This window comes from Malania oleifera, chromosome 1 (assembly GCF_029873635.1).
Source record: "Malania oleifera isolate guangnan ecotype guangnan chromosome 1, ASM2987363v1, whole genome shotgun sequence".
In the NCBI taxonomy this organism is placed as follows: domain Eukaryota; kingdom Viridiplantae; phylum Streptophyta; class Magnoliopsida; order Santalales; family Ximeniaceae; genus Malania; species Malania oleifera.
This window is the reverse complement of record NC_080417.1, coordinates 73,278,833-73,350,921: the sequence shown is the minus strand read 5'-3', so window position 1 is coordinate 73,350,921 and position 72,089 is coordinate 73,278,833. Positions and strand designations below refer to the sequence as shown.

General features: G+C 35.7%; 1 protein-coding gene across 1 annotated transcript; it reads right to left on the bottom strand.

Annotated features, from left to right (window-relative positions):
* Window positions 1-21,304: 21,304 nt before the first annotated feature.
* Window positions 21,305-66,550, bottom strand: LOC131166250 (DNA ligase 6). Its single transcript, XM_058124612.1, has 19 exons — window positions 64,155-66,550; window positions 63,927-64,044; window positions 63,716-63,797; window positions 56,821-56,923; window positions 56,616-56,712; window positions 53,407-53,509; window positions 53,022-53,150; window positions 52,712-52,759; window positions 50,691-50,788; window positions 50,514-50,579; window positions 48,674-48,830; window positions 48,414-48,521; window positions 29,671-29,720; window positions 23,786-23,820; window positions 23,585-23,646; window positions 23,346-23,507; window positions 23,159-23,247; window positions 22,264-22,363; window positions 21,305-21,794 (listed from the first exon to the last, which is right to left on the bottom strand). The coding sequence occupies exons 1-19, from the start codon at window positions 65,938-65,940 to the stop codon at window positions 21,486-21,488; spliced, it is 3,702 nt and encodes a 1,233-aa protein (XP_057980595.1). The 5' UTR covers window positions 65,941-66,550; the 3' UTR covers window positions 21,305-21,485.
* Window positions 66,551-72,089: the final 5,539 nt, after the last annotated feature.

The window sequence follows — 72,089 nt, the reverse complement described above, 5'->3', positions numbered from 1 at the left end:
AAAAAGGGAGAGAATGTTAGCCTTAGCGGTTACACCATCATTGTTTAAGGTGTTTTGATGATATTAACCAATATGTTGTTCCTAGTGTTTTCCTATCTTTGCATATCATGTTTACTGTAGGTACTCATACATCAATTATTGGATCGAAGGTAAAGATCAGACCGAGTAAATGTTAAGAAGGAAAGATCAAATTGACACGTACTCAGAATGACCCAAGCACAACCAAAGGAAGCTTAATTGTATAATTATTTGTAATAAGGGTTGTGTGAGGTAGTATGTTTTGTAACTCTTGTGAGTGTATTTCTTGCATGATTTTTGAACAAGAGTTGAGCAAAAAACAAGCATACTAGGACACATTAGTTTATAGGATTGCACTAAAGACATAAACACAAACTCACCTTTCATGACTTTCTAAGTCAAAATAAGAGTTTGTTAAATGAATCCTAAAACTCAAATATGTTTTCAAAGGGACAAGTTTTTAACATCTTAGTTTTAAGAACATTTTTATACTTAGTCCCGATTGTGTTAAAACAAGTTTAATGTCCTAAAGGTTCAAAGAAAGTCAAGTATATTTACAAGACGACATACTAAGCATATAAGATATCAAAATGGGTTTTCAAACGTGTTTTATTAATTAAAATATCTTATATTCAAAAGGAAACTCATTTGATCAAGTTTTAATCTTCATTAGATTTAATATATTTCATATACTTTTGTTCAATAATGTTTTGAGTCATTAAAACACTTTTTGACAAGGAAAAACAAAGTAATCGTCACTGTCGTAGTGCAGTCTTGAGTCTTGAACATTTTACGGTATTTTGGGCATAACTTTTTCTAAAAAAGTCCAAATGAGACGATCTTGGTGTCCCTGGAAATCTAAGACAAAATTCCACAACTTTCATTTTGGCGACTTTTTCTGATTCAGGGACCTCGTCGACGAAATTCAAATTTCGTCGACGAATTCAACAGGCAGAAGCGCTCCAACGGCCGAAAAACGGCTAGTTTGCCAAATAAAATATTTTTTCTTCCCCCCAACGGCTAGTTAACGGCTCCTAATGTTCTTGAACTATAAATACAAGCTATTAGACTTGTATTAACATGGTTTTGAAGGTCTTTAATCATTGTTAGTAAAAAACATCATTTTATACAAAACCTAACACATTGTATATTAGTTCTTCATTACATGTGCTCATTCTTTCTTGCTCACTTATTGTGTTTGATTAAATTCATAAGAAAATAGTGTGAGGTTTGAGTTGTGAATCATATTTTCTCATTGTAAGGAGCATTCTTTGTAATCTTCCATCTTTTTGTGAAAGGTTCTTTGTAAACCAAGTTGTAAGGTTCTTTGAAAACCAAATCGGTAAAGGCTCTTTGTGAGCGGTAGGGATTTTTTCCCAAGTTTGTAAGGCTTGCTCCACTGTGAAAGGAGCAATTATAGTGGATTGTGGAATCCTTGGCTTGGTGCTAAGGCGTGGATGTAGGCTTGGTGCCGAACTACGTAAAAATACCAGTGTTATTCTTTCTCTCCCTTACACTCTTTATTTTATATCTTGTGCATGATTTATATTTATATTGCAATATAATTTCTTGTATCTTTCCAAGAGTTTTTATTTTGTAGAAAAATATGTATTCCTCGAAAAGAGTCTATTCACCCCTCCTTTAGACTATATACTCCTGGGCTGGGACTTCCAACAAGTGGTATCAGAGCAAGGAGCTTGTATTTTCGGAGTAAAATCTTGAGCGTGAAAGATCAAATGGAGTATTCGGTGAGCACCTCTTCATATGGACGATCCATTTATCAACCACCGATGTTCAATGGATCAAACTACCATGCGTGGAAAAATCAAATGTCTGTGTTCATTCAAGGATACGACTTGGATTTGTGGGAGATCATCTCCAAAGAAGACTTCTTAATCATAAACAAAAAAGAGGATATTCCAAAGACTTTATTGGAACAATCACCAAGCGAGAAAAGGTTAGTTGAGCTAAATTTTAAAGTAAAGCATATTATTCTTTGTGGTTTAAATGATGATGTACATAGTCTTATTTGTGAATGTCAAACCGCAAAAGAAATGTGGGATGTACTTGAAAACATCTATGGAAATACATCACAAAATGAACAATCAAAAATATGCATGCTAGTTAGAGAATATGAAATATTTAAATTAAATGATGGTGAAGAAATTTCTTCCATGCTCACTCGGTTCACACACCTCATAAACAACTTGAAAGCATTTGGTAGAATTTATTCATTAGAAGATTATATTCAAAAAATTCTCCAATCTTTACCTAAGTCATCTATGACCATTGAAGAAGTAAGAAATCTAGAAAAACCTAAAATAGAAAATCGCTTTGTCTTAGAATCATCTTGTACTAATCAACAAGAAATAATTGAAGATAATGATATTGCATTCTTCATAAGAGAAGTTAAGAAACTTTTAAGTAAAAGAATGCAACAAAGAGAAAAAGAAGAGTCATGCATTGAATGTTGCGATTGTACTAACTCTAGGCATGACATGATAAATTGCCCCCCAAATCAAAATGAAGAAAATTTTCTAAATGAGGATCACAATGCCATAAATGGTGCTATTTGGGATCAAATTGATGGATTAGCCACTGATGATGAAAATGAGAAAGAAGCGCATTCTTACTTCATGGCTAACGAATAAGAAGATGAAGTAAGTTCGGATGAGAAAAATTATGCACCTTTATATGATGAAATTGTGAATAGTTGTGTTAAATTGTTTGATGATTTACTTTTAGTAAAAAGGAAGAATAAAAATGTTGAGAAAGAGCTTGCTTTGTCAAAACAAATAGAATTTTCTCTAAAAGAAGAAAATGAATCCCTTAAAAGGAAAAATGAAGAGTTGTTTTAAATTCTCAAAAAGAGCATGAAACTTTGAAAGAAAAGATTGAAAATTTGGAAGGAAAATTGTCAAAACCCAAAGACAAGGATCCTTGTCTTTGTTCTATCTTGAAAGAAGAAAATTACTCTTTAAAAAGGGGAAATGAGGAGCTTTTGGAAAAAGCTCAAAAAGACCATGAAATTCTTCAAAGGGAAGTAGGAATTTTGAAAAATAAAATTGAAAATATTTTGAAAGAAAATACTCTCTTGAAAAAAAAAGTTGAAAATCATGGTAAAATCATAAGAGGAAAAGAAAACATAAATAAATCTTTGGAAGTTAAGAAAAATAATGTTTCTAAAAAGAATTCAAAATCCTCTTATAAATCACAAGGTTATGCCTCAACAAGCAAAAGTAATGCAAATAAGTCAAGACCCTCAGATGAAAACAAGATTTGTCTATATTGTGAAAGAAATGGTCACGTTAGATATTTTTGCCCATTTAGAGGAGTTAGAGGTAAAGAAAGAAAAATGGAATGGGTTGTGAAGAAAAATCCATTGGGACCTAAGGAGGAATGGGTACCAAAAGGAGACACATGAGCTCTTTGAATTGTTTCCTTAGGACCTAAGATTAGGAATTAGGTTTAGGTAGATTTAAACAACACCTAGGTAAAAGTATTTAATGAGCGAAAAATCCCAAATTTTGAATTGTTTAAATTACTTTGTTGGCAACTTTTGAAAAAACATGCCAATATTAATGAGTTCAAATTATAAAACCAATGTGATGCTTTAATTGTATATGTCATTTCAATTGGTTCCCTTTTGAAAATGTTGGCTATTATTTATGGGATAAATAGCATATGCTCCAAGTTTATTAAATGGAAATACCTTGTTTTTCTCATATTAGTTTTTAAGGTTTTGAATTTAAATTCAAAGACATGCTATGATAGGTAAATCCATCTCTTATGGTAAAGAGATGTATTTCTTAGTCACATAATTTGTTTTGATGATATCTGCTCTTGTTTGAATACATAGTAGAATATCTAAACATAGCATTCATGAATTGACTTTTAGTAAAAATAATCATAACAACAAGTGGTATTCAAATGAAGTACTAACATGTAATATCTTTATAACAAATGTTTTGAATACCTTCCCTTTAATAGCAATTTAGGAGAACATGTCTCCTAGAGCATTATTAAGTTAAGTCTAGTATACCCCTAATGCTCTTTGCCAAGTAGTAAGGACATACAAGCTATGCTTAAAGTACAAGTCATCTTGGACTTAGGACTATTTACCTCTACTTGGGATAAAGTAGCATGCACACCCTCACAATCTCTATAGTTAGGCTTGTCCTATAGGATTCGTAAGGAATGCAACAATATTTGCTATTGTGAAATATTTGACATCATTCCTCCAAAATGCAAGGCAAAGGGACTGAAAAGGCCTATTTTTGGGAAAAGGTAGAACCTTTAATTTCTGATATGAAAAACTTAGGTGTTGAATAAAGATTCAGGAGCATGCTATAGTAGGTAGATCCATCTCTTATGGACAAGAGATATTGCTTAGTTACATAATCTATTTTTTAATGATATATGATTAAAATTTAGAAACATAGTAAGTACATCTAGACTATAAGCATATTTTATCCCTCCATAAGAAGTTGATTGTTAGGAAAATTAATCATAACAACATGGACACTACAGACCATCCAATCCTAAATTCATCTTTGAATATGAGTCATCGCTGAGAAATCAAACTAGTAAAAAGTTTCTAAAAACAATCTCCAATGCTTACCAAAAGAGATCCCATCATGATCATTTAGAAATATCTACCTAGGGATTCTTAGTTATATTGACTCGAAGATAGAGTATTCCCTCTATGGTTGATTTAAAGGAAACTTCTTAACCTTTGTTAATGCAAAAGCATTCCCTTCCCCGGCAAAATGCTGCCATAGAAAAAAAAATACTCCAAGACCAAATGACACACTTACCATGCGTAAAATCACAAGCATGAATTTTTCATAGGAAAAATGTCAATTTTGATTGCTTTGGAACAATTTACTGCATTGGCAAAATAGCTCTCGAGTTATACTCAAATATGATAAGCATCCCCTACCAAGGGATGTATGACTCATTATTTGGATGCAAATAAAACCAAAGTAATTCAAGAAGAGGTTTTCTCGACATTGGAATTATCTACCTCTTATCTTAGATTTACTTTGTTGAGATATTTTCTCAACAAAAGTTTCAAGTGCTCAACAAAATTCTAAGGAAAATTCAATATCATATATTAGAGCTGCTAAACTGCCACATAATTCAATGTCCCTTACCTTTAAGAGGAAAATTTGTCCTCTACAGTGGCAATAATGGAAGCTTCTGATTGACAAGTGATGAACTGACTAGATTTTATCCTTAACTCACTTGAATTAGGTCAAGCATCGCTTTGAGAATCAAAACTACATATATATCCAAGTCAATAGGATGAAAAGAAATTTTTTGAATAAACTAGGAATTCATCTTATCATTACCTCAAAGAAATAATGTAGTGACCCAAAAAATAATAGTATTTTTTTATAATAAGAGAGAGAGAGAGAGAGAGAGAGAGAGAGAGAGAGAGAGAGAGAGAGAGAGAATAGATACAGAAACAGAAGGAGGCTGTAAACTTCGTCGACGAATGCAGAGCGTTCTTCGATGACATTGCATTTTGGAGATAATATTAAATAATCAAAAATACAGGAAATTGCCAAGCTTCGTCGACGAACACAGGGTTTCGTCAACGAAGGCCTTAAGAATTTCTTCGACGAACATAGGGCTTCGTCGACGAGAAAGTACCGAGAGGGATTTTGGGATAGCTTGAATTTTGTCGACGAACACAGGGCTTCATTGACGAATTTAATGAAGAACTCGACAAGGAGGTGACGTGTCTCGTCTACCAGTTGGGCTGTATAAATAGTGGAAAGATGGGATTTTTATTCATTCTTTCGCCGCTCTCTCTCTCTCCTCTCTCTCTTTCCTACGACTCTCTCTCCATTCTCTCTTCATTTTCGGCCCCACCAGTCACCGGATCGACGATCCGAAGCTACCACAACGCTCCTGGAGGAGTTCTCTACGCATCTATCGGAGTGGATCGTCGGGAAATCAGAGTTGGAAATCATCCCAAATTTAGGATAAGGCCTTTTGGTCTCCTTTTGACCTTGTGGTAGTTATAGGAAATGATACAGGCCGAAAAATACTGATGTTTAGTTCTGAAAAATATTGGTTTCAGGGTGTTTTGTAAGAGGCCCTGCGGGTATCAGGCTAGAGTACAGTAGGGGCTTTTCAGAGATAAGGTAAGGGAAATATGCTATGCTAGGAAAGTTCTGAATATTATGCAGTTTATTTATTTATGAAAATTATGTATTTTAGTATGGTGTGGCTTATGATTATGTACATGGTACGGGGATATGTTTATGAATTTAGTTTCATGATTTTATGAATCTCATTATTATGATTATACGCATTTCAATACCATGATTATACGAATTTTAATACCATGATTTTACGATATTTCAATACCATGATCTTATGAATTTCAGTACCATGATAACACGAATTCCAGTATTATAAATATGCAGTTCCATGTTATGATTATTCAGATTTTAGTACATTATGTAGTATCATGGTTATTTCAGTACTTCATAATCATGGTAAATCAGATAGACATGTATATAGAAAATATATTATACGATATCAGACCTTATTGGACTTGCAACTACAAAGCACGGTACCGTTGCCACAGATACTATGTTACTTTATGAGTGCAACCACCTATTCAGATATACGTGGTACGGTCGACCACCTAGGCCCTAGAAAAGGTTAGGCTCCCCATCCAGATATGGGTTGAGGTGGGCTGGTCGACTGACGGAGTTCAGTGATTTATTCCTGGTTGGCCAACCAGGGTAAATCCAGCCTACGGGCCGCACAACCTCGTCATGAGGGGCATGTCATGACACAGATAACCACAGAGAACAGTTTCAGTTACTATTACTTACGTATTGATTTACAGAAACAGGGATCCTACTATATACACTAGAAGTATTTTGAATTATAATCATAATACTAATATGTTAAGCAATAGGGAAAAGGGGTGGTGTGCTTTATTATTTGTACTATACTTTTGTACTCAGTTATTCATGTTTATATGAAACAGATTTCATGATATATAGTAGCTCATTTGTCACACACTAGTAATAGCATATTTTCTCTTACTGAGCGTTGGCTCATCCCATTGTTGATATATTTTTCAGGTAATCCAGGTAGGCGGGCAGATCAGGCTCGCAAATAGAAGGGCTTCAATAGTGCCTTGACAGAGAGTGAGTATCATTTTTTGGGAGCATTTTTGCATTACCCTAGCTAGTTGAGGGCAATTTTTGGGGATACAGTTATGTTGTATATTTTGCAAAACATTTCAGAACTCTGGTATTGTATGTAATGGTTTAGGTTTTATTTATATGATTATACTTCTCGCTGCTTAGGACAATGTTATGGTATCAGAGTATGATAATTATTACAGTGAAAAAAAAAATCAGTTAATTAAACAGGTCGTTACAAGTAATGGGTTCTCAAAATGAACAATCATTCTTATCTAGGCAACCCACACCCAACCATGAGCATCAATGTGTTTGTGATATGTAATTTGGTTTCAAGCATTCACAATTTTTTATTTTTTTTTTTTGGTTGACAGAAAAAGAAGAAAGTTTCTTCTTATACTCTTATTCATCCACTGTTGAATTATCCTTTAATATAAGAGTATTCTACCATATTTTAGTATCAGCTCTCCATATTTAACAAATGGTAATAAACCTGAGAGATCATTATTCGTGAATAAGTCAGTAAACCAATCTAGGCTTTTCTAATATTATGGTTTAGCACCCAAAATTTTAGTATATGTGTTTAGCAGATACTCACCTCACCACCATGGAATCTTAGATTAAGGGGGAGAAATCATTTTTAGGTAAAATAAATTGTACTTGTAACGACCCGAATAAAATGGTAATTAAATAATGAAAGAAAATGGATATGGAAACCAGAAATAGAAGGAAGCCGTTGACTTTGTCGACGAAGGCTTTGAAGATTTCATCAACGAACACAGGGTTTCGTCGATGAGAAAATACCGAGAGGGGTTGTGAGGTAGCCTGAATTTCGTCGACGAATACAAGGCCTCGTCGACGAAATTTGTGAAGGACTCATCGACGAAGAACGGGCTCGTCAATGAAATCCCCTATTTTATATATACGAAAATTCAGGAATTATTTCATTTTTTAAGAAACCTCTCTCTCTCTTCTCTCTCTCCCCTTTGGCTCACTCTCTCTCTCTCTCTTCTTTTTTGGGCTATTTTTACGCTAGATCAACGATCCAAAGTCTCCACGACGCTTCTGGGAGAGTTCTCTCCAAATCTGCTAGAGCAGATCATGGGAGAAAGCTAGTTGGAAATCATCCCAGAGTTGAGGTAAGGCTTTTTAAACCATATTTGGTCTTGCGCTAGTTATAAGAAATGTTGTACGCATGAAAATACTGAAGTTTAATACTGAAAGTTTTCAGTTTCGGAGTATTGGTCAGGAAACCCCTCAAGTGTTAAACTTGAATGCTTTTAGGTGAAAACTTTCCACCCTATATTTGGGTTTTTGGAAGTTGAGGAAAATATTGTATGCTTCGAAATACTGAACTTTAATTCTGAGATTTTTCATTTTCAAGGTGTTGAGTTAGGAACCCTGCGGGTGCAAGGCAGTTTTATTAGGGCCTTTTTAGGAATCAGGTAAGGGAATAAACTAAGTTAGTACTGTTTGGAAAATGCATATATATATAGTTATCATTTGATTTATGGAAAATGTATATGATTATATGATTATATATATATATATATATATATATGTTTTATATTTGCAAAATACTGTGAAAATGATCATATGTTGAGTATGTGGAAAATCTACTGTGTGGCATAAGTAAAAATGTTGTGTAATACTATTTTCTGGGAATGTGGATTATGTGGATTTTTATGATGGAAAATCGGCGTACGGGCCGAAATGTTTTTGCATATATATATGTGGATATGTTTGTTGGCGTACGGGCCGTGCTATGTGATTTACCGGCATACGGGCCGTGCTATGTGATTTACCGGCGTACAGGCCGTGCTATGTGATTTGCCAGCGTACAGGATGTGCTATGTGATTACTGTTTGCCAGCGTACGGGCTGTGCTATGTGTAGCTGGCGTACAGGCCGAGCTATGATAAAATGTGAAATACTAACGTATGGGCTGATGATTTTTATGGTACATGTATATATGTGAAATGATATGATTGATGTGAAAATAAATGAAATAAGATATTTATGTATCACGGTTTCAGTATATGTATATGATATTAGAACCTGGTTGGTTTGGTTTAGGCTAGCACTTGCCTGGTACCGTTGCTATGTGTCCATGGTCTTCGTGATCATGATATCTGTGTTAATGCCGCTGTACGGAGTGGTGTGAGATTGGATGGTCGATGTGGTTATGTTCGAGGAGTGTGCTGTTATCGCCCCTGGTGTACGGACCAGTCTGGGTAGACCCATCGGACCTACAGACTAGACTATTGACTTGGCAGTGGTCGGCCAACCATTGTCAGGTCCCGCCTTCGGGCCACACAACCCAGTCATGTGGGGGTAATACATGACAACAGCCAGCTAACCTACCAGGAATTTTTTATGTTATTATTATTATTATGACATGAGTTGAGATATGTTATGAAAATGTAGTATGTTCTGTCGGGTTGATTTATATATATATGTTTTTCCAGATTTGATGAAACAATACTAAATGCGTTATATATGATATATGTTGAACACGAATTACTCATGTTGCCACACACTAGTATTAGTTTATTTGCCTTACTGAGAGGTGTCTCATCCCTAAATTTCATTAACTTTTCAGGAGCCCTGGATAGGAGAGCGGGAAAAGCCCCGCAGAATTAGTGTTGTTAATCTGCCCTCTACGAAGGGTAAGTTTTGATAGGGACAGTCAAATTTTTGTGGGAATTGTCCCTAGATTTATTTTTGGGATGTATATACTGAAAGATAGTGTTTGTAGTACTCTGGCATGATGTATTGCACCTTATGAAGAGATGTATATGATTTAATACTTTCTACTACATAGGCTTCTGTTGTATGTTCTGATGTATCCCTAGACCCACGAGTCTAGGTGGATTGTGACCTGCTGAGTTGTGATGTTTGATGTTGATATTATATAAAGAAAAAAATATATGTGAAAAATGAGCGGGTCGTGACAGTACCTCTCTCTATTTTATGATGATCAAAGGGGGAGAAGATATTTTGGTGTCCTCTTTGTCTCTTTGTTAAGAGAATGTTGTGTGGTGTTATGTGTAGAGGAGAAGTGAAATGCAAGTAAAATGCATGTGGGGTATGCATGTGGTAATTCAAAGATAATATGAAACTTTGAATTGCTTACTTGTTTTATCTTACATGAACTTTCTATTTTATGGTATGCATGTTTAAAGATCTAATAGATATGAAAAATATAGTTAAATATTTTTACATCTTAAATGCATAAAGTAAGGCGGAGCATATTTTAGTACCATTCTAGAATATGCATAAATTAAAGGGGAGCTTTAAATTTCACCCTATAGGAGAACACCAATGGTTTGCCATCATCAAAAAGAGGGAGAATGTTAGCTTTAAAGGTTATGTGAGTTTAATTTCATTGTTTTGATGATAACAACCCATTAGTGGTTCTAGATAAGCTTATCTTTGCATATCAAGTAATTATTAGTATAAATATAAATGCAAAGATTAAGTAAATAAGTAATAGGTTAAACATCATCAAAAAGGGGGAGAATGTTAGCCTTAGTGGCTACACCATCATTATTTAATGTGTTTTGATGATATTAACCTATATGTTGTTCCTAGTATTTTCCTATCTTTGCATATCATGTTTACTATAGGTACTCATACATCAATTATTGGATCGAAGGCAAAGATTGGACCAAGTAGACGTTAAGAAGGAAAGATCAAATGGACAAGTACTCAGAATGACCCAAGCACAACCAAAGGAAGCTTAATTGTAGAATTATTTGTAATAAGGGTTGTGTGAGGTAGTATGTTTTGTAACTCTTGTGAGTGTGTTTTTTGCATGATTTCTGAACAAGAGTTGAGCAAAACACATGCATACTAGGACACATGAGTTTATAGGATTGCACTAAAGACATAAACCCAAACTCACCTTTCATCGCTTTTTAAGTTAAAACAAGAGTTTGTCAAATGAATCCTAAAACTCAAATATGTTTTCAAAGGGACAAGTTTTTGACATCTTAGTTTTAAGAACATTTTTATACTTAGTCCCGATTGTTTTAAAACAAGTTTAATGTCCTAAAGGTTCAAGGAAAGTCAAGTATATTTACAAGACGACATACTAAGCATATAAGATATCAAAATGGGTTTTCAAACGTGTTTTATTAATTAAAATATCTTATATTCAAAAGGAAACTCATTTGATCAATTTTTAATCTTAATTAAACTTAATATATTTCATATACTTTTTTCCAAGAATTTTTTGAGTCATTAAAACACTTTTTGATAAGGAAAAATAAAGTAATCGTCACTGCCATAGTGCAGTCTTGAGTCCTAAACACCTTGCGGTATTTTGGGCATAACTTTTTCTAAAAAAGTCCAAATGAGACGATCTTGGTGTCCTTGGAAATCTAAGACAAAATTCCACAACTTTCATTTTGGTGACTTTTTCTTATTCAGGGACCTCGTCGACGAAATTCAGATTTCGTCGACGAATTCAACAGGCAGAAGCGCTCCAATGGGCGGAAAACGGCTAGTTTGCCAAATAAAATATTTTTTCTTCCCCCCAACGGCTAGTTAACGGCTCCGAAGGTTCTTGGGCTATAAATGCAAGCTATTAGACTTGTATTAACATGGTTTTGAAGGTCTTTGATCACTGTTAGTAAAAAACATCATTTTATACAAAACCTAGCACATTGCATATTAGTTCTTCATTACATGTGCTCATTCTCTCTTGCTCACTTATTGTGTTTGATTCAATTCTTCATAGAATAGTGTGAGGTTTGAGTTGTGAATCATCTTTGCTCATTGTAAGGAGCATTCTTTGTAATCTTCCATCTTCTTGTGAAAGGTTCTTTGTGAACCAAGTTGTAAGGTTCTTAGTGAACCGAATCGGTAAAGGCTCTTTGTGAGCGGTAGGGATTTGTTCCCAAGTTTGTAAGGCTTGCTCCGCTGTGGAAGGAGCGATTATAGTGGATTGTGGAATCCTTGGCTTGTTGCTAAGGCATGGACGTAGGCTTGGTGCTGAACCATGTAAAAATACCGGTGTTATTCTTTCTCTCCCTTACACTCTTTATTTTATATCTTGTGCATGATTTATATTTATATTGCGATATAATTTCTTGTATCTTTTCAAGAGTTTTTATTTTGTATAAAAATATGTATTCCTCGAAAAGAGTCTATTCACCCCCCCCCCCTCTAGACTATATACTCCCTGGTTGGGACTTCCAACATATTCAAAACTCAAAATTCTACAATTAAATCTTTGGCTTTAGGACTTGCTATTTTCGAGATATGAGGATTTCTAGTCACTAGCTTTAATGCTGCATAAGGGTTGAACCATTCACTATACATAGGCCAGCCTTTGCTAGGGAGATTGGTAATATCATAGCGGTCACACTTAAGTATTTCACATAATATCTCTGCGTCTAGAGAAATTTCCTCACTCCTAACCATAGAATGTGCGGGTTCCTCAGGAGTATCGAGAACAAAATTTGCATAAAATTCGTTCACAAACTCAAGGTATACAGAATCACTAAATGTCATTAAAACCTCCTAACCTATTCTCCTAAATTTATCAATGAAAATAGTAAAATTTGTTTGTAGGAAAGTCATCGAAACGATTTTGCCACTTACCATGTTTCATTTGGATATGAAAGATTGGTATCGCCGGCAAGCTTCCTGGGATGAAAAGAGGCTCTACCATTCCTTATAGCACTTCTTCCATTGTTCCACAACCTAAGGAGAGGAATCATATTCCTTGGATTGTGAAGATGAGGATCTGGAAGGTGGAGAGGTAGAGGATTCTCGAGCAGCAACCTTGGACTTCCTCCTGGACGAGTTGGTTTCACCTCTAACATGCTTGGGAGCCATGGAGAATGAAGATTAGCACGGGCTAGAGGTGGAGAGGGTTTGAAGAGAGTTCGGAGGGCGAGAGACCAAATATGAGAGGGCAAGGGCTTTTAAAAAATTGGATTTTTACGATTAAAAGACTCTCGGCCTATCTGAAACCTTCAATGACTTTTTTTGGGTTTCCTGAAACCGTCGACGGTTTGGTCCTGTACTCCCTGCTCGTTTCAAATCGTCGACGATTTTTCTAGGTTTCTTGAAACCGTCGACGGTTTGATCCTATACCAAACCATATTCTCTCCTTGCAATATGCTTAAAGATCCTCACTATTTTAAGAGATGTCTTGAGGAGTACACATTCCTAGTTCATGCCTAATTTTGTAGAATTTCTCCCCATTAAGGGGTTTTGTTAAGATATCGACCAACTGTTTATCGGTATTAATGTAAACTAGTTCGATATCCCCTTTTTGCACATGGTCTTGAATAAAATGGTGTCGGATCTCAATGTGTTTTGTCCTAGAGTGTAAGCATGGGTTTTTTGAGATGCTGATGGTGCTAGTGTTATCACAATGAATCGGGGTTCCCTTTACTATGATTTTGAAATCCTCAAGTTGCTGTTTCATATACAGTGCTTGAGCACAACAACTACCGACTACTATATATTCAGCCTCGGTGGTTGAGAGGGCAACTGAGGTCTACTTCTTGCAAAACCATGAAACAAGGGAGTGTCCAAGAAAGTGACACATTCCACTAGTACTTTTTCGATCAGTTTTGCATCCCCCATAGTTAGCATCTGAATAGTAGGTGAGATCAAATGGAGCATTCTTAGGGTAAAAAAGCCCTAAGTTATGTGTTCCTACTAGGTACCTAAATATTCTTTTAATGACATTAAGATGTGACTCTTTGGGACATGATTGAAATCTAGCACACAAGCAAATGTTGAACATAATGTCTAGCCTACTAGAAGTGAGGTATAGTAAACTACCAATCATCCCTCTATATAATTTTTGATCAACATTCTTCCCCTTTTCATCACTGCCAAGCTTTGTTGTTATGCTCATAAGGGTTGCTTTGGTTTTTCTAATTTCAAGTCCAAATTTCTTGAGCATGTCCTTGACGTCTTTGGCTTGATTAATGAATATACCATTTTTCAATTGTTTAATTTTCAAACCAAGGAAGAAAGTTAATTTGCCCATCATACTTATCTCAAATGTCTCCTGCATAATCCGAGCAAACTCTTTACACATATTTTCATTTGTAACTCTGAAAATGATATCATTTACATAAATTTGTATGACTAGCATATCATTTTGCTTATGTTTTAAGAACAAGATAGTATCGAATTGTCCTCTTGTGAAGCCATATTCCAAGAGAAACTTGCTTAAGCATTCATACCATGCTCTTGGTGCTTGCTTAAGTCCATATAGGGCTTTTGAAAGTTTAAATATATGTTTAGTGTGAGTATGACTCTCAAAACTTGGGGGTTGCTTGACATACACTTCTTCTTCTTTGCATCCATTTATAAAGGCACTCTTTACATCCATTTGAAATATTTTGACTCTTTAAAACATGCAAAAGCAAGTAACATCCTAATAGTCCAATTTTATTTGATAAATCTTTGTGTGGGAAAAATCTTATAGTTAAGAAAGTTTTTGTATTTTTATTGCAAGACTCATTGGGCTTGTATTTTTATGTGTGCAAAAATATTTTTACGAACCTATTTTTGAATATCTCTTTGTGCTTTGATATTGAGAAAATATTTTTGAGATATTCTGATTATTTTTGGTACAAATCTTTGAAACCCTAAACTGTGATTGAGATTTTAATCTTTACATAGTTTCAAAGATTAGCTTGTTGATACACTCTTGTGCTTGTATTGAGATAGTCATTACTTAGAGTGTTGATTGCACATATACACCATTGAACTTATAGTTCTTATATTATTGGTGTGCATTGATTATACTGTACTGAATTATTGTACAAATCTACTTGTGTTAGAAGCACTTTTCATTGTACGAAAATTATATTGATTATTGTATTCCAGGCGTGGGTCTGAAGAGGGAGACTTGCCCTAGTAAAAGTCCCATATTGACTTTGACCCAATTAGGAAAGTGAGGTGCATCATCCTAGTAAGATGTACTTGTAGGTTAAAGTCAGTCCCATTAGTTGACCAGGTTGTCAACGGTGCCGCTCCACTCGTTAAGTGAGCGGTAGTGGAAACTCTCTTACTTGTGAGCTCAAGGCGGGGACGTAGGCAGTATTGGCTGAACCCTGATAACATATCGTGTGTGCACTTTACATTTCATCACTTTATATTTACTGCACATGTATGTTATTCTTAATTTTTTGTGAATACTGTACATGATTTAATTTCTGCACATTATATTTATCTGCGTATTTGGAATTGCATAGACAAACCCTAGGTTGTGTATATACTGCTGCTGGATAATTTAACCCAAGAAATAAATTTTTAAATTTCCAATTCACCCTCCTCTTGGGAATACACCAAAGTCAACAAGGTCTTGCATAAGATATAAACCTCCCTCACCTTCAGTTCCCAAAGGCATGTGAAGACATAACCCCACAAGAACAAAAGAAGTTTCATTATGGATTTAGTTTATTCAATAGCACACAATAACCATATGCAAGGATACAAAAGACATGTAAACCGGTTAAGCTACAACACATGTAGACATAACAACAGGTAAACATGCAAACATAAATACAAACATGCACACGATCATCATATATGCAAACATCTATGTAAGACATACAAGCAAGGCACTCAAAGATTCTAATAGAATCACTATGAGAAAACTTAAAATGATTTTGTTAGATTCTCCACCCCTTAGAAGATGATTGAGAACTACATAATTCTGATTTAATAATTACTCCTCATAGGGTTAGTGCGTACACACACATAAGCACAACAGCACACATATATGTAAAGGAAATGACCCTACACTCATGCATCATGCAAGATTACACAATAAACAAACCATACAAGAATCAAAATATACTAGAAAATGATCAAAACCAAATAAAATGGGTCCTAGAATTTTCCTAGAATGTTTGCTCATTTTTAGTATTTTTCTACAATTTTTAAAGATTTTTACCAAAATTTCCATATCTTTTGTGATTTTTAAATTTATATTTTTGGATTCTTAAATTTCTAATAATTTCTCCCAATTTTTATAAAATTTTCTGCTATATATATATATATATATATATTGTAATTTTTAATAATTTAAAGAGATTCTCATGAATTTAAATTAAATTTGTAATAAATTCTAACTAAAATAAAAAAGAACAGCGGGAACTGGTTAAACCTGGTTAGGCTGGTCATTCTAATCCAACCAGTCAATAGAGGTAAGGATTGAGTTCGCTTGGTCAACTCGGGCTAACATGGGTCAAATTTGGTAAACTCGGTCAACATAAAAAGAGGTGGGAAAGGGGCTTCGACTAACACGTGTCACTCTTGAAATCAGATGACAAGTGGCAAATTTTCGCTAGTTGGTTCAAAAGTACAAAGATCATGCCAGGTGGCTAAAATTCGTCTGCTGGCAACAAACACATATCATATCGAGTGGTTCCTAGTCTGCCATATGTCCCTCACATGGATGGCCCTAATTAAAATTCTTTATCCCATTTTTTATTCCTCTCTCTCTCTCTCTCTCTCTCTCTCTCCAAACCCGAATAGAGAGCTAAAAGCTCTTTATGCTTCACCGCGATCACCAAACTGATTACAATCACTCTCTCCGCCCAATCTGAGGCTACCAAAACTCTTCCCAACCACCATTGTCGAACCTACGAGAACTAGAGCAGAAAGTTCCTTTCTCTACCATGGCCACTGGTTGTGGCCGCATCCCTTGACCAGATCTACTTTGACTACCTCACTCAGCAAAGGTCACTGACCTCTTGCGAGGGTCTAACTTCACTCAGGTAGGGTTGCACACTCTCTTTCATTTCTTCTATTTTTTTCCTTCTTGATCTCAACATTGTCTCTTCTATGATTTCAGTTCTCTCTAGTCTTTGATCTCCTTTCATTTCTTCTATTTTTTTCCTTCTTGATCTCAACATTGTCTCTTCTATGATTTCAGTTCTCTCTAGTCTTTGATCTCTTTCTCACTAATCTCTCTCTTTATGAACCCAAACCCCATATGTTGGCCTCCTTATTCCTTTTGTTTTCTTTCTTAGCAAACAAACATTATTCGAGCTCGGGTTGGGATGAACTAAGGTTCGGGTTATGCTTAGGTCAGGACCAAGGTTGGGTCAGACTAAGGTTAGGGTTATGGTTACGTTAGGACCATGGTTGAGTTTAGGTTTGATGGGTCTTTGAATAGTTTGACTCGGGTATTTGGATAGACTTGACTTAGGTAGTTGGGCATGTTAACTGGTATTCGGGTTAGGTTGACCGGGCTCTAGGGTTAGGTTGATCAAGTTCTCGAGTACAATTGATCAGGTTCTCGGGTTAGGTTGACTGGGTTCTAAGGTTAGGTTGACTAGATCTTCGGGTTAGATTTGGGTTTCAGTGTCTGGGGTTTTCAAACCAGAGGATAGGATCTGAATTTTGATTTGGCAAAAATTGAACTGATCTAGATCTCAAAGGGATTCGAATTCTGTCAACAACAATAACAAAATCAAGCTTTAGTCACACGATCAGCTATATCATGCACAACTTATTCATCTAAGAAACCAAAGTTCCTCTCGTTCAACATATTTAATATGCAGCTTTACAAATCATGATTTTTGAATTAACATGTTGTGATTTCATTCCAAATCGTAAGCAAATTCCTAAATTCTCATCATCATACCCCCAAAAACGGAGTGAGGTCAATCACAAGCTCAACCATTCAACATTTTTTTACCCAAATACTAGATAATTCAATGTCGAAAGAGGATGCATATCTTCAATGCTCCTCAACACCTTTCTCTACTTACTGATTGGGTGGTGACCCTTCCTCTATACCCTTGTGCTAGGATAGCTTACTTCCTTCCATAGTTTCTCGCTTTTTTGACGACTCTTTCTCTTACTCGACTTCTCTAGTAGCTCATCTTCTTCACTACTCTCTACTTTCTACCTTCTCTGTCACCCATTGTTTCACCACTCTCTCATTTCACCATGCACAACCCCCTACTCATTCCTATTTCTCTCGCTCAACCTTGTATTTATAGGATAAAATAAAATGATACCTTTGCAGATAGTGAGGAGGGGATATCCTTTGTTTTTTATCTTTTAAATCTTTGAACTAAAGGGATGCTACCAACTTTGAGGCCATGGGAGTTTGTTAGAGAGGGGGGAACAAGAACGAGGGTTCCTGTTCAAGAGAGGAGTGCCTAGCAAGCTAAAAGTTGATTTTGACTTGGAAAGGGGTAAATTTTGACCTAGTGCAAGGCTTTGGCCCAATCCCAAAAGAAGGGGGAGAGTAAGGTTAAGGTTAAACTAAGACAGGCCTGCTACATCTTGGGCCTCCTTTTGAGCACATAAAACCAATCTAGGCTTCAAGCAAAGGCCCACCATGGACCATAATTTGAGAAAATGAGTCCATTTACACACAGGTCCATTGTGGGCCTTAAATCAAGATAAAACCAAAATTTTTGCTACAATTACTTAAAGGCCCATAGTGGGCCTTAAAATAAATTATTAGCCCAAATGGAGCTACTACTTCAAGCAAAGGCTAACAATGGGCCTTGAATCATAAATTAGCCCAAATTGGATTGCAATCAAGCAAAGGCCCACAATAGGCCTTACATCACAAATTGAAATGTCTTTGTTGTATGATTAACACAAATTCTACTTACACTGACCTTGAGTCAATCCAAGTGACTTGAAGATGGAGTTCAAGATTGTTCTTTTTGTTGTTTTGGGCTATGCTTTATTTGTAAATTAGTACAGAAGGATGATTGTAAGCAAAACTTTGTACTCTAAACTTAGTGGATGGATCTGGAGGATAAGTGAATGGACATGTCAACCCCAAGAGCCATCATTATGCCAAGACCTTAGAAGGCACCCATTTCTGTTTTGAAAAACATTTTCTTCGAAAACTCAATTTAATAGTTTTTTAAAAAAAAAAAAGTGAATTAAAACTCATTTCAAAATAAACAATTCTAAAAACTGCACGAGATCAAATAAGTAAATAATTTTTCTATATAATGGGTGAATAAAATGGGGTGTTTACAAGATGCAAATAAGGAATCTCTATATGACCTCAAGTTAAGATAAGGATCAAATATTATATCATCTTGGAGGTTTTGGATTTATATGAAACATTCTTAAACTTCATCTCTAGAAGAGCTTTTTATCTTAACTCATCATTTATAAAACTCATTGTAGATATAAGATGCTTATGACCCAATGAAGAAAATACACTATTTGAAAAGAAAATCGGTATGTAAATTACATGATAAAAATAAAAGAAATTGTCTAGGAAGGAAATAATAACCGATTGACGAAATTAGTTTAATTTGCCCATGAAGAATTTGAACTCGTTAATTGTAACAGGGGATAAATTTGATGTTAGGTAATTTCATCAACCTCTTCCCCCTACTAATATTAATAATAAGAAGACATTGTGAGCAACTTACATATGGTCTTGCTATCTTTATTGGATTATTTACACAATTACTCATATCTCATTCCAACATGACAAGTGTATTTTCAACTTCCATAGGGCTTGAAAAATGAATTTATTTGACAAATTCAAGTTGCACATGCCTAAAAAAAAAATATCTATTTCAAATCATAATAGGGTTGTTTGCAAATAATTTGGGGAAACAGGTAATGAGATCTAGGTTATGAAAGAGAAAAAAAAAAAAAAAAAGAACAAGAAAAAGCCTGAGGAAAGTATGACTGATTACCATAAGTTAATCAATTAATACTGTTAATTAGCATTTTTTTTTTTTTTTTAAATCCTTTGAATGAAACAATTTTTGTTGGTTTTTATTGGTTGACCCTAAAAGCTGCAACAATGTGTATGTCAACCAATGTGATGCCTTGTGCATGGTTTGTCAAAGAATCGCTAAAAAATAATAATAATAATTAATTAAAGAAGATTGGATGGATCCATAGAACTTTGGTGTACAGAACACATCCAAATTTAATTAAAAAAAAAAAACTTGATTATCTAATTAAGTTGGAAATATCCTACAATGAATTTTCTATCCACACTTCGACCTACAAGTCTGAGAATCTGTTAACTGTGACTATAAAATGCTTCTAGAAAGGATCTCATCTTATATTTACACTTTGTCCTACAGGTCTTTCATTTTTCTATGGAATACTTCAAATTGTAGAGTTAGCTGGAATGTGTTTGCAAACCTTTATGTGAAGGATTGTAGAGTTAGCTCTTTTTTCTTCTCAAATTATCCAGAGTTTGCAAAGTTTTCTCAAGGCATTTCTATGAGAAGGTAATAATTGGAATACTTCAAATTGTAGAGTTTGCAAGAATGATGTTTTCAAACCTTTATGTGAAGGAGGCCCTACATTTAAAACTACTTGATGAATGTAATGAAACAACAGTTATTAATGTTCCTTGGCACCTGTGTCTTCTAAGCATTGGGTACATATCTACAACCCAAGAAAAAAAAAAAACATAAGGAAAATTAAACAATTATCAAATTGTAGGTCGAGGGGGAACATCACTATTCTGCTAAACAAGCCAAAGGTTATTATCCATTTTAGAAATCTTTCTTTAGTACAGGACTTAATATAATACAAGAGAATTGCTGGCCCCGACGTAGAAGACCTTCTCCCAATGTTCTCGCTTTCAAGGCATGGGCAACCTACCAAATATAAATACATAAAATTCTGTTATGTGGAATTATCATCATCAGGCAGGCTCCCTATTCAATCTGCTTGCAATAATATCAAGAAAGCTAACCTCCCACCGCTAAACAAGTCTGCGAAATGCAGCCATTTCCCTCCCTTGGGCAAGAATCCTATTGCGCATCAAGCTTGGAGAGTTCAAAATCCTCTATTTCCCTTCAAATAATAGAGGATCAGCTCTTCTAATTCTATGTTACCGTCTATGGGGGCCCTTTAAACCTTGCCCTTTTAAAAAAATGATAGCCCCACATGAATAATTGGTTCATTTTTTGTTTCAAAATGCAAAATGAAATCGAGAAAGTCTATGGATAGGTGGCACAATATCATATTGTCTAGCCCGCTGCGCTCAAGTAGAGATTGCTTAGTTGCTCCGCAGTTCAGCATGCAATCTATAAATGGAAATGGGTTATCTTTTTGAATTATTTAAGTACGACTAAACAGAAAAAATAAATAAATAAATTGAGCTCATCCATCTGAATTGGGCAACAAATATATAGAAATGAACTTAGCATTCTAACAAGACTACAAGAAAGAGGCAACATTGTGGATACAAAAAACTGACCCAAACAAAAGCAACCCCACCCCTTGAGAGGGAGAGGGAGAGGGGGAGGGGGGGATAAATTCAAGTACATTTTAACAAAGGTTTTTAACCTGCTAGAGTGACATCCATTTTCCGGGTCTGAGAATGAAACATTTCAGCAATATCAGCAGCAGTGCTACATTCTTCTGGTTTTCTATCTAATACAGATCGAATAAATCTTGGGAATCTGATTGAGATGCCACGGGATGGATCAACTAAACCCACAGCAGCCTGATGGACTGGTGAAATAGTGAAGTCTGCACCCCTTATTTCCCAAACAAGTTCTGGAGAAAACCAAATGTCAGGCACCTCAGCTGTTTGATAGTATGGTGGCTTTTTGGACAAGATCTTGCCCTCAGAAAAGAACTCTTTCATCTGCAATTCGATCAGTGTCAACAAGTTATTCTTTCTACTAAAATGACACAAGCTCTCACATGAAACAAGGCAGCACTCAAACATCGGTAAGGTCCTGCAATTAATCTGAATAGACTGATAAAATTTTTAACTATTATTTATTATAGGATGACAACATTGAATTAAGGCTTCTATTGTCACAATTGTAAAGCCACTTTGCCCATTGATGAAATTATTCAGACGCACAACCTAATTTCAGAAGTCCTGACAATCACATAATGTATAACGAGAAAACAAGAAAACACTCAACCTTTCTAGAGAACTATAAATCACCTTATATCAAAACAAAAAAGGTGAAATTCATAGAAATGAAATATTATATCACTTGCATGCAATTTTGCTTTTTAATCTGTCAGATGCCCACAATCACGTGCCCAAATAACATGTGAATTCTAGACTTCCAAGCACAACAGAAAAAGGCCACATTTACCTCCCTGTAAAAGGAATCTGAGAATCCAGACATAACACGACATACACTTTGAAATTCCTCAACAGAAGGGTCATAGCAAGCCATGAGGAATGGGCTGTACCTGAAACATTGAGATAACAAAATTACAGGTATAAGCAACACCAGCTTTAATACATAAAAGATTCCTGAACAATGCTGTTAACACACACTTATTTCTTTTTAATTTGATTAGATACTAACTATATACATCAATCATCAATATAATTTTCCATGGCCTACATAAATGATTCTGTTACACATTGTGCTCTTCATCCAGTTTCACAAGTACTGTTAGATCATCAGTTTACCTAAAAGCTTGTGGGCTAACAATGTATAAGCTTTAACACTCCCCCACACATGCAGCCCAACAGCACTAGGAGAGACAAACACAAGATAAATAATACACATGATAGGGAGCACAATAATTTTTTAAACACCATACAATAAACACGGGCTACAAGACTAGAATCCAGGATCTCCTGGTAACCAGCTCTGACACCATGTTAGATTACCACTTTACCTAAAAGCTTAAGCTACTAGGTTGTGGGCCAACAATGTACATCAAGCTTTAACAAGGACTTCCAGACAAGGTATACTTAAGCATACCCAATTCCCACCGCTCTCAGAGGATGGGTTCAAATACTAATCCTTGCTCCCTATGGATTTGTCACTGTCTAAATATAAAAGCCACAGCAAACTGATTAACTACTACAGTTCTATGATTTTATGAATTAATTCCATAACTGTATTTTTTGGTAATTGGCTTTTTCTTTTTATGGAGTACCAAAAGGCAAAAGCCCTCCAAATAAAAGGTGCAGCCAAAATAAAAGGTGCAGCCACAATCAGCACATAGGGAAGAAGAATCTGATATTATTACCATCCTGCTTTCCTCCCATTGCCATACCAAGCACCAATAGGGACCAAATCAAGTGAGTCATTCAATCCCTCCACATAGTCACGCTTGACCTAAAGAGGTAACACAGTTGCCCATCAGAAAATAATAATCATCAAGAGACATTTTTTTAGAGCCAGCAGTAATATCAAATGATATAGTCATGTACAACCTTCAACCAGGTGTCTGTACGCTTTGATGGAAAATATCCAGCATCAGTATCTAATGATTTAATCATAATTCCTTCACATGAGGAGCGGAATGCATCTTCAAGGAAACAGTTCATCTTGGTTATTGTCGCTTCGTTGGTCAAACAAGCATCATCTGCTTCCACCTACAGAATGGTGAATTGAATAAAACACCAACCGCAAAATGATCAATTAAGTGAACATATGGAATTTAATCACTTACTGTTGTTTCCCTAGCGAATTCAAAATAACCGAATTTCTCATCAGAGAATAAATCCTTCAGATCTGTTAATTGTTTCATTCCACAGACAGACAGTCAAGACTTACAATACTGAACACTTCAGCAATTCCGCGCGCGCGGGGGGTGGTGGAGTGGGGTCTTTAAAGAAATTTACGTTATTATAGGGCATCAAAATATACATACATTTTCGCCTTAGCCGGAGAGGGAAACCCAACAGCCTGTAACAGAAATGTCTAAGGTCATTAGAGATAAATTATAGTTTTCTAAACAAATTAAACTCCAACCAATGCTAGATCTATTCTCTAACAGAAAGTCTCTCTGAAAGGAGTGCTTGGAAGTGTGGAGTTCCTCCTTATATTGCTTCTACATCTTTTCCCTGGGTGACATCTACATTCGGCAGAATTCTACTTATTGACATTTGTCAGACAGCCTTATGATGGTCAATTGTTGCATCATGTGTAAAGATCATGATAAGGTTCTGGTGCAAGTTTTAATTCTTTTTTTTCTTTTTTTTTCTGAAGTCAGAAATTTTGAAATGTCATTGATTTTGATTTTCAGGGTTATGCCATCCAACGTGAAGATTTTTGTCCATAAGCTATTTCTGCAAATACAGAGGGAATAAACGTGGAATGTTTGGAAAGAAAGGTACCCACAGGAAGTATGGATTCAAACTGCACACTCAAATTCTTCATTCTTTATTTGAATGAATTTAAAGTTTAAACTACAGTAGTAATTCATTGTTCTATTGTTCTAGATATAGTTGATTACATGTCTGCAGCTCCGTAAGAGCTATTCTTTCTTTTCTTTTCGCAGTTTGCATACCTCATATTTTTTGTATTCCTTGTTCTATGTTTGATTACACACATACGTTTGTTCTATGTTTGATTACACACACATACGTGTGTATGTATATATATATATATATAGAGAGAGAGAGAGAGAGAGAGAGAGAGAGAGAGAGAGGAGGATCCATTTACAGCGGGGGTAAAACATGTTAATCTGTACAGCCCAGATCAAAGCTCCACCCCTCTTTTCCCCTTTTTAATGAAAAACCCTAGCCCCACTTCCTATTCATTTGAGGGTTGGGACTGAGGGCGTTTTTTTTTTTAAAATCTCAAGAGGTGGTTTTGAGAATCAACCAACCGACAAATCTACAGCCCAGGTGACCCCTCTTGCCCAAATGAAATGGGAAGAATCAAATTAATAAGCTTTTTCATTGATTCAGGGCACAGTGAAGCCAAATTTCAATCAAGGGGAGGGGCCTAATTAGTCATCCTACTCAAATTTAGCCTCTGAATAACTTTTTGAAGGGTTCACTTTTTGATGATCCTAATGTCTGACCATCTTATTGTCTTATTCCAGTCATGCTCATGCATGTCAAATATCAAGATTGGAGACCAGATCTCTCATCCAGAAATTGCTTCAATCTAGCATTTTATGTAAAATTTTATTTACAATAAAATAACAGTTTTAAGATAATATGGCCAATAAAGTACAGACACACACACACACACACAGAGACAAATATTATATATATAAAAGTACTATTCATATAAATCGTTTTAAGGAAAGAATATCCTTAATTTTATTCTAAATGATGAACTTTTTTTAGTGAGTAGACTTAATGACTTGTATTTTTATCTAATCAACATCTACTAACTTAAAAAAAAACTTAACAGAAAATAAAAGAAATTTGATTATAAATAAAGTAATTTTATGCTTCTAATGTTTTGTTCACTTGATTTCTTTTATTAAAATATTTTACATCAATAAGATTTTGATATGAATAATGAATTAATTTTAAACCCTTTTCAAAAAGAATATATATTATTGATTTTGTCCTAGATAATGTAATATATTTCTCATAAACAAAGATAATAATTGTTAAATTCATCTAATATAAGTTCAACCTGGAGAAACAAAAATAATTTAATTTCAAAGAAACACAAAAGTAATTTAATTCCAAATACTCTCTTACCACATTCCTAATGATCAAATAATTAAATTTATATGCAAAAATGGCTTATTTCACATGGGCTAAAATGAATAACTTTGTGTATTTTTTATATATATATTAATACTAATTATTAAATTTCATCGGATATGCATCCAAGTTAAAGTAAAACCAATATTATCTATGGAAATACAAATAGTGCAAGATGAGAATGCCCTAATTTTTCCCCAAATAATGCATCCTTTTTTTTTAATAAGTAGACTTAGAAATTTTAAGTTTTATCTAATCCACATCCAATAACTAAAGAGAAAAATTAAAGTTAGTTCATCATAAATAAACAATTTTCATGCTTTGTTAACTTGACTACTTTCATTAAAGAACTTAAATCAATATATTTTTCATATAAATCAATATTAAGTCATTTTTAGATAGAATATATATTGTTGATTTTATCTTACAATTGCACATATCTGTATGTATTTATGTAGGCACGCAAAGGCTACCAAAACATTTCGCCATGCGTCAAAACAAACATTGTAGAGACTGCCTTGTATCAAAGTGAGACCATACCATATGCCATAAAGTCATACAAGCTCATTATTATTAGATTAAGCCTATAAAAAATATTAGTTTGTTAATTATTCTAGTTTTCCAAAAAAGAATCAATTTAGTATTATTCATCACAAAAGCGAACCAATTGTTAAGTGTTCTTAGTGTATATCACTAGTTGTAGGGGCACACTATTTGTCTGCAACACAACCCTAAATTCAAGGTTTATAGAGAGATAATGGGGTGTTATGAGTGGTTTTTCAAGGAATATAAATTTATATATCAACCACTGGTGGTTAAATTTTTTTAAAAAAAAAATTAACTCATCAGAAAGGGGCATCTTAGGATCGAATCAATGAGGGAAAAAATGAAGGTTGAAAACTGCATCAGCTTCCCTTATTTAATAGTATGACAATGGTATTTTAACATCACCATCACTAAGCAGGTGTTATTAATTTTCTCTTAGGGCTTGTTTGGTTCACGACATCAAAAATATTCCCATGGAATTACATTCCCGAGAATCTTATTCCTAGGAACAGGGTGCCAACCTCATGGAAATATTTTTATTTGGTTTAGGTTGGAAATAATTTAGGCACAGCACTGATCGAAGACAAGATAAGGGAGGGGCAGTTCAGATAGTTTGGGCATTTGAAACGCAGGCCTAGTAGAGCACATGTGAGGAGTGAGTAAGTTATTGTATCTGGCATGAAAAGGGGTAGGGGCGGGCTTAAAATAACTTGGAATGAGGTAGTAAGGAAGGATTTAATAGCCCTTAATCTATTAGAGGAAAACGCTCTTGATTAGGTGAATTGGCGGAAAAGGATTCATGTATCCGACCCCATCTAGTGGGACTAAAGGCTTCTTGTTGTTTTTATTGTTGTAGGTTGTAAGATTCCCAATATGGGAAAGAGTGGTATTGCAGCTATCAATTTTCCTGTCGAGAGTGTTAGAGATTATCTGTGGAGGTGAGTTGCAGTGTTCTAGATTGGCCACTTTTCCTCTTGGTGGTAGAATAATGCTTATCTAGGCTTGTCTTTCTAGTATCCCTCTTTATTTTCTTTCAATTTTTAAGATTCTGGTGGGGGTTGCTAGTAAGATAGAGAAGACAATGAGGGATTTCTTATGGTTGGGGATAGGAGGCTTTAGAGATCATTTGGTTAGGTGGGGAGTGGTGAGTAGGTCTAAATAGGAGGGTGGTTTGTGTATTGGAAATTTGGTGTCTAAAAACACAGCTCTTTTGGCTAAATTGCTTTGGCAGTTTCCACTAGAGAATTTTTTCCCTGTGACATTTAGTTGTTAAAAGTATGGATTAAACAAAAATGGGTAGGATGCTAATTTGAGATTTGGATGTTTTTCGGAGAGTCCGTGGAAGGCTATCTCTTAGAGTTATCCCCTTTTCATTCCCCGTATTAAAATCCTAGTGGGTAGAGGTAGTATTATCCGTTTTTGAAAAGATCCTTGGCTAGGAAATGTAGTTTTGTCCACCTTGCTTCCACGTCTTTTCTGCTTGAGCTTGGAACATAATGATTCCATTTCTTTTTTTTGTTGTTGATCCAAGTAGTCCATTGCCTTCTTGGGATTTCCACTTTCACAGATCATTAAACGATAGGGAGATGGTAGAACTATCCTCTTTGCTAGTCTTGTTGAAAAACAACTTAGAGGATAGATGATCTTGATTTTGGATCCTTTGGGGGTTTACTCTTGCAAATCTTTTTGTGATTTTTTGAATAGGTCTAATGTACTTTTTCGTCTCTATAGATCCATTTGGAAGGCCAAAGTCCCCTTTAAAATTAATGCTTTTTATCTGGTTGGTTGAGCTTGATAGAATTAATACATACAACTTGCTGCAGCCTGTAGGTTATGAGACCTTTGAAGTCTATTCTGTTTTAATTGTTCAGAATCTGCATCGCATTGTTCATTCATTGTGATTATGCTTGGAGGGTATGGAATAAGCTATTTGGTATTTTAGGCGAATGTTGGGTGAGTTTAGGGGCAGTGGAGGACTTTCTGTCTGTTTCTTTTGCTGGTTTTGGCAGGAAAAAGGAAAGGGTAGCGCTCTGGAAATGTGCTTTTTTGCCTTCTTTTGGGGGCTGTGGATAGAGCGTAATGGGCGTATTTTTCTAGTGAAGTCATTTCATTTTCTGGTTTGGGAAAAGATATATTATTTGGCTTCTCTTTGGTGTGTGGGGCAGGGGAATTTTTAAGGGGGTAAGCTTTTCTGATATTCAGCACAATTGGCATTTGTGTTGGAGTGTTAGTTCTTGTTGGTTTTTCTCTCTCTTGGTTTTTAGTTTTCAGGTTATTTCTTCATTTCTTTATCTGGATTTTCCAGACCACATTACAGAGATGTCTTATTCTACTGACAGTATATTCTTATTCTATTAATGAAATTCTTCTTTTACTCTAAAAAAAAAATCCCAGGGATGTACACAACACAGGATTCACATGTCAATGATGGTTCTACATGGGAATCCAGGCAGATATTTTAAGAAGATGACCAATATACCCTTGACATGTGTGTGACTAACTTATGAAGAACAATTATACTTTTCAGCCCAAAATACTATTAAAAACACATAATTAAATCTATATCCTAAAATTTTCAACAATTATAAATTTAAAACATTTAACACTTACTAATTGACTAACAGAAATATTTGAGGGCAATATAGTGTCTAATTATTAACTATTATATTAAATTTTTTTAAGGCAGCAATAATATTACTTTCATTTAATAAATTACAAATTCCAATTAAAATGTTAATTAAAATAAATATTACATTTTTAATAGACATTTTAAAATTAATTTATATCTTTAATTAATATTTTATATCTATTTTTTCAAATTAAAAATAATTCATATTTATACTAATTTAAACTTTTTACTTTTCCCTAAGGTTTCAAAAATTCTAGGGACCTCCCCTAAGGTTTGTCAAAAAGACAAAAACCTCCCCTTGTATTTTGCAAAAGATAAGTTTTTTTAGAGCAAGTCTATGCCTTTTTGGCAAACCTTAGGGGAGGTTTGTGAAATTTTTGAAACCTCATGGGAGGTCTGTGGCATATTTGAAACCTCACGATAGGTCTGTCTTTTTGCCAAACCTCAAGGGAGGTGAGTGCCTTTTGCCCTTTATTATTTTAAATATAATAATAGAGTGTGATTATATTATCTTATAGGGGCAATATTGTTCAAAAGCCAAAATAGTGATGGCAATTTGGTCCAAAAGGTAAGATTCTTGTGAAACTTACCCATGGGACGGGTGGGAATAGGATGGCCATGTTTTATGGGAATCCTTTCATTCCCAAGAATGTGAAGATTTGCGCCACGTTAGATTCTCATGCTCAAACAAATGTGAGAATGAGATGACATGGGCACATTCCTTGAAATCTTGAAAAATGCTGTAAGCCAAACACCCCCTCAGCGTTATCTAATGCAGTTATTACCACTCCAATTGACCATTCAGGTATCAAAACATATAGCTTCAAGTACATATGTATACACACACAAATTTATTCGCAAACAAGTTAAAAAAAAAAAAAAATCTAAGAAAAGGTGAAAAATGATTACTGCTCTCCATTAGCAAACATGATATCAAAGACAAAGATGCAAATGTCCACCTGCAAGCAGATACGAATACATGATGTCAGAAAGCAAACCCAAAAAAATAAAAAAGAGCTACCAGAGCAGCAATTCATTTGAAAGGAAACAAAATAAAAATAATGAGAACCTCATCAAAAGGACAACTAAACATATTGACAGAAGTAAAGACACTATTGATAATTTAAATAGCAATGCCAAGTAAAAAAATTATATGACATGCATAAACCCTTTTTTTTATAGCAAAAGAAGAAAATTTTATTAAATATAAGGAATATACAAAAAAGAGACTAAGACATCCTTCTAGAATAGAAATGGAAAGAAAAAACATAAAGCACAAATGAACCAAATCTTGTTGGATATCTGAGAAGCTCGCTCCTTTAAAGCACCCAGAGCCAACACCAAACCAGCAAAGAATTCAGCTTCTTCCCTGGGAAAAAAATATGCATTATTTTCCAAAGATAAACCCCACATGAATGGATAACAAGCACATCTCCATATTGCTGCCAAATCCTTTCTCCTTCCAAAACCAGAAAAAGAAACTGCCAAAAATTCTTCCATTTTCAAACCAACCCAACTCTCTCCCAGTACACCAAACAACTTGTTCCACAATTTCCAGGCAAAGTCACAGTTCAGAAATACTGTAATAGCTAAAACAAACATCTGGAGAAACTGCCTTCAATGATCTCCTACTCCGCAACAAGTTATTGATATTGACCCTATTAAGCACAACCAACCAAATAAAAGCATTAACTTTTGGGGGAACCTTGGCTTTCCATATTTTTTTATGGGGCGAAAAAGAACAATTAGAATAGGTATAAAAATCGCAAAAAGGATTTGCAAAAATAAAAAATCTATCCACTTCCAAGGAAATGTGGCAATTATTCATCAACAACAAAGAAGAAAGCTCAACCATATCTCTTATTGAGAGGCATCCGAAAATGAAAATCCCATGAAGGCAAAGGACTATATGAATCAACAACAAAAGAACAAATAATGCTACTTCCTAAGCTCAAGAAATAGAGGTGAGGAAAAAAGGACAGAAACTACCCTGACCAAAGGCCTTTGCAAAAATGAAATATGAAATCCTCACCCAACAAATACTTAGTATGGGAATTGAAGAGGGGAAAATCCGAGAGATTGACCTCCACACACTTTTCGAAAGAAGATTTTAAAAAATAAAAAAAGGCAATCTAGTGCACAAAGCTCCTGCATATGCAGGGTCTGAACTGCCAAAGGCATTTAGCCAAGAGAACATTGGTTTTAGACATCAATTAGCAAGAACCAAAACACTCCAGTTTTGACATATGCATGACATCCCAACACACCAAATGGTCCCTTTTACCTCCCACCCCAGACCAAAGGTGTCTCTCACGACTTTCTCAAGCTTACTAGCAATCCCAATGGGAATCCTAAAAATAGACAAATAATACAATGGGATCTTGGTGGTTATAAGGGTGCATTCTTTTAAGCCTAGAATCCAGATACCTGCTCAAAAATACGAAGACTCAAAATATTCAAGAAAGATGGACTATGGTCACCTAAGAAAAACATGGTATCATAGGCAAATTGAAGGCAAGATACCACCACCCCCTTCCTCCCCACTTCCAAACCATTCACTAAACACTTATTCACCGCCCTATCAACCATTATCCTTAGTACAATGGCCACTAAAACAGACAAAAGAGGGGAAAGTGGATCATCTTCTTTAACGCCCCTCAAAGCACTAAACCAAGATTTAGGTTCACCATTCACTATGAAAGATATGAGCACATTAGGCAAGTAACCCCTCATCGAAAGTTGCCATCTCTCCCCAAACCCCTTTCTCAACAAAAATCTTGTCTAAAAAATTCCAACTAACTCTATCATAAGCTTACTGACAATCCAATTTAAAAGTGATTCCATTTTCCTTTCTCCTCCAAGTGTCCAATACCTCATTGGCAATCAAAACAACATCCACAATTTGCCTACCCCCAACAAATGCACTTTTGAGTCTTAGAAATAATCTTATCAAGCACCGTGTTCAGCCTATTCTCCAGTAATTTAGCGATAATCTTAGACACGTATGCTAAACTAAAAGGTCTAAAATATGCAATCTTAATAGACTACTCTTCTTTGGCACCAAAGTAATAATCACTTCGCAACAATTTTGAAAAAAGCAATACTAAAGTCATCCGGCCTTGGAGTCTTATCCTTCTCCATCCCAAACATAGTATTCCCCCCAACTCCTTCTCCTCAAAGGCTCAAATCATCTCACCAACCAAAACATCTAATCCCTAAAAATGGGATCCCATTCGAAACCCTCAATCATCGATCTACCAACATCTTCCTCGGTATAAAAGGTTTTAGTGATCTTTGAGACACTCAAACAAGGATGTGAAGTCATCTCAAGTCTACCCAAATCTAATTCCTTAACCAAGTTCTTCCTCCTCCTCCCATTAGCTAAAAAAATTTTAAATTGAAGTCACTGTCTTTAACCCAATTAAATTTAGTCTTCTATCTCCAGCCTCTCGCTTCCTTAAAAGTCAAGTCTTCCAACTCATTTGTCAACAAAATCCTTTTTTCACCTCCTCACTTTTTGAAAGACTAAAATCTTATTTTTTTCTATCCAGGTCATCCAACTCACGTAAAATGCTGGCTTTCCTAGCCCTCTCGTCTCCAAACACCTCCTTATTCCACTTTTTTAAGGTCACTTTTAAACGCTTAAGCTTCCTCATAAACATGAGGCCTTCCCACCCCCTCTCCTCATCCTCACTCCAAGAATCCCTATCCAAAGACTAAAAAGAATCATGATCCAGCCAAATACTTTCAAATTAAAACGGAGTTGGGCCCCAAGAAACCTTACTAGATTTCGGAAAAATAGGAAAGTGATCAGACAAAGGTCTAGGTAAAGCTGCCTGTGAAAGATTGGAGAACTCATCTTCCCACTCCCACTCACTGCAAAACAAAAACCTATCAACCTGACTAGCAACAGGCCAAGAAAAATGAATGTCACCCAAAGGGGTACTCTCAAACCACACTCCTGCACCTAAGTAACCCTTCCACCCACCCCCCCCCCCCCCCCAAATCCCCTTCTCTCTTTTCCCTGAGAACCTAATAACGTCAAAATCAACACCAAAGATCCACCTAGAAGAACAAAAGCCAAATACAAAATATAACGCATCCCAAAAGAAGTTGCTAAGAGTTGCTCTAGAAGGCTTGCAAACCCACCACTGACACCTACTTTTCACATCTACTAGGATAAAAAGGCAGAAAAACCCAACCAAACTATTCACTTTCAGAAAAGGACGAAGTGTCCCATATAACAAGAATGCCCACTGCTGCACCCTGAGAGGAAAGAAATTCTTAGTCTTTACCTCTCCTATCACAAATGCTTCTAACCAACACCACCCCACCCCACCCCCCCCCCCCCCCCCCTCCCCCTCCCAAAAAAAAAAAAAAAAATCAACAATCTCAAGCTTAGTTTCCAAAATGGGCATGGTATTGAGAGAATATCTAGACAAAACTTCCCTAATCAGCCTCCTCTTCCTAAAGTCTCCTAACCCTCTCACATTCTAACTAATAATCTTCATAATCCAACACATTTACCTCCCTCCCCTACCCTGTCACCTCCCTTGTAATGAATAGAAGAAACTAAATTTTTTAATTCTTTTTGGACCTTCTTTCCTCTCATAAGTTCTAAGACTAATCCCCACCCTCACCTCTTGCCTTGTAGGACTCACTAGTTTTAAATCCAGGCCATTAAGGAGTATTTGCAGGTCTATATTGTCTTTCTCACTCCCCCCCCCCCCCCCGGGGTCCCACCAAAAAAGCCAAACCTGTAAGAAAATCCCTCAAATGTTGAATGAACCCATTCTTTGACATAGAACATCAGAAGTAGTAACAGACTAAGGACATCTCTTTCAGACATAGATACTCTCAAAGCCTCCAACCGAAAACCTGTTATATCAGCATTTTCCCTCCCATATGAACAAGATATACGCACAGTATCAACCAGGATAGGTTTATGCTTAAGGACAGGGAAAGTGGCCAAAGATCCCCTGGCAGTCAATTATTCAATCTGACTATCATTGTCCTTTGAAAGGTCTTCACCCACTCGCACAGCCTCACAGATAATATCAGGACAATCCTCCTCGAGTCACTGTTGTGCCTGCAAAAAAGGTATCATCCAGAGTCGCTCGGTCCAGAATCAGTACCACAGTCATTTCTTGGTAGCTGCAACAGAAGTCCTCCCCTTCAGAAGCAAATTCTGCTCTCAGTTGGTCAACCAACAAGCCTCTCTCAGATTCACACATACTGCTCAATTCAACTTCAGAATCAAGAGACAGCATCCTCTGGTTCCACAACAACCATTTCCCTCGATTCCCCCATTAGATAACAGAGCAGAGAAGACATGACCGACAGTGTTTGCAGATCAGAACGTATAATTGGGTATAGAGCGGCATCATGTGAAAAGAAATATATATATTTAGAAGGCTTTTAGATGAGGTCTAAAGCAGTCAGATCTGACTGGATCTGAGACTTGACCCAATCGAACAGAATTGCATAAATCTTGCAATTCATTTCAAATCTGCAGTTCACCAAGTGAATCATTCAATTCACCTGTGATTCAAAGCATTTTGCGATTCAGCCATGAGATTCAAATCAATTTGAGCCATAATTGGTATGCATCATTTGATTCTAAGTTAACAAATATGCTCAAAACTCCCACATCTTTTTTAGGGGTGGGCAAAAAAATTGAAAACATATTCCAAAACTGAACCAAAAAATAAGATAATTTTTCAGTTCTATTTTGGCTTGAAATTTTTTTTTTATTATTATTATTGGATTGGTTTTGGTTATTTTTAATATCAATAACTATTGTTAATCACATGGAACCGATATATTATAAGTTTTTAAACACACAATGTATATGTATTTTTTTAATATCAAAAACCATAAAACAGTACGTAATATTGAACTTGTAATATTTAAGTTATTGTACTCATCTTCATAGATTATGCTTAATTATTTAGATGCATACTTTTCGTAAAACCACAGCAAGAAGCCTTAAGTCCCACTAGGTGGGGTCAGCTACATAAATCCTTTTCTACCAATTCACTGGATCGAGAGTGTTTTCCTCAATTAGATTAAGGGCTATTAAATCCTTCCTCACTACCTCATTCCAAGTTATTTTAGTCATAACTCTACCCCTTTTCATACCAGAAATAATAATTAAGTCACTCCTCCTCACAGGTGCTCTACTAGGCCTATGTTTCAAATGTCCAAACCATGTAAGCCACCCCTCCCTTATCTTCAATCACTGCTATGCCTAAATTATTTTGTATATACTCGTTTCTTACTTTATCTTTTAATGTTATACCACTCACCCACACTAACATTCGCATTTCAACAACTTTTACTTTTCGTACATGCTATTTCTTAGTTGCCCAACATTCTAAACCATAAAGCATAGCTGGCCTTATTGCCATCTTATAAAACTTTCCTTTTAATTTTAACAGTATTCTACCATTTATCATACCTTGGGCACAATTTCAAGCTTTTCCACACCTTTCTCAAATGAGTAGAAAAGGTTTGCAAAATCATCATTGATGGTAGATGTCCAATGAATGTTGTTTCCATAAATGGAGTCACTTGAATGCAGCTTCATTTGAAACCTCACTCGGAGACTTATGTGATGTCTTGGATTGGTAACTCTATTGCACATGTTCATGAAAGATGTTTGGTTCCCATCCAAATGGGCGAATACTTGGCTAATGTTTGGTGTGATATGCTCATGGTCTTAAATTTCCACGAAATTGTTGAAATTTCCGTCGAAATTTCCGATTTCCATCACCCTCGAAATTGAAATGGCAATCGATTTCCGTCTTGCATAATTTCCGTCGAAATCTCAATGAATCATCCGAAATTATCAAAATCTTGAAATTTTAGAAAAGCTTGTCAAAATTTTTACTATACCATGAAATTTCGTCAGAATTCAAATGAGAAATTTAGGAGTGAAGTGAAATTTCTATCTTGATTTATTTTATCAAAACAAAAGATTCTTACAAGTTCTTTTGAAATTATATGAAAAAATAAACTTACAGTAACATTTTATTTAACCATTCGTATCTAAATTATCATTATTTGTATAATAAATAATATTTAAATGATTTATGAATTTCTTTTGTATTAACTAAATATGTTTAATGTATATTATCTTACAAATATGTTTGATACACATACTATTTTACAACTTTTCCACCTCCTACAAAACATAGATTTGTAATATATTAGTCCTAAAACTTATATTATTATGTTTGTTAACCATTCTAAAGTTTCACAAAGAATTCCATGTTTTACTACTAATTTTCGTCATTTTTTCAAATTGAAATTGAAATTTCCATACTTTTGGAAGTTCGAAATTTGAGTCGAAATCGAAATTTAAGACCTTTTTTTTTTTTCAGTAAAAGAGGGTGGCACCTCCTTTCTTTATTAGAAAACCCCACACTTATGGCGGAGGAAAACCGTGGTTCCAGCAAAACAAGCTATAAATAGATAACCACTAAACAACTCTAAACAGACCTCAAAAAAGTTAAAACCTAAAAACAAACCTAAATCCACCAAACAAAAAACAAGAGGTTGAACTAATGACGAAAAGAAATTAGACCCAACCTATCCATCCGAAAGATGCCTTTTAGAGAACGTGATAAAAAATGTTGTTCTTCATAGATGACATTGTTTCCCAATTCTCCTTCTCTAGCGAGAAAATCAGCCGCACTATTGTCTTCTCTATATTGATGGATCACCATCCTATTTATGAAGATTGGCCATGTACTCCTTGGCTCTCCTTGGTTGGATGATTTGGGTGTGACTCAAGGGCTTGAGAATACACATGTCTTCCACTATAATGGGAAGAAAATTGTTTTGAAGTCTGCTCTACCAATTATCCAAGACAAAGAATCAGTCACATTTACTCAACTTGCAAACACTACAAGCAAGGAAATGCATATGTTTGAAGACATCCTAAGTCTTTCAAATATTCCTATTGTTGAATTTGTCATTCCCGATATGTTCATTGATGCTAATTCTCAACTCAAGTCTATGGTGCTGCCAATGGAATGTGGTTTCTTGTCTCATTCAAGCACTGGCTTTCAAAGAGTCCAAGTTTGCTTCTCCCTTTTGATTCTCCAACATTTCAAAAGTCTAAGGCCGGATTTTTTCCAATGATGCAGGGGCAGCACCAAGGTTCTGCAGCCATGGAGAAATTAGAAGAGGAGGAAGGGGAACAGAGGAGAGAGGAGATACCCCGGGGCGGTGTTTGCTTCAATTCAAATTCATCAACTAACTTACAACACGACTTTCACACACTATTTACAAGAAAGCGTCTTTACATGAAATTACACATAAACCCCTAAAACTACATTACATTACAAATATACCCCTACTTTACACAAATATTACAAACAACCCCCAAATACACATAATCCTTTACTAATATAAACACACAGAATAAACTACTAACTTAACCCCACAATTCCTTAACCCAACTCTTCTTAATTATTTTCCAACAAGGATCTTCCAAAGGTCTTACTTCTTGTCCTACATCAATAACTTTACAATCCTTACAAGATAGATGATCCCTATTCCTAGTTAAGATGAAATCTATATGGCTTTTATTAAATCCTAAAAGTTATTAAGTGTATCACCAGCCTCATTTTTATCTCCATATCCATAGCCTCCATGTATCCTTTCATAGTCTATATTATCCTTATCAATGTGTCCATTCAAATCAACTTCTATGAATGTCTTTTTAAACTTTGGTATCCCTATAAAATACTATACATATCTTTCCAAAATTGTCTTTTAAAATTTTCTACTAAGCCTATTTGGGAAGCATATGCACTAATGATGTTCACTATCTCCAGGCCTAAAGCTATTCTAATTTTAATCATCCTATCCCCTATTCTTTCAACATCGACTATATTATCTTTTAAGTTTTTGTCTACAATTTTTATGTTTCTTTTTATCAGTGTACCAAAGTTTAAATCCTGATTTTTCAATTTCTCTAGCTTTCTCTCCGACCCATTTCGTATCTTGGAGATAGATAAAGTTAATTTTCCTTCAAAACATTATTTCCATTGTGTCCATACATCCATTCCCTTGACCTAGGTGAATTTGGTATGAATTCATGACAATAAGATCTAACTAAGTTTTATACTGGCTGTCAGTTACTTAACACAACCCTGCTCCTTTATCCGTACTCAAAGTATACGTTTGATTTATTTATTTATTTATTTTGCAAACTTAATTCACATAAACAATTTTCTAAATCACACCCTACAACTAGTAGAAACCACACAAACAATGCAATTCATTTAAAAATCAAAAACAAACAATTTTGGGTGTTAATCCAAGCTAGAATAAAATAAAAATCAAATCAAATCAAATAAAAAAAATGGTGCAATAGTAGTTTTTGAAACATTTTGTATGCTCCAAGACTTGCAAATGGAAAACACAAAAATGCATATATTAAGCCTACAAATCATAAACACAAAAGCTCCACTACTAACCAACTATTGGAAAAAATAAGAAAAGAAACAACAAGAGGAGAGAAGATCTCACCTGTGGTTGAAACTAAAAGGTAATGACAATTGTTGAAAATACCATAGTAAGTACCCTTTGGTGCCAAAAATTTGATGTTGCTAACAAAAAACAATCGAAGAATATTTAAGCAACAAGTTTAAGCAACAAGGGATTGCAAGAATTCTTCAATCTAAACTCAAGATTCAAATTCAAGGATATTGAAGAAACAATATTCCTCAACCCATAAAAACTCTATTGCTTCTTCATGTAAACCGACAACCGCGCATAACTAGATCGTAAAATTCAAGACTCCATATTTCTTTCAAGCATTCCATCCAACAGGCAATGGACCACCTCAAAGAAACCTCATTGCTTAAGCCACTTAACAGGACATTCCATGAAATGCATCTCTATTTGGCATTTTATCAAGCTCTTATAATGCTACGTTCGCACACCAAGAAGTAGCATTCATAAGAAACATAATATTTCGGATGAATAAATCACACAACAGTGATCAACATATTACCAAATAATACTAAACTGGTTTCTCCAGAACTCCAAAACAACAGCACCCACAAAGCCAAAACCACCAAAAGATCAACAAAAAACAAGAAGCCCAAGAATCAAGAACATCATAACACCACAACTAAGAAAAATTCCCCAAGACCAGCCAAAAGCCAAAGATCATGAATCTTGGTAAACACACAGCACCTTATGAGCAGATAAAGGAGGCAGTGGTCGGATTGGTTTTGCAGTTGCAACGGTGACGGTATACTCATGATGACATTGAAAGAGAAGGATGGTGAAGATCCATGAAATGTTGAAGCACCTAGAAATTGAAATTCTGGGTTGTTTCTGTTTTTATTCAAGCTGATGCTTGGAAGGAAATCTCCAAGAACCAAGAAAATGCAGCACCGCAAGACTCAGCAATCTTCAGAAATTGAAATTTTGGGTTGTCTGTTTATTCAACAAAGAAATTGAAGACACAACCACTAACAGATAAATTGTCGTGCTGCTCTAGGGCATTGGACAGAAGAATTGTTTTGCACAGGACTTCTTCACAAAATATAGAGAAATCAGCAGATGAATAGATCATGGCAAGAAGAAACACCCAGGAAAGCTGATTGTCAGACAGCGAGGATGGTTGGCGAGGTTGAAGAATATTTTAATATCCAGAGAAGACATGCACAAATAAAAAAAAATAGATATATACTTTTAGTGTTTGTTAAAATGCACACTTTGATTTATAGGTTTGATTTGGTTATACAGTGGTGTTTTAGTTAACCAGTTAAATAGTTTTTTTTTCCTTTTTTTTTTTCCAAACTAAAACTTTCTGATTTGGTTAGTATTTTGGGTGCATGATTTAGTCATCCAAATCATGCTCTCCATCACTTTTTATATTTGTATATGGTCAAACGAAAGTCATAAAAAGGGCACCAAGGGAATGCAACCCATGTATAATAGCACAAGTGAACCTATAAAAGTTTTTGCAGCTTGAACAACAGAAATGCTGACCATTAAACCCCCCCTGAAAAAAGTGTTTTTGAGCTATCCATCCTTGAGGTAAATTTCAATTCCTTCAAAAGACCTTCTATTTCTTCCCACAAGACAATCCAAAAAATTGCCAAAGGATCAACCTCAGGATCTTCTTCCTTGCTCCACCTGCCTCAATACCCCTCTCGCCCCATAATCCTACCATGCTGCCACCTAAAAATCGCCATCATAAACAGGAGGCACTGTCCCATAAGGATTCATTTCTGCTGCAACTCTGCAAGCACCTCACAGTTTAATTTATCCAGTTCTGTGAATTACAGTGGCAGGGGTTTAAAACAGAGGTTCCGAAATTAGATTCTGAAATCTAGAAAAATAATGAAAAGATGTTTTCCAACTTTTCTAAATAAGTTTGGAAAATTGGAAAACAAAATGGCATTTTTTGTAATTATTTGAAAAATTAGAAATGGAAAACAAAAACTATTTTCACTAGCAAATAGTGCCAAATTGTTTATTGTTATTCATTTATTTCATACAAATATTGTAAAAATGAAAAATTAGCTAACTTTATTGTAATTTGTTGGACAACTAAAATGGAAAAGGAAAACTATTTTCCAAAACTAAACAGGCGCTTAGCGTTTCTAAAGGAATAGGATACATCAAACATCGTTAAACTTGATGATGAAGAAATAAATAGCACTTGTAAATTTTGATGTCTTGGATCTACTACGCAAGCTAAAAGAGAAATTGAAGAGGATTTAATCCATAGAGTTAAAACAAGTTGGGTAAAATGGAGAAGTGCTTCAAATGTACTATATGATCATAGAATACTACTAAAATAAAAGGGGAAGTTTTATAGGACGGCTATAAGACCAGCTATGCTATATGGATCAAAATGTTGGGCGACTAAGAAATAGCATATCCAAAAATAAAAGTTGCTTAGATGAGAATGCTTAGATGGATGAGTAGTATAACATTGAAAGATAAATTAAGAAATGAACATACTCGTGGTAAGTTAGGTGTAGCTCCTGTAAAAGATGAGGGAGGGAAGAACCAGATAATTTTGGCACTTGCAACGTAAGCCACATAGTGCGCCAGTGAGGAAGAGTGAGTTAGTTACTATGAGGGGCAGTAGAAAGGGTAGGGGTAGACATAAAATAACTTGGAATATGATAGTGAGTAAGGATTTAATAACCTTGAATCTGTCGAAAGAAATTGTCCATGATCACATAAAGTTCCGGAAAAGGATACATGTAGTCAAACCCACCTAGACTAAAGGCTTGGTTTTGTTGTTGTTGTTATATTACCATTACAAAAATTGCAATTGGACAAACCAAAGAACCCTATATAAAATCATACAAAATGATTTGTAAAAAAGCGACAAAAAAAATTAAAATTGATTTGCTTTTCGGAGGACGACCGGGTGGTGTAAATACCATTTTAAACCAATAACATGATACATGAGCATTAAGTTCCAATAGGTACCAGCAGAACCTCTGCAATGCATAAGCGACATTATTTACTCAAGTCTATTCACTACATTATTATTACAATCTAAGCAAGGCACTCCAGTTCATTTCTACTCATTTGCACCTTTCACTTCCCCTTTTGACACAATCCTTTTCACATAACAAAATCAAGGAACCTTAACAAGAGGTTATTCATTAAAGAAGTGTGGGATTCCAGTGACAGCCTTGTAACTTAAATGTCTTAAGAATGATCCCTTGTGAAAGTACACAAAATTGTGCATTTCCTATATGTTTCTCTATGCCTAAGGGTCTTCAAGGAATTTTTGGACCTTCTTTTCTGTGTTTTTCTTCTTTTAATTTTTTCCATAATACCATAAATGATTGACTTGTAGATTAGATTTTTGGACCTTCTTTTCTGTTTTATTCTTCTTTTAATTTTTTTCCATAATACCATAAATAATTGACTTGTAGATTGATAACACAGGCAAAAGGCACATGCCTCACAACGATTAGGCGGAAATTTATTAAAATTGTCTGTAATATGCCCTATATAATGGATGCTTGATTGTAAACACATTCGCACTAATATTTCAATTTTAAAAAATATCAAAATATGTAATACTACTATACAAGAGCATAAATAAATACTATAATACGAATTTCAATAATATAGAATGTTCAGGGCATAAATTGCAAAAAATAGAAGCAGAAATTAGCAGCAGGAAACAAGAAAAGCAAAAGCAGCAGCAGAGCAGCACTGAGTGAGAAATTCCAGAAAACAGCACTCAGTATTCATGACAAAAATTCCAGATACAAAAGCAAATATGGCAAGAAAGAGAACGGCTTCCAGGGAAAACAAAAAACAAAAATGGCACTGCTTTCCAAATAAAACAGCCAAAAAAAGGGAATATCGAAAAAGGCTTAGAGCAGCTCTATCTAAGAGCAGCAGAGCAGTCCAGAAGAAGAAGAAGACAAAGGGCAACAGAGCAGAAATTTCAGGAAAAAGGAACAAAATTTCTAAAAAAAAAACAGTAAAAAAAATTAAAACAAGGAGAGTCACAGCTCTCACTGACAGCAGCACAGCAGGCAAAAAGTAGAAGAAAAAAGAAGTCGGAGAGCAGCAGAGAAGGGATGTCAGAAAGGAGTAGCAGAAATCCCATAAAAACGATGAGAAAAATAAAGAAAAATAAAACAGGATCACAAAAGCTCTAACTGGTAGCAGCAGAGCTGCAGAATCACTGATTTTAGTCGATCAAGAAGAAGAAGAAGAAGAGAAGGAATAAGACGAAAAAAAGGAGAGATAGACCCAGTTGACCAACAGGAAGGAGGAGGAGAAGAGACCGTGAGTTGGCCTTGAATCAAAGCTTGAGAGTCAGCCTAGAGAATCTATGTGGCCTTCATTTGCAGCTCTGCCTGTATCATGAGATAAACTTTTCATTTTCTTCTTTTTTGTTTTTTTGAGAGAGAGAGAGAGTGTAGTAACCCGACACAAAAAAATAAATAAGTAAATAATGAATAATAAATAAATAAAGAGATATTTTGGAGGAGAGATATTTTGGAGAAGATATTTTGAAAGGAAATATTTTGAGATATTTATATATAAATATCTTAGAGGAGATATTTATTTAGATTACTTAAAAGTTAAGTTAGGTTTTATTTTATAAACTCTCTCATTCTCTCTCTCTCTCTAGGATTTTGCGCCATCCGTTGCTGGAATCCACCATCCGTCGTTACCACGTGGGTCAAGAGGAGAATCTCTACATTTATTGTGGAACGGATCTTCGTTTGTGGAATTTCGAGATTTTCCCTAAAATCAAGGTAAGGGTTTGAATTCGATTTCGGTTCGGTAAATCGGTAGTATAGGAAATAATATGGAAGTATTGTTTTCGGTTTTTAGGTTTTAGGGACCCCGAGTCGTTGTTTTCGATCAGTTCGTTCATGTTTCGGTTTCAGGTTTAAGGTAAGGAGAAATTGATTACAACAGTTATTTCGTGAAACTAAACCACTAAAAAGATAGTTTACATTCATATGATTGATTTGACTGTTATTTTACTAAATTTCACAGGGTTGAAATGTCGGGTTTCATGATTTTACGGTTTTGGTAAAAATACGGGTTTTGGCGTATGGTCTCCAAATGTTTCAAAACTTCTTTATTTGTATTATTATGTATGTAGGAGATGCTTGAATCTCTTATTTTTATTTAAATGGTGTTTATTGTATTATATACTATATAGCGGATTTTTGTTTAAATTAGTGTGACATGTGGATGAAAATGAACTTATGAACATTTGATATTATTGGTATGGATTATGGGAACGGAGTTCCAAATTATTATACTAGAAAATGTTGAAAGACAGGTGCCGGTTACATACCGTGCTAATTATGCAAAAAGGGTAAACCGAGAGGGTGTGTGCTGGTTTATACCAGATATGGATTTATGAGTTTGTGAAAATACTGGAATTACACAGGTTATCATGTTTTGTTATAAATTATATATATGATAAGTGGAACCACAACTTGCGACTATTGGAGTTGAAAGATACTACCACCTAAGGGGTTGAAAGATACTACCGACTAAGGAGTTGAAAAATACTACCGAACTGGAGTTGAAATACTTCAAGGTAAAGGAGTTTATAGTCCTGATACCAAAAGGCTCGGATTCTGTTGCCAGTGAGTACAGTGCAACCACACATGCTAAGCGGTGTGGGTACAGAGATGGTCGGCTTGCAAGAGTTTGTAATCACTGGTGAATAATGGACCAAGAGAGGCAGTCAGACTATATATGAGATACATGACAGTGCCTGCACTAACAAGACATTGTTAGAGATATCAGTGCACAACCCGTGCCATGGGGTAAAATAGGCATTATTTGTGATACCAAACTGTTGGTCGTTCTCTATTCATATACATGATTTAAAAGCTGATATGGAAAAACGGTATTGTTTATATTGATATATGTGTTGTGCTTCAGTATTGAAAACCTTTGTTTTATATATATGGATATATGTTTTAAATTGAAATACTCACATGTGATCACATGTGATCACTGATTGTAATACTTTCTTCCTTACTGAGAAGTCTCTCACCCCGTTATACAACCTTTATTTTCAGGTCCTTCAGGACGTCGGTCCTAGTTGCTAGAGCGACTGGGAGGATGGTTTTTGGTTTAGTTGTGTAAGTATTCGGTTATGTAATAAACTTAGTTAGAAGCATCTTTTTGGAGGCTGTAAACACTGATTTATGTATTAAGTTGGATGTTTAAAAATTTAAGAATACAATTGGTAGACTCTGGTATATACCTAGTATAAATCTCGATGGATATTTATGTTTTTCCGCGACATTTATCCTAGTTTTGTATGATTTACACCCATATGTCCCTGTTTAGGGCGAGTTGTTCATGTATGTCTATTAGGTACAAGTTATTATGTATGTAGGTTGGCAACTTGGGTCCATTTAAAGGGCCGAGCCGTTACAGAGAGAGAGGGAGAAAGAATGCTGACTTGCTGAGAGATGCAAGATAAAATAACACATTATCTTGTGCACCTTTTTCTGTAATAATATGCAAAATCAGATGGCTGAGAATTAAAGAGAAAAAAAAAACGTATAAGGTAAGCATGCATAAGGCATGCCTCATAGCACCTTGCGCCTTGGTGTGCCTCTTGAAGGTCACCTCGCCTCAACCCCTATAAGGCACAAGCCTCATTGCCCCAATGCGCCTTGCACCTTGACTACTATGCACATTTCATTGCACCTTGCATCTTGGAGTGCCTCTTGAAGGTTGCCTCGCCTCGACCCCTATAAGGTGCAAGCCTCATTGCCCCAACACGCCTCGCACCTTGATTACTATGCACATTTCATTGCTCATGATGCATTGAACCTAAATAGAAACTAATCTATTTCTCAATGGTAGTCTCCTTCTGACTCCCATCTCACTCTCTCTCTCTATGGCTTTTCCTTTTGTCACCATTTTTTTATCACGTGTATGTTGCCCTTGGTGTTTTAAAAGTTACAATTGGCTTCACAAAAATCAGTTAAATGTTACATTTTCACCATTTTAAATCATTTGATCTTGTACTAGGTATCACTACTATGTTGGCAATCTAGATTTATCCATAATGAGCAACAAATATGTATGCATATGAAGTTTATAATAAACTTTTAATTCTTTAAAATAATATTTTACTTATAAATCCCAAAAACATGTACATTATCCCATGGGTGTCTACTAGTATATATATGTACATTGCACAATGGCTACATATTCCATGCAACGCATGGGTTTCTAATAGTATGTATGTGTGTCTCTATACATATGAATGCAACCAAAGAAGCAGAATCAAAGCATCATTTGTTTGTATGCTAAGACGAGGTAGATATGCAAGACATGTTTTATCTACTTATGGGATTTTATGAGCCATGCATTGTCCCATCAAAAGATTATTTGCAAATTGGCAATGTTGTGGTGAAAATATAAAAGTTGAGAGGGTCTAGGTGTTTAAACCTTGTTGTCCCTCAGTGCATTTGGAAGGAGAGAAATGGAAGAATTTTTATGGAGTACACGGGCCCATTATGAAAATGAATATGTTTATTGAGAAAAAAAAAAAAAACTGGGTTTCTTGGCAGTAGCCAGAGAATTCAAGAGATGGAATGAGTTTCTTTGACCTTGTGTTCCATAAATTTTAAATCACACATGCACATAGCTATTTTGGCTTGCTTACAACAACAACAAAACCAAGCCTTAGTCCCACTAAGTGGGGTCGGCTATATGAATCCTTTTCCGCCAATTTATGCAATCATGGACGGTTTTTTTTTTATAGATTCAAGGATATTAAATCCTTACTCACTATCTCCTCCCAAGTTATTTTAGGTCTACCCTTACCCCTTCTACTGCCCCCCACAGTAACTAAGTCACTCTTCCGCACAGGTGCACTATAAGGTCTACGTTGCAAGTATCCATACCATTTGAGTCGTCCCTTCCTTATCTTATCTTCTATAGGAGCTACACCTAACTTACCACCACGAATATGTTCATTCCTTAATTTATCTTTCAATGTTATACCACTCATCCATCTAAGCATCCTCATCTCGGCAACTTTTACTTTTTGGATATTATGTTTCTTCGTCATCCAACATTCCGATCCATATAACATAGCTGGTCTTATAGCTGTCCTATAAAACTTCCCAATTTTAAGGGTATTCTACGATCACATAGCATACTTGAAGTACTTCTCCATTTTACCCAACCTGCTTTAACTCTATGCATTACATCATCTTCAATTTCTCCTTCAGCTTGCATAATAGATCCAAGGTATTGAAATCTACAAGTGCTATTTATTTCTTCATCATCAAGTTTAACTTTGTCTCCAATATTCCTCCTATCATTACTAAAATTACATTTCATATATTCTGTTTTATTTCTAGTTATCCTAAAGCCTCTAGATTCCAAAGTTTCTCTCCATAATTCTAACTCAGTTTCTACTCCATCCCTAGTTTCGTCAATTAATACAATATCATCTCCAAACAACATACGCCATGGAACCTCCTTTTGAATACTCTTAGTCAATTGGTCCATCACTAAAGCAAAAAGATAAGGACTCAAAGCAGATCCTTGATGTACACATATGGTAATTGGAAATTCTCTAGTTTCTTCATCTATAGTCCTTACACTAGTCATTACTCCATCGTACATATCCTTAATAACATCGGTATACCTACAACATATACCCTTTTTTTCTAAAACCCACCATAGAACTTCCCTAGGTATCCTATCATATGTTTTCTCAAGGTCAATAAATATCATATGCAAGTCCCTCTTCTTTTCCCTAAACTTTTCCATTAATTTTCTTAAAAGATAAATAGCTTTTGTGGTAGATCTCCCACGCATAAAACCAAATTGATTTTCTGAGATCTTTGTTTATAACCTTAATCTTTGTTCAACAACTATTTCCCATAGTTTCATCGTATGACTCATAAGTTTAATTCCATGATAGTTATTATAATTTGGAATATCTCCTTTATTTTTATATATAGGTATTAAAGTGTTTTTCCTCCATTCATCTAACATTTTCTTAGTTTTTACAATTGTATTAAATAAATTAGCTAACCATATAATTCCGTTATCACCCAACCATTTCCAAACTTCAATTGGGATGTTATCCGGTCCCATAGCTTTCCCATTTTTCATCTTTTTTAGTGCAAACTTAACTTCGTTAACTCTAATTTTGCGAATAAATCTTATATTTTTAGTCTTTTCCTCATTTGACAATTCTAAGTTTAAGCCTTCTATTTGGTTTTCGTTAAACAACTTACTAAAATAACTTCGTCATCTTTCTTTAATATCTTCGTCCTTAACCAAAACAATATCATCCTCACTTTTTATGCATTTTACATTTCCTAAGTCTTTGCTCGTCCTTTCTCTAACTTTAGCAAGTTTAAATATAACTCTTTCCCCTTCTTTTGTACCTAATCTACCATACAAACTATTAAATGATCTATATTTAGCTTCACTAACGGCCCTTTTTGCATCTTTTCTTGCCTCCTTATATTTTTCAAAGTTATCTCTATTTCTAAATTTTTGCCACGTTTTATACCAAATTTTTTTTGTTTTTATGATTTTTTGTACATCTTTATCCCACCACCAACTTTCTTTGCTATTCGAGAATCTTCCCCTTGATTCACCTAAAATCTTTTTTGCTATCTTTTTAATAGAACTAGCTAATCTATTCCAAAGAGTATTTGTATCTATCCCATCCTCTAAGGTCCAATCCCCATCTTTGATCATTTTATCTTTAAATTTTATTATGTTTTCTCCTTTTAGGTTCCACCATCTAGTTCTCCTACACTGGTTTATTTTATCCATTTTCTTCCATTTTTTAATACATATATCTAAGTATCTAACACTAAGACTTTATGTTGTGTGATTAGGCTTTCACCTAGAATAACTTTACAATCCTTGCATGATAAACGATCTACCCTCCTAGTAAAAAAAAAATCTATTTGACTTCTATTTTGGCTTGCTTAAGCATCAATAATATGTCTTTGTTATTACTTTTTTTATATAAAAAAAAAAAATTTAAAAGTTAGGCTCCAAAGCATTAATGCAAAAAACTATACAAAAAAAAAAAATAATAATAATAATAATAATAATAATAATAATAATAATAATAAAAAGCTAAATGATACTTCAACCTTTATGCTAACAACTGAAACCAAGGAATTTTTGCTTCCCCTCTCTCGAGAAGATAGTTCTTGAAAGGACATAAGCTTGCAGCCATTCCTCCTATCAATTGCAACTACCTGAAACCAGAAGGGACAATAGCTGATGGAATCAGTAACAGAATCATAAAAAGACAGCCAAAGAAGAATCATACATTGTCCTGGTGAACCCAACCCACTTGAAGCCAAACAAAACTAAAAAAAAAAACACATTCTGGTTAAAAATGCATTACCTCTGCATCCACTATGAAGGTCGCAGCAGGTTTACATGATTCCATAACTATATTAACCAAATCTGGAAATCTCAATGTTGTTTCATCCCCATTTCTTGAAAATATACGAATACTTCCATCAGCTAATTTATGAATTTGTGCACGCTGACCATCATATCTAAGATTATATGCATACATGCAGTTATGCAGCAGCCCAGCAGCATCCATAAAATGATTGGAAAAATGAAGAGAAAAAGAGAAATGGTTAGAATATGTAATCCCGCCCAATTCTTAAAAAGTAAAAAAATAAAAATAAAAACAGAGCAGTATTTGCAGTTGTTTATAAAAAAATATCCTCTTAGAAAAAATTTAAATCATGCCTATTAAACAAAATCAAACAAAATAGCAGTTAAATCAGACATGAGAAAGTGTAAATTCAACACATTCAACTACATCTTCATGAATACTGAAAATTTAATTTTTAGCCAGTAAAATCAAAAGCCAAATCGTATGGTAGTTGTCCTGAAAATTGGAACTTCTTGCCAGAGGAGAATGCAATTCTAAGGAGTGAGGAAGGATGTTGGGTAAAACATGCAATTGTGTGCAACTTACCCACAATTTTCAAAATACTTCAGTTGATTTCAAATAATCAACAACCTTATACTTTAAATTGTTTACAAAAAAAACAAAAAACAAAAACAAAACAAAACAAACAAACCGTCATACTTTACATTTTTCGTTTGACATGAATTCTGAAATCTTAGCAACACAATTAGGGTTAGCTAGACACCCTGAAGAAGTTAAAATTTTTTAGCCCAAATTAGCAGGCAAAAAGTAAAGGCATGCACCAAGGGGTTGAAGCCGCACCAAGGGGTTGAAGCCCATGTACATCAATTTAAACAAATCTATGACAGCCACAACATAAAAAATTAAAAATTAAAAATTAAAAATTAAAAAAAAAAAAAATGTGCTGCCCATTAAACCAAAGATACAAATTTTAAGCCATCTGTCCTTCACAATAAAAATAGAGGTTTCTTCCTCTTCAAAACCACTTCGATTTCTTTCCCCTCCAAACCAGCCAAAAATGGTAGTCCACAGGATCAGTTCCAAAATTCTCTGTCCCTGTATGAACTATGAACACCCCTCCAAGCCCAAACTTTTGCCAAAAAAGAATCTGCTTCCTCCCAATAAACACCCACCATCGACAAAGCAATGTTCCCAAGATTTCTAGAACACTCAGAACTAAGGAGAAAATGATGCAGAGTCTCAACCTCTCATGCAAAGAAAGCATTTGTTAACCACCATGATTCCCCTTTCGCATAGGTTATCAAGTGTCAAAAATTTCTCCCAGGAAGCTTCTTATGAGGATAAAACTTCTCCCATAAAGCAAACAACCAATCTCTTTTCACCTAGTTCTATCACAATTTCATCATCTTTCTCTAATTCATGATCAACATGATCATCTTCTACATTATTTTCATTTTTCCCACAAAGAATAAAATTTTATTAGTAGGGAACAAATCTATTCTTGAGTTCATTGTACTATTACTTTAGATCAATAGTATTAATTCAAATCATGTAAACTAATATCATCCCATTTAAATATACTCTGACGTACTTTAATTATGAATATAGTAATTAGAATTATTTTGCATTGCATACATTATTCACACTAAATAACTCACTTAAAATAATGTGAATATGCAATATTATTTTTTAATCAAAATTATTCTGTCAATATCTACACAAGCCTCGTTAATTTAGATTGTATAAAAATTCATCAAAATTTCCAAGGAAATATATCGAAAGCAATTGAAAGGAAAATGGAAAAGAAATCATCTATTAAAACAAAGGTACATACTTATATTCACAAGTAAAGGCTTTATTTTTTAAGAGCATCAATGCTTGAGGAATTCCATTCGTGATTCTATGACAAGAAAAGCGAAACAAAAAATAAGTTAGACAGAGATATGCATTTAGATAATATTTGAAAAAGCCAAAGAAAAATGATAATAAAAAAGAATACAAATATATCTACTTTGCAAGCATGGGCTTAATAGGTATGCCTGGAACCATTGACAAAGCAGATGAAGAAAATCCAATGCCTTTCTCCATGAGAGAAGGAATGATCAAATCCTGTTTACAATGTCATCGAGTCAAAAAGCATACCAAAGTCATATTCTGTTATCTTCACTTAACAACATAACAGAATGATCTCCAAATTATCTCAAACTTTTTAAATGGGAAAAGAATAAGAGGGAACAAAAGATTGAAAAACCCAAAGGCTGTGTTTGTCATTAATGCCTTGCATTCAATACAAAAAATATCAAGAACAAGAAACATTTCTATCGTATTTAAGGGTTTTGAAGTGGAGAGGCATCGAAACAACACTAATGGCTAATGGTAGTGAAGCAACATAAGGGGCTGTCCAATCCAAACAAGGAAACAAAATCAAGACACGTACTGGAAAAAAATTAAGCACCAAAGTTTGAAAGGCAGAGGCATAAGGCGAGGTGTTTTAACCTTAAAAAGGAGAAGCATACACATTAAATCATTGAGGCACAGAAGTCTTTTGGAAATCTTTTTTTTTTCTGTTAAACATATGTACATAAATTACATACATTTCTAAAAATATATATATTAAGAAAATTACAAATAAATTTTAAAAAATAAAATATTTGTAGACTACTTTTTGGTCAATCTAAAAATACTATAATTCAATAAGTTAATCATGCCAAAAAATAGTTATGCCATTACAAAAATCAAATTATTTTCATGATCTAAAATGCAACTCTCGATTATCTTGGTAAGGTTGAGGTTCTAGTGTCCTAGTGACCAACTCATATTAGCGCATTTCTCCATATAAATAGGTAGTTACAATTTCCTAATTCTAGCCAAATCTAACTTGAGATTCACACATCCAAAATGTGTAAGCCTTGACGAAAAATGCTCAAAAGGAGTGCCTTTGTACAAATGCAGAAGCTTCATCATAAATTCATAATGCATTAGCATTTTTTGGGATTTCGTATTTTACAATGCTTTAAGGAATTTCAGGCATGCCTAGGGGTCTTCAGGCAAAACATTGATAAGTACGAAGGGGTGATGCAGAACCTAAGTGTCTCAGGTGAAGGAAAGTCACTGTGGAATTAAGATTGAAGAGGGAAAACAAAAATGGAATACTGAAGTGGAGTAGATAATCAATTGGCTCTACGTGGTGGTTCACCAACTTGCTAGCATGTCTTAGTGCCAAAAAAAGCCCAAGTTGGGCAGTCAGCAGTTCACTTGGGGGTAGCCCAATGGACATGGGCAGGCTGCAAGAGCTTGAAAGGGTTATTGGTTATCAAAAGATAGGGGGGCGGGAGGGGTGGTCAGCAGGTTTTCCTAAGACAATTTTGTGCCCTCTTCAAAGATATATTCATAATTTGAGACCAAGACGACCAAAACTAACATTTGCAAAAGCATTGTTTAGAGGACAAGCTAGGGTTCCCTATCCCTTGAGAGTAGGATGCTTGGGAGCAAGAGTTAGTTTCTAAAGAAAGATGGTTTGAAGAAGGTTTGCTCCCCCCTCCCCCCAAACATGAAATTGAAATGAGCCTCCTATGACACTAAGCAGTGTGTGTCAAGTAAAGACTTGGGCATGTGAGACACGCTCAACACTTCTGAGCATTTTTTTATTGTTTGAAATTTGGGTATGTGGATGAGGATTTGAGAATGATTGCAGAACTTTTTCCTCATTTTTTGATTTTTTTATGGATCTTGGATGTAATCCAACAGGAAGAGCCAAATCCGTTAATCTTGTCTCTTGTGCGCATAATTTTCGGTCGCTGTGTGCCTAATAGGACTTAAGGCTTGTTGTGTGTTTGATGCTTCCCCTGGGATTTTATCATAACCTATTAGTCACAGCATAAATGGACTATCTATCAAAAGAAGATGTACATGCACGCATCAATGTTACATAGAGCATAGAAGTGTGAAAAATTTTTGTTCTCCCATCTTCAAGTAGACCCAAGCCCCAAGGAAAACAAAAGGAACCCGAAAGCCAAATATGAAGAGACTTACCAGACTGGGGAGTATGTTGTATGCTTCAATGACTGCAGCGGAAAGACACTAACAGGTAACAGAAACTTCACATTAGGCAAGGAACTAGGAAGCAAAAATAAAAGTAAATACGCCAATCCATGAAAATTCATAAAAAAAAAAATAACACACACTTTAAATCATGATTATCATTATGAAAATGACAGAAACTTTTTTTTCCCAGGTTCGGTGAGTTGCTGCCAGTAAAGAGATCAGCCGAGGATACTAAGCTACCAAATCAGGAGAGTAAGACATGATAGGGAAATAGCCTTTCCAAAAACAAAAATCAAACCTGTAGCTTCTCCTTTAAATTCTCAAGTGGTCCATCATGACGAAAGTTAGGAGAATAATTCATAAAAACAGCTTGAGCCAGTGCAGGTAGTACAGTTCTCATCATTGCCCCAATCCGCAAATTCCGAACCTACAAAGGATTGGGAAACCAAACATGTATTTGAGGCCACAAAGAGGACAATGCAATTTATCTTATTCAATAACCAAGTTTTTATTCAATAAAATATCTAGTTTGAGAGACTGATGGACTCGTGGATAACACAACCTACTCCTGGGCATAAGATACCCAATAAATTCATTTAAAGAAGACATTTAAGATCACCCAAGGCAAATGTAAAGATTTCTCTAAATTAAATCAAAACTGAAACATTTGACCAGAATCTTACCAAAGTTCTAACGAGAAACTTTATCTCCTTCTCTCTACAAGACCGCATGAGATTCACGATTAGGTTTCTCTTTCGAAGTGTACTTCCGCTGCCTGTTTGTACACTGAAAGTTTCTATATAAGAAAAACGAGATGAATCACATACTAAAAGACAAGTCTTAATAATGTCTTATTATATAGCAACAATTATGATTCCTTCATCTTAAAAGTGAAACTATCTCAATAGAAATGAAAAAAAAAAATTAGAAATAAATTCATTCACATGCAAATGTCCTACAAAAAACAGTTTTAACTAGAAAATTTTCACACATAATCAAGTCCCTCTAGAATCACATACTTAATGGTTCATCTTCAAAACTGGTGAACTTCAGAACATGACTCTCCAAGAATCAGATCAGTTGACTAATGACTTTGAACAATTTCTGATATCAAAAAATAAAAAGTTAAAACAAATTCTTTTGAGGGAAGATATGAGTTGGAGGCAAAAGTCTAGGATGAATTGGATTAAGGATTGCGATTGTAGCACAAGATTGTTTCATAGGGTGGGGAGTGGCAGGAGAAAAAGGAATTTTATGAAGGAATTTCAATTGAAAAAACAGAGTGGCTTGAGAGGCCTTTTGAGGAGGAGATTAGAGGTACTGTACTTGAGAATAGATAGAAAGCTCCTGGGCCAGATGGTTTTATAATGGCATTTTTTTAGGATTGCTGAGATTTTTGAAGGATGCTTTTTCAGTCTTTCATGAGTATCTGTCCATTTTTCACACCTTTAGTTCACAGATGATACAATGCTCTTTCTTTCAGAGGACAGGAGCAGCTTCTTTGATGTGCTACCATTTTACATGTCTTTGAGAAAGTGTTGGGGTTAAAATTTAATTTCAAGAGTGGAGTATAAGCACTGATCCATGTTCCTTTTCTAGCTTAGCAGGGTGTGGTGTTTTTAGTTATCCTATTACCTATTTAGGCGTCCCTTTAGGGGCGAATCCTACCAGTGAATCTGTTTGGCCTTTGAAAAGATTGCTAGGGGGCTAGATGGGTGGAAAGGAGCTTTTTTCACCTTAGGGTCATATTACTCTCATCCATGCTTGTCTTTCTTCTCTCACCATGTATTATTTATACATTGTAAGAATGCCAATGACAGATGCTCGGAGATTAGAGAAGTTCATATGGGATATTTTGGGGTCAGGTGCTAGTAAGCGAGACACAGATCATTTTGTAAAGTGGACCACTAGTCTAAAAGGGAGGGAGGTAAGGGTCCAGGTAATTTCGTGTCTAAAAACATCTCTTTGGTGGGGAAGTGGCTATAGCGTTTTTGCTTTAGAAGCTCTCCTAGGCACAAAGATAGTTTCTAGTAAATCTGGGCTTGTAAAAAACACATGGTATGCTAATGCAGGAGCTAATATCACTTAAGTCCTTGGACTCAAATCTATCGTCCTTTATTTCCTAACGCTTGTTATAAAGAGGGTAATGGGGACACCGGGGAGGCTTTTGGGAGGATCATTGAATTTGGATGTGCCTTTGGCTATTAGGTTCCATCAACTTTTTGGTTATCTACCCTTCATTCGACCTTCCTTATTTTGCACTAGGATCCATGGATATTTGTGGATCTTTTTTCAGTTTAAGAGGGATCTCAATGAGAGAGAAACTAATGAGCGAGTTTATTTGACTATTGTGCTTGATCCTTTTCATGTCCAAGTTGAAAGTGAAAAAAAGTGTTTGGAGTTAAGATTCCTGTGTGGATTTCTCATGCAAATCATTTTTTCCTCATTTGATCCATGACCCTGATGTCAGTCCTTTTGCCCTTCATTTTTTAGCCTGCAAAGCTAAAGTTCCTTCAAAGATCCATTTTATTGGTCTGTGATCCTTGAGAAAATCAATACCAACAATTTGCTTAGAAGCCACGATCTAACAAGCCTCTATCGCCCGATGTTTGTGCCCTTTGCTTTATGAGTGGGAAAATTGTTTGCACTTTTTTTACATTGATCCTTCACTTGGGTTCATTGGAATTATTTGCTTGAGATTTTTGGTGAAAATTGGATGTGCCCTTCCTCTTTGGACAGTTTTTGTACTAATATGTTTAGGGGTTTTGGTAAGAGGAAAGAAAGGAAAGCTTTGTGGCGTTCTACAGTTCAGTTGGAATTTGGAAAGAAATGCTATGATCTTTATTGTGCACAAGAAATGTGTTATTTCATAATGTTTCTGTGGAAGACTTACAGCAGGATTGGTTGGCGATACTTTATTAGAATTGTCATGTTTTTACTTTCTTTTTGTCTAGCTGTTTTCCTTTTGTAATGGGAGGTTATCTTGTTACCTCTGGTTTTCCATTTCTTCGTTGGACTCCTTTCTTCAACAACAACAACAAACCAAGCTTTAAGCCCCACTAGGTGGAGTTGGCAACATTAATCCTTTTCTGCCAAAATAATTCTTAGTTTATATAAAAAATAAAAAGTAAAATTGTATCCTGCATGAAAAGACATCATCCTAGAATCAAAAACTGTCAAACTAGAAAACTTTATTTTCACCCATAAAATTTAAATCAAATGACCTAGATGCAAAATACTCTAACCCTATGTTTGGGATCTTGGAGTTCAAATCTTAAATTAGGATGTGAATTTATGATATAATAATAAATTGTAATAAGATTCATCAACATCCACTCAAATTCAAATTCAATCCCTGTTCTCAAGTATAGCACAATAAATGTGTGTGCGTGGGGGGACAGTGTGTGGGTCCATTCACTTAACCTTCTACTCAATATACTCACCATGAGAAATTGTAAACAAAGTCCAAGGAGAACCTTAAAAAAAGAACAAAATCAGTAATGAAATATAAATTATACAATGATCTACGATGGGGCAGTGAAGCTCATATGGCATGGCACAAATAGGCTAAACAAGCTACATCTTATCATGAGCGGCTCCTGCAAAAAGCCATAGACAAACCAAAGCCATTGCAACCCAAGTTTCGTATTTGCCATAAACTCGGAATCTAGGAGCCACCTATCACAAAGGATTCAAGTTCCTCAGTTTATTGCCAATCATTCAATGCAATACTATTTTATCACTAATCAACTTCCTCAGTTCATTGCCAATAATTCTATGCAATACTATTTTATCACTAATCAAGGCAACCATCAACTATTCAAGGCAGCAATACATAATAAAACTCCACAGTTCTGTCATGGATGACAAGACCAAATTGGGTTGTTCATACCTTATCTTCTGGAGCATTATAAACACATCTTTAATCAGAAGGGGTGAAGGAGGGGCAAGTAGTGACTGATTTTGCCGGCAAGCTAGAGCAACATCGCCTTTAAATAGAGTGATTGTTAGTAGATTATCCAAATTTCAACCCAAAAGAAAAAGAAAAAGAAAAAATAGCTTAACAAATAGTTTTGACAACAATTATCTGCTCCTACCAAGATCACCTAAGTTGTTGTACATAGTCCTTATTTTAGACTTGTTTGTCCCACATGCCTCTTCCAGCGCTGCAGAGACCAAACTTCCACCAATGTTTAGTTCCTGAATCATTCTAACAACATGATTACAAGTTTTCTGTTTTAATTAATTAAACCAAAGTAATAAAATATATTCTCACCTCAACATGGCTGCAAACTATTTAAAAATATTTTCTTAAAAAAATAGAAAATTACAATAGAAAGGATTAAACTTCGTACTACTTTTCTATTTGAGGGACTGAAGTATTTTATTTTTTCTAAGGGACTAGTGTTGCTACCGCAATCAGGTGACTTCCATCTATATCAGCTAATTGAATTAATTAAATATTATTAAAATTCAACATCAGCAAAACAAATGTATGTCTTTAAAAAAAATTACATGATAAAATACTAATAAATTTCATCTGTTTTCTATTTGAGAGACTAAACCTTGATCCATTTTACCAATGGGGCAAGACAATAAAAATAATATAAATTTTCACTTTTATGAAAATAATTTTATCTTAATTAACTACAAAATCTAATCAGCACCAAATAGTTCTAAGTAAACAATCTACAAGATTTAGATTCGTTCTTTGGCCAGCAATACGAAGAAGGATTCTTTGATCTCTGAAGGAGAGTGAGGCCTAAAAGGACTCGTGACCTTCGTCGAACATCTTCCCCAGCCTTCCAGCCTGATTATCAGACATCTCAAGCTGCTCAACAACAATTTTGGGTAGACTCAAAGCACCTCCCCATTCAAAGTAGCCCACTTTTGTCGAAAGTGGGACTTGCAACCCCCACAGCCCTAGCAGGACTTTCGAGTCCAGTCGAGCATCTTTTCCAGTCTCACATCTCAGGCCTGTGCGACAACAATTTCAGCTAGACGCATAGCCAATCCTCTGTTGAAGTAGCCCATTCTTCATTGAAGGGTCGGCTTGAAGCTATTCCCCATGTTCGCTCACAAAAGCTCGAAGCTTTTGCGTATCTGCTCAACTGCTACACTTTAGTTTAAATCAGAGAAATCAGGAACAACCAACTTTCCTTCCTTAGCCATGGGGAGTCTCCATATCATCATCAATAACAATCTAATCATCTTCCCATTAGTAAAATCTTTCTGCTCTTCCTTAGAGTCTGTGGGTTGAAAAAGAAGGGACAGAGTGAGCTCAGGAGCACCCACAATGCCAAATCCACCTTAATAGACAGAAAACTATTCTCTTTTGAACGGATACTGTTGTCAGTAGCTCTTCAAATTCTGGAGAAGTCAGGAAATAGGATGTCTCACTGTGTTCTGCTAAATAACGAGATTCGTTGGATCATCTTCAAGAAATTGCTGCACTTAGGGGGAAGAAGATTTTTGCTGAGAAGTCCAGACAGGGAAGCCTCAGGATGGTGGAGTTTCTGCAGATCATTGAAAAGGAGCATTGACAGTTTGAAAAGGAATCACCAAAATTTCCTAGGAATGTCATGTAGACAGTGAGGTTCTGACAATATAGAGCAGAGAAATGGAAAGGATACAATAGTTAAGGGTTACCTAATGAGCTCAGTTATGCAGAGGTTGTAAAGCATGGATCTGTGGATGATTGGAGGAGTTACTCTGGCAAAACCAGCCGGAAAATTGAGAAAGGCAAGATCCTGTTTTTGGGAAGAGAAGATACATGGGAGAGATTATATCTGGCATTACTGAAGCCCAATTACTTGAAAGCTCTCTACCCAAAAACTACTGGCTCAATTAGTGGGCTGAAAATTGTGAAAGTGGAAAAATAATTCTATGTTACTCATTTTGGGCCAGGAGGACTTGTATTGAAGACTCACAGACAGTATTGCAAACAAAAGAAAAGCTTGTTGCTGATCTCTCACTTTACGGATAAAGGGAAGCAACAAAAAATGTAGAATCTTCAGATACTAAAGCAGCAGTTAAAAAGAGCAAAATCCTTCAAAATATTGTCGAAAATACAGCACAACTTTGTGAGGCCAAACAGAGGTGTTTTTTGCAAGATTTTGATACTGAATTGGAAGACCGGTTGGATGAAAACAATGCTTTGCTTTTGGAACAAATTTGGGAATTTGACAATGTGTGTCTGAGCTCTTCTCAGCTAAAAATTTTGGAAAAATCAGAGATTCCTGAATGTCTGGAAAGTTGTGGATGTGAAATCATGAGGCAGGAGGCTACCTCTCAGGAAACAAAGAATAGAATTATCTATTCAGGTCAATTGGCAAGATACAGTAAAGAGATTGAGGGAGAGGAGATGGCTAAGGGTGTCAAGTAAGTAACGATATCACAGCAGTCGGATAGAGATTGCCTTCAACCGCTTCCTGAAAATGCTCGAGCAGGTATTAATCTCATTAATTACAATTTTGATCATTTGAAAAAAGTCTTGAATGTTGAGGGGTTTGTGCCTTCTAAAACTGGCCTTGGGCTCATTTTTCCTCCTGTGGATAATTCTACTAATCCTGCTTGTGATGGTTTTTTTTTTTTTTTTTGGGGGGGGAGGGGGGTTAAAAAAGGAGATCTTCTTTCAGAGGACCCTTGTCTGTCTAGAATTAGCAAAGGTATTCTACCTATTCCTACCCAACCCTCACTTTCTTTAGAAAATTTATGCCCTTAAGGAGGACTCTAGTAGGAGGAAGGGTAGTAGGTTTAGCTGTGAGGGCGGTGAGAGAGGCAATCTAGACCCATCAAAACTCCTCGGGGACCTAGGGTTGGAGCTTTTAGATCCTGCTGGGAACCCGATGAAGGTGGGCCTAAGTCCTAAGACATGAGAGGAGGAAAAAGAAAGTCTAGAAAAAGCCAGGGAGGGGGGTTTTTTTTTTTGGTGGGGGGGGAGAGGTGTGGTAGTAGGGAGTGGGAATTCTTACCCTTGCGAGGTGCTTTAGGTGGCATCCTAGTTATGTGGGATTCTCAAACTATTTCCAAATTGGAAATTTTATCAGGCTTTTTTTCTCCCTTTCTGCGTTATTTGAAGTGAGAGGGAGGGGTCAATGGTGGGTATTATCTGTGTATGGACCTACTAGAACAAATCTTAGGAGTTCCTTTTGGGAGGAGCTGTACTATGTTTTTGGTTTCTGCTCCCCTAGGTGGATCTGTGAGGCGATTTTAATGCAACAAGATTTCCCACTGAGAAGAAAGGGTGTGGTAGAGTAACAGCTACCATGCAGAATTTTGATTTGCTTATCAGAGATTGTGGTTTTAGAAATATTCCCTGGGGGAATGCTCCATTACCTTGGTCTGTTAGGGAGGCTAGAGCGGCAGCTAGTAGACTAGATACGTTTTTGTTTTGCAGCAAGTAGGAGGATGAATTTCCATACCTTTCTCACTGTGTTCTTAGTAGGACTACGTTTAACCATTTTCCAATCCTATTGGAATCTAGAAAGGTATCTTGGGTCCTATGCCTTTTCGATTTGAAAATATGTAACTGGATCAAGCATCCTTCAAGCCTTTGGTTAGGGACTTTTGGGGAGAAGACTTGGAAAGGGGTTGGGAAGGATTCCAATTCACGAAAAAGTTGAAACGTCTAAAGGAGAAGTTGAAAGTTTAAAATAAGGAGGTATTTGGTGAATTCAAAATTAGAAAATCTAACATCTTGAACGAGTTAACTTCTCTTGATAGGAAGGACCAGGATTGTAATCTTACGGTTAGTGAGGAGATTAGATGAGTTTCCTTGAAAAATGGGCTAGAAGAAGTGATCTTCAGGAAATGAGGAGTTGGGAACAAAAGACTGGATTCAAATGGGTTAAGGGTGGTGACTGCAACTCTTCTTTCTTTCATACGCTAGCTAATGGGAAAAGAAGTAAGAATTTGATTAGGGAGTCAGATGTGGGGGATGGGAAAGTGTCTAATAACCAATGTCAGATTGCTTCTGTTATCACCATTTTTTTCTAGAACTTGTATTCGGAGGAGGATCATTGTAGGCAAATGATAAAGGGCTTAAATTGGAACCCTATATCTGCTAATCAGACGTGTTGGTTAGAGAGACCTTTTGATGATGAGGAAGTTAGGGGGTGGTTTTAGGGATGGAAAGGGACAAGGCTCCAGGCCCAGATGGTTTAACATTGCTTTCTTTCAAGATTGTAGGGAAATAATAAAGGATGATCTGCTGAAAGTTTATAGCGAGTTCTTTGGAAATGGGGCCCTTAGCAAGAACATTAATTCCTCCTTTATAGCCTTGGTGCCGAAGAATTCTATTAAAGTGGAGGATGTTAGACCTATTAGTCTTGTCTCTGGTGCATATAAGATTATTATTAAAGTCTTGGCACATAAGTTGAGTGTGGTGCTTGTTGATATCATCTCTAGCACTCAAAGCATGTTTGTGGATGTGAGGCAGATAGTGGATGCTATTTTAATTGCCAAAGAGGTGGTGGAGGATATTCATAGGAATAAGAAGAAGGGTTTCATTTTTAAACAAGATATTGAGAAAGCCTACAATAGAGTTGGAGTATCCCGAATCGAGTTTCTGCAAGAAAGGTTTTTGGTGTGTGTTAGCGTCACTATATCAAGGGTCGTTTGCCTAATGTATGGTTTTCAGCAATTGTGAACAGTGAGCCTAAATCTAGGTTTGGTGCTTCGAGGGACCCTTTATCCAAATTTTTGTTTACCCTTGTAGCAGATGTTTTGAGTAGGATGGTTTGATAAGGCGAGGGAGAGGGGTTTGGTTAGAGGCCTAGAAGTGAGAGAGGGTGTGGTGGTTTCTCATCTCCAGTTTGCTTATGACACCATCTTCTTTTTAGATGATCACGATCTTTCTCTCAGGAGAATCTTGGGTGTTCTTCATATTTTCAAGAGGGTGTCCGGGCTTAAATTTAATGAGGAAGAGTGTATTAGCAGTCAATAATGTGCCAGTCAAGCGTGTCAGGGAGGGGGCTAATGAAGTCGGCTGTGGTATCTTGGTTTGGCCTTTGACTTACTTAGGTGTCCCTCTAGGGGGCAACCCTAGAGCCACAGATTTTTGGAACCCAACAGTGGAAAGGGTGACAAAGAGATTAGATGGTTGGAAAAGAACCCTCTTCTCTCTTGGGGATAGAATTACTCTTATTCAGGCTTGTCTTGCTAGCATCCCATTATATTTCCTGTAAGTTATTAAGATTCCAGTGGGGATTGCTAGCAAGCTTGAGAGGATTATCAAAAAGTTTTTGTGGTCTAGCAGGCGGAGTCATAGGGACCATCTAGTGAGTTGGGATAAGGTTTGTAGATCTAAAAAAGAGGGGGGTTTAGGTCTTGGGTAAGTTGGCGTCTAAAAACACCACTTTTCTAGCTAAATGGCTACGCACTTCCCTCTAGAAGAATTGTTCCTTTGGTATAAAGTAATAAGAAGTAAGTTTGGGATGGATGAGAACGTGTGGGATACCAATGCTAATTTAAGATGGTCATTGAGGAGTCCGGGGAGGTCCATTTCTCATTTCTATCTTTTTTTCACCCCACACTAAACTTGAGGGAAGGAGGGGCTCTCATATTCATTTTTGGAAAGAGCCTTGGCTGGGAAACCCACCATTTTCCACTTCTTTCCCTCATCTTTTTCATCCAAGTTATGAGCAAAATAAAACCATTTCCTTTTTTGTTGTGACTTGAGCAATCCTTTGGTTTCCTAGAATCTTCATTTTAAGAGACATCTCAACGATAAGGAGATGATGGAATTGTTATCATTGTTATCTTTATTGAGTGGGAGTAACCTTTCTTTGAAGAGGGATTTTCATTCTTGGTCTTTGGATCAGTTAAGAGTGTTTTCTTGTAAATCCTTTTTTTGAATTTTTGATTCGTTCCAACTCTTCGTTCCCACTATACTCTACTATTTGGAAGGCTAAGGCTACCCCTAAAATAAAGGCTTTCACTTGGTCGGTTATGCTTAATAAGATATATGCTAATAACTTGTTGCAAATTAGGAGACCTATGAAGGCTCTCTCTCTTGATGCATGTGTGCTCTGTTACAAGAACTCTGAGACAGCTTCTCACCTTCTTTTGCAGTGTGAATTTGCTTGGAGTATATGGAATATACTTTTTGGCATTATGGGAGAAAGTCAGTTTTGTCCACCCTCGGTGGAAGATTTTTTAGAAATATCCTTCCCAAGCTTTGGTAGAAGGAAGAATAGGGCAACTTTATGGAAGTGTGGCTTTTTTGCAGTATTATGGGGCTTATGGAAGGAACATAATACTCAGATATTTTCTGGGGAAAAACTAAATCAGATGCTGGTTTGCGAAAAAATTAAGTACTTGGCCTCTCTATGGTGTGTCGGTTATGGATTTTTTAATGAGGCAAGCTTCCAAGAGTTTCAAAGATATTGGAGGAATATGCTGACTTGATAATCTCTTTTTTCCTTCGGTATTTTATTTGTTTAGTTTTGGAATGTCTTAGTTTGTCTAGGGAGATTTCTCATTCTCCCTCTCGCAAATTCTTTATTAATGATATTTTCTTTTGTTATTAAAAAAAAAAAAATCTACATGATTTAAAGCTAAATAAGTACCAAACAATCTAAGAAGATAAACAATTAAAAAGTAAAAAAATAAAAGAAAAAATATTCAAAGCACCTCACTATCTAAGGTATTGAAAGCATAATAATAATAATAATAATTCATCTTTTATCAATGTACTACAAGTAGTTCATTCAAATATACTAATTCAATGGATTTGAATTATAGTGTACAAAGTGACAAGTTCAATATACTTGAAACACTTAGCATGGAAAACAATAAACTAATTTCAGGTCAGGAATATGAATGCAAATAAAAAAGCAATATGTAAAGAAAAAGAGATACTGGGTGAAACAGGTAACTAAACAAGAAATACCTGCAATGCTAAAATTAGTTAAATGCATTCCATGCAATCCTAAACAACAATAAGTATTTATTACAGCTGAAAAAAACAGTTTTGAACATTATACAAACCATATTTTCATGGTCCGCTGCAATCTTATTCGTGCACAAATAAACAGCAGGGAGAACATCATCAGGAGATAAGGCCAGCAAACTGTACAATAAGAACATTTCATTTAAAAGACAGGTCCCAACAAGATAATATATGATACAAAATATCTCTTTCACAGATGATGACTTTCACATTATAGAGAGAACACATATGCAATTCATGGTTATATACCTTCTGAACATATTACACAGCATGGAGGTAGCCCTAATCTTGCCCTTTTCACCCTCAACCAGATCAAAAGTTCGTGCAAGATGAATATATGGAGCAGGCTGTCCATCCCTCCAGCATGCTGCAAATACACTTTTTGTAATGCAAGATTTCCACTGGGAAACATAACAGCATGATTTGCAAAGTTTGGTAAATTGGAAATTTTTTTCTGCTAAACAAATTAACACTGACCATACTCTATAGGACAGTATTTTTCAGGTGGTAATGACAGAAAAGTTGAGGCTGTGCTCTCCGCTGATTGATCACGCGAAGACAATTCAGCCATTTCCCCTGATTCCCCTGACACTCCTTTTTCTTGCCTACATGACAAATTGTTAACACTGCCTTGAACCTGAAGTGAATCACCACAGTTAACAAACCTCTCTTCCTTCTCACCAGAGTCACCCTCAGGATTATTATAGTGCATATCCAGAGCCCTATTGATATCACCTTTTGCCTTTTTTAGAATACCAGCAGCATAGCTTCTTGATGAGACACTGCCACCTATTATCTGAATAAACTGATCTACCTCCTCATTTGGCTTGAAGGTATCACTTGCCATTAAATTTTTTTCATCATCATGGCATTCCACAGACATATGTCCTAGTGCATCTCCAGAAACATTTGTTGAGAGTTTGCCAAAAAATTTTGTTATACTTGATTGTTTAGACCTGCTGGATTCTGGACTTGAATTAATTCTTGATTTCTTGTTTGACTTATTTTCAAGATTTCTCTTCATTTTTCCAGTAGAAATGTTGCGTTTAATTGGATGCCTCATGTTAGGTGCTTTACACTCTCGAGTTAGAAAGAAATCCACACTACTATTTGGACTGCTTTTAGTAATAGGTGGTTTAAAAAGTGATGTAGAGTCGTTACAAAAGCTTGTACGGGGTGCATGAACAGAAGATGTAGTTGTAGAAGCAATCACCTGCTCATGAAATTCAGTTTCATGCTCGTAGAAATTAGAAACTGCTTCAACCATATTACTACCTGATATAGTTATCAAATCTAGCATTTGGTTCCGAGTTACCCAAATAGGCAAACAATCACCAAGTTGTTGTATGAGTTCCTCTTTTTCATCATCTTTTAAAGGGTGTCTTTGCAGACAAGATGGGGAGGCTAAAACAGTTCCCACATCAGAATCTTTAATCTCCTTCATTTCAGATGACTTCCTATCTTTCTCCTGATCCAGGCCCTCTTTCGGGATCATGCAAACATCTTTTCCACCCATTTTTTCTGCTTCCTGTAATACACGATGAAAACTCATCAAAAACTCTTGCTTCATGGCCATTTCATCAACCAACCCGGCGAAATGCTTTCGCATTTTCTCAGTATGTTTACTGTCAAGTTTCTCAACATCGATGCCTACAGTAGGAATAACACGTTTTGGTCTTAAAAATTTCACATATTCCCTCAGCTCATTATAGTTTGAATGTTCACTGTAAGGCACAAGGTGTATCTCAAACGAATCCTTAGTTCTAACAGCAAACCTACTGTGCTTTACTTCATATGTCCAACCTGTAGGAACAAACCCGACAACTTTAGAGTAGCCTTTCTCAACCATGATCTCCTTCATCTTCACAAAATTAGGTCGAAAATATGGCCAGGTCTCACCCAACACGTTCCACCCAACAACATAAACAGAACTTTCAGAATCATCCTCTGTAAACACCCTATTTTCCCCATACCCCAAGGCGCACAAAATTGCCATTTTCCTGCCATCCACACGTATCTTACAGTTACACCTATGCGCTATCTCAAGCAAAATTTTCTCCTTCCCAATAACATAAGTTGCTACGAGAAACAAAACAGAATTCGTTAAGCCCTTATTCTCCGCTTGAGCTCTCGCTATCACATTTACTATATAATCAACAGACTCCTCCTGTGACGGAAAAACAAACTTTGGGTTGCAGTATGTAGTATCCAAGAAAACTGCATCAGCACCCACAAATTCACTCAAAACGGGCTCCAATTTCATCGACCTACAATACCTGAAATCACCTGTATGAACATACCTCTCGAATTTGTCACCATTCCCAGGAATCTTAAACAAGAACTGAACTGCCCCGGGGCAGTGATTCGCATCAATAAGCGCGACCTCGCACCCATCGATTCAAACAGGTTCTAACAACAACAACGGGAAAACAAAGCGACAAGGAATTTTGAGAACCTCGACAAGAAGGCGAGCGGTGGTGTGGGAGCAAAAAATAATGCCTTTGGACCACGAAGGGGTCAAGCCAGCGTAGTGGTCGGAGTGGAAGTGGGAAAGAAAATAGGAAACAGAGAAGTCGCCAGCATAGCGGAAGGCATCAACGACGAAGCGGGATCTGGGGATGACTTTAGACTGCGGGAAGTCGGAGGGAAAGGGAGGAAGAGAAAATGGAGGCGTTAGGGTTTGGGAGTGGGGTGAGAGGGATGAGAGGAAAAGAGCTGTGGAGTCTAGATTAAGGCTTTTTGAGGAGGAGGAGGGGGAAGAGTCGACGGTGGCCATGGGAGATGGCATTGCGTCGCCGGAGCAGCGCAGAGAACATGAATGACGAGAATGAATTTGAGTTGGCCCCGTGGCGGTTCTGGCGCGGAGCTGCACTGACCAAAAAAGTGTTATTGCCAGTACTAGATAACAAATTCACAAATTTTGGCAAGCAAGATTTAATCATTTTAAATATAATTCATATATTTTATAATTAGTTATTTTAATTAATATATTATTTAAATATATAAATTATATTGTTGAACATATTTTTCTAAAATTTTAAAATATAATATATTAAATATATTATTTTCAATATAAATATATAAATATTTTATTAAATTAAATATATAATTTTATATATTTTAAATTTAATTTATTATTTAATTGTGTAACTATAAAATATAATTTAGAAATATTCTAATATATTATTTTTTAGATAAATATGTTTATTAAATTGTTTGAATCATAAATTATCTTAATTATAGATAGAGATGTAAACGATTCAAGTCGAGTCGAATTTCACCATACTCAAACTTATTCATTAAATTTCTATCCAAGGTTGAGTTTGAGCCAAACTCAGATTGAGTTTTAATCTACTTGCTCAAACTTATTTATTATCCAAATAAATTAGCTAATGAACTCTTGCCAAGTTGAATTGCTAGGATACTCAATAACAATTTGGTTCTTTTGGTACCTCTCATTTTGAGAGAAGTTTTGATAGGCGAAAGAGTGAAAATGCCCCCCCCCCCCCTTTCCAAGTTAGCCTATTGGCCTTATCATTAAATTCAAATTATAGAGCTTGAGTTAAATAATCTTAATCACAAATAATCCCTACTTTAAACTCATTATAGTCTATCAACTCTAATTTGACTTTCTTAAATTAGTCCATAAATTATTCTAATATGAGTCTATTAAATAAGTCTAAACCAAGCATAATTAAGTTCCCCACGAGTCAAAAAAGGGTCAAACCCATTCTTGTTCAAGTTTAGCTCGTTTATTAAATCAATTATAAGATGAGGCTTGGGAATCGCTTGTTTATATAATAAACAAGTTCCTACCGAGTCGAACTTATGAGCGGCTTGGTTCATTTACAACCTTAATTATAGAAGATCAATTGAACAATTCAATGGAGGAAACTATGACTCTTGAATGCACTACTAAAAATAGGATACCTCATACTACCAACACAAAGCATAAAGGCTCAACAAGAAAGGGATTAACTCACTAAAACCCTCTACACAAAGCAACCCACTACAAATCTGGAGAAGAACTTGAGCAATAAGGGCATTCTACTAAACCCCCTAAAAAATGTAACAAAGCATGAACACCATGGTTAAGAAAAGGAGAAAGAAGGGCAGGCTACCAAAGAGCCTACCAAATCCAAAGGAAAAACAAGAACTATAATCAAAAAATGATGCTCAATCTGACTATTAGAACATAAAGGTCTTAATGACCTAATTAATTAAACTACTCCTAAAAGGTTTAAGTAAAAAAACATAGTAGTACTCAAAGTGACAAATTTTTTTTTTCCAATCATACCATTCATCATGTATTATTGTAATTTTTAATTATATATGTCCCAAAAAGTCAAATTAAGTACCCACCCTTCCATCCTCACTTGTTACAATCCCGGACTATGAGTTTTCTTTGTTTGCATATATAGCTTCCTCCATCTCCTCCATCACAAATGTGGCAGCTAATAGATCAAGCATTCATGAAAATATTAAAATTTCATATGCTTTCAAAATCCAAAAAATTAAAGCCAACCCCTTTTTCATCTTCATTGGGTGTCTCAAGAAGAAGGTGTATCTTCTCTAAGAAATCAAAAGGTGACAATAGAGGTGCTTTTTAAGAAGTGAAATCTCCTTATAATGCCCAGTAAGATAAGAAAAATAGTTATAGTTGTTGCAGTAATTTGGCTAATTGTTCCATCACTAAGAAATGATTTAATTTACAAATAATTAAAAGTTTTTTTTTTATTCTTGCAAATCCGAATCTAGAGGTGCTTTTTTGTCTCCTAAAATCCTAATAGCAACAAATATATTTGTGTACAAGATATGCAATATAGGGGTCCAATGGGATTAGAACCAATAACTTCATCAGTGTGGCCACAACTTGCCTTCGAAGCGGAGCAACGATCCAAAAATAAGGGTTCAAAAGTGAGTATGTATGCCCAGAGCTATCGTGCGTGCACCATAGTCCATCTATATGTACCGATCTCACTTGTGCAATGCCCCGACCCACCACGTGGGGCCCGAGGTGCTACTTAAGTGACGTATGTGTACCTGATACCATATTCATTATATAAAATGCAGCGGAAATAAATGATACATTCTCCAAAATACATTACTAGAGTTCTAAACTGCTAACATACATAGAAGGCTCCCAATATTACATCCTAACCAAAAGAAAGAAAACTAACTCGGTCCATACGACCATAACACACATCTAGGGACTTCAAACATAACTTAAATACATTAGAGTTCTTAAAGATACTCACAAAAACTGAAACTACCTATCACCCCACCCTAGAGCTCACTAAACTCGATCTCAAGATGGTCCTGAAAAGATGATTTGTATATTGGGGTGAGACACTTCTTAGTAAGGCAGATTAAATTAATATCAGTGTGTGGCCAACATGAGTTTTAGTGTATACCAACTATCATCAGATGTTAATTAACCACATTTAAAAAATCATTCTCAAACCATACTCACACACGCACACACAATTATTTATAAGAGAAAGTTCTAGAGGATAGGAGAGATTACACACCCATACGTGTAACTCCCTTCTACTCTAATACTTTATGCAACCTGGTAAGGTTACAACTGATATCTATCAGGGTACTCACTTTTCTCAGCAAGCCCTAGGGCGAAAAGTTTACTTCGCCATAAACATTCATGCAATTTAATTCACATACAAATACTCATACCTTTACAGTTGAAAAATATGCATTTGCTTCCTCAGTATAAACTAGTTCAATAAATAATAACACCATTTACATAAATTAGCATATATGCATAAAAGACACTCCCTGGGACTAACGACATGCTTAACCCCCATGACAGGTTGTGTGACCCGAAGGCTGGACTAACCCATGGGGGATCAACCTAGTCAAAGTCAAAGTAACCATCTGCTACTACGTTTGCAAGCATCCGCAACCCAGTTGCAGGTCCGAATGCCTTACCACTTCCTGGTCCGAACCCTAGGGAAGGTATAACCTCTACGTAGGCCAATCGGCAGAAACCACCCTACATCTCTCAGTACAGTGTGGGTGCATATGGCCAAATAATAATTCCCTAATAACAATACCGTGCTCACAATACCACTGGTCCTCAAGGTTCTTAAACCATATCATCCAACTTAAGTAATAAAAATTGTAGTATAAATCTCATTTCATATACAACCTGCCATTTAATAAAACCTAGCCCCCGGCCATTAAACAAAACTCGGCTCAGAGCCGTTAAATAAAACCTGACCCTCGACTGTTAAATATAACCCGGCCGCTGGCCATCAAGTAAAACCCAGCCTGCATCCATTAAATTAAACCCAGTATTTTTCAAAGGTAGTTCTAGTGCGTTTCACAAAAGACTCAGTATTTTTCACAACCATACCCAAATTTAGTTATACCAGATACCATACCGATTATTCACCTACCACGTGATTTTCAGTATTTGAATATAATCCAATAAACAACCAAGAAAAACATAATATATTTAGTTCGTATGATAAAACCAAACTTTCCACCATTCATTTTATTCAAAATATCTTAAGATATAATCGTAGTTTCTAAACCCTTTTTTGGACGGTCGATTTTCGAAATAACTTTGAAACTATAGGTATACATACATATAACATCTTAATCGGTTCAAATTTGATAAAAACTTGACTTAACATAATCTTATTGCCTGTTCCTGAAAAAGAAATTGATTCCGTTAGAAAAACAAAAAACCCTAGCTTTTCAATCTCGTCGCTGAAAACGATCCAACAAACTGAGAAGAGAGAGGAAAGTGATCAGAGTGCGAAGGCGGGCTCCGAGTGAGCCTACGAGAGAGAGAGAGAGAGAGAGAGAGAGAGAGAGAGAATTTTTAAGTTATGTTTGAAAATGAGTTGTTTAGCCTTTAAGTAAATAGACTTGCAAGAAAACCGTCGACGGTTTTCCTTGCCCTTACAAAACCATCGACAATTTGGTAGTTGACTCTCCCAATTGACTGAAACCAACAACGGTTTTCTCAAGCTTTATAAAACCGTCAATGGTTTTCCCAAGCTCTATAAAACCGTCAATGGTTTAGGTCCTGCCAAACCAATTTCCTTCTTTTTCCTTTCTTTTCCTTTATTTCTCTCTTCTTTATTTATTTTCTTCTATTTTTCAGGTTCAAGTTTCTACAATCTCCCCCCCTTATAAAAATTTCATCCTCGAAATTTGCTAACTGTTACCGATTATATACTTAACTCACGATCCATCTCTGCAGAAGAGTCGGTAGCCACCCACATAGCGGCCCCGTCCCAAGTTTATTAAATACCCTCACTTATGACAAAGGAATACAGTGGTTATAGAAAATGTCTCGGGAGATTACAATATCAAACAAAACTCTCCCAAAGACCATTCATATTCGAAAACCATAAACAAACTAATAATACTAAACAAACCTACCTTACACAACATGGATACAAAACCAAACACCTACCTGTCTAGTGCTGAACCTATCTGAAGAGTTATGGGTACTTTTGATGTATTTCTGTTTCTAATTCCCATGAAGCCTCCTCCACTGCATGATTACGCTACGACACCTTCACTAACGATATTTTATTAGTACACAGTTCCTGTATTTTCCAATCCAAAATCTGAACTGGTACCTCCTCATATGCCAAAGCATCCCCGATCTCCAAAGGCTCATAACTTCTCACGTGCGAAGGATCTGGAATGTACTTCCTCAGCACTGATATGTGAAAAACATCTGAACTTTAGATAATGCTGGGGGTAACGCCACTCGATAAGCAACTGGGCCAATCCTTTCCAAGATCTCAAATGACTCAATATACCTAGGACTCAACTTGCCTTTCTTCCCAAACTTCATCACTCCTTTCATCGGAGCAATCCTCAGGAATATCAATCACCTATCTTAAACTCTAACTCCCGTCGGCGAGTATCCGCATAACTCTTCTATCGACTATATGCTGTTTTAATCCTCTCTCTGATAAGCTTGACCTTTGCAAAGGTCTGTTGAACTAGTTTAGACCCCAAAATCTGTAGCTCGCCTACCTCATCCCAATACAAAAGAGATCAACACCGGTGAGCATACAAAGCCTCATATGATACCATCTCAAGACTAGTATGATAATTGTTATTATACACAATTTTTAACGAATGGTAGATAACGAATCCAACTATCCTCAAAATCCAGCACACACTCCTGCAACATATCCTTTAGAATCTAATGGTTCTCTTGGACTGCCCATCCGTCTACGGGTGAAATGTGGTATTGAAAGCGAGTTGAGATCCCAAGGCATCCCGCAAACTCTTCCAGAATCGAGTGATGAATCGTGGATCTCGATATGAAACAACAAAAATTGGGACGCCATAAAGTCGTACAATATCTTGCACATAAAGTTTTGTCATCCTATTCATAGAATAACTGACTCTGATTGGAAC

What these genes read in the sequence shown, in the direction of transcription:
- LOC131166250 (XM_058124612.1), bottom strand. Translation starts at nt 65,940, where the DNA reads ATGAAATTGGAGCCCGTTTTGAGTGAATTTGTGGGTGCTGATGCAGTT. An exon ending in CAACAACTTAGGTGATCTTG is followed by an intron (nt 56,713 to 56,820) that starts GTAGGAGCAGAT and finishes CTCTATTTAAAG; the next exon opens with GCGATGTTGCTCTAGCTTGC. An exon ending in ATGTTTGCTAATGGAGAGCA is followed by an intron (nt 23,821 to 29,670) that starts GTAATCATTTTT and finishes TTTCTGTTACAG; the next exon opens with GCTGTTGGGTTTCCCTCTCC.